Below are 61,077 nucleotides of genomic sequence, written 5' to 3' on the forward strand. Positions count from 1 at the left end.
ATCACATTTAAACCTGTCTCTCCCAACTCCACTGGCACCAATTGTCTCTACTACACTGGTTGCCTCACGATTGGGCCCTTGGCCTCTACTACCCCTACGGGTGTCTCGAAAAGAACTGGAATTGAGAGCTGACTTGTCATGAGATGATGCTGATGTGGAGTCCATAGTGACACGGCGAGTCTCCTCACTCTGTAGGTAACTACAGACCTCACTAAGAGATGGAAGAGGAGATCGGCCTAAGAGTTGGAGCCGGATGGGTTCATAGTCTGGGTTCAGACCACCAAGTAAAGTGAACACCCGCTCCCTTTCAAAGGTCTGATACACCTTCGCTTCATCCGCCGGGTTAGTCAAATGGAGGTCCCGGTAGTGGTCATATTCTTCCAAAAGACTAAGGAAGGCATTATAGTACTCAAAGATAGTTCTGTCCCCTTGCCTCATGGAATGAATCTTTTGGTGCAAATGATACACTTTGGCGAGTCACCCACTCTGTCATAGGCCTGAGAGACACTATCCCAGATGGCCTTGGCAGTCTCCTTTCTTATAAATCTTCTCCCAATCTCAGGCTTCATGGAGAAGATCAACCATGTCATGACTGTAGAGTTCTCAGTCTCCCATTTCTCATAAGTAGGTGCATTCGGCTCTGGAGGCTTGATAGCACCTGTGATGTACCCAAGCTTCCCCTTGCTCCTAAGGGAAAGCTTCACGGAATGTGACTAGTCCAAGTTATTTGTCTCATCAAGTTTCACAAAGGAAAGCTGAAACTGTGTGCTTTCATAGGCAAATTGAGGAGAAGGGACAGGCTGTGATTCAGCTATACCAGGTCCCGAAATCTCAGAATCAGCCATTGTTCAAGTGGGGAGTACACACTCTACCCAAATAATAAAAAAAACTTCCAAACAGGTCTGATAACACAGAACCAGCAAGTAAAGGCAGCCTGTAGAGGCTCAAGTAAAGGAAAAAACAGGAAAAAGGGGCTTCACCCTAGCATTCACCAAGAAATAACATATCTGAAACAATCTCAAGGCCCTCACACAGGCTGATGTTAAACATTTCTCAAGCAAAGGCAGCAATACATAGCAGTCCGGAAACAAGAGGAGCAGAGAAATTGCAGTCCCGATATTACCTGGCAAAAACAGAGATTCCACGAAAGAGAGTACTGCTCAGCGAAGAGTGGAAGATTGAAACCAAGGCCAGATGGGATGAAAAGAACACCCTTGGGCGATTCTATGGAGCCATTCCAAGGTGAAACCAAGGCCGAGAGAGAGAGAACCAGGGGCTCGAACTTGAAGTCTGGCGGTAATAGTTGCAGGTGATGGAATGGCTTCAAAACTTCATAATAGCTTCTACCAAGCTCAAAGAACACCTCCAAACAGCTGAGTAGGTTATTTCCAACCTATTTCATACTTCTATACCACAGATTTTTTACATTGGTAACTTCTCTTTGAAACCCTTTGAATCCTAGGATTCCAAAGAGAAGAAAAGAATAGAGAAGAGCAACCAAATACGACTCTCAAACCAACCTGCTCTGATACCAAGTTGAGTTTCAGATTAGGGAAACAATGGAGAAGGAAGGAAGATGTTAGAGAAGAAGGAGACAAGAGAGGGAAGAAGAGAGAGTTACGGTTGAAAGTTGTGTGTGTTAGAGAGACTTCTCCAACCCACCTATATTGCTCAAATAGAATTACTAAAAGTATTACAATCACCTCCCCAGAGAGGTTAAAGGTAAAAAGACATAAAAAGTTAAAAATACATAATAAGGGAACTAGTTAGAAGTCTAGTTCCTGAACTTCCCCTGATACATATTTACTATCAACTCTAACACCCATGTGCCTGGGCACAGCCTGCGCTGCGGCACAAAGAACAACGCCCCTTATTATTATTATTATTATTATTATTATTATTATTATTATTATTATCATTATCATTATTATTGTTGTTGTTATTGTTATAATTGTTATTGCCAACGTTATTGTCATTATTGTCATCATCATCATCACCACCACCACTCCCATATACTTGTTACTACTCAAAGTTTCATTTCTGATTTCTAGAAAAGCAAACTTTCACCACTCCATACTAATTCTAAATCCCTAAATACCCCTGTTCCACTCTCCTCTCCCACTGCCCCTCTGATTGGAATCCGGATCAGCTACCCACATGGGGATGGATGGGGACAGATCTGACCCCTCCATGGGGTGTGGGACCCACACCCTAGAGGTGGGTCCCACATCCCCATGAAGGTTCAGATCTGTCCCCACCCGTTCCCATGTGGGTAGCAGATCTGAACTCCTCTGATTGCACCCCACCCCTGCAGCCTCTCTCTGACATCTTCTCACGGCCTATCATTCCTGCCTTCCCTTCTATTGTGAGCCACCCACTCTGCAATCCCTGTCCGACCCCTTCTTCGCAACCTCCGGTGGACAATTTCTGCTGCCTCTCATCCTGCAAGCTTTCCTCTGAGGGATCGACCATATTCTGTATCAAGAGCGTGCTCACACTCCTGTGCAACCTCCTTATAACCCTTACTATCATTGGAAGCCTCGTAGAGCAGATTGGCTTAGAAGTGGACAAATTCAATGGAATTGGGAGAGAGTGAAATGGCATGGGGAGTGGACATTTCGTTCTTAAGGTATCCTTGATTGGCATTGGAGTCTGTTCATTTCATTTCCTCTCTATCAGCATTAATGGCGTGATCGGATCGAATGTCATGCGCTGATCCTCGATCTCCCTTTTGCCTTTTGGAAGCTCATTCCAAAGAGGGAGTGAAGAAGGAGAAGCAGAGCTTTGTGATGCTCATTGATCGGTCTCAGATTATAGATTTCAGTCATCCAGGTACTCTTCAGTGTTAGCAAATTTTCTGTATAGGTTTATTTCACTGTTTGAGATTCCAATATTTGTGAGAATCTGGTAATGGAATACTGTACCTATGATTCCATGTTTGTTGAAGATTACAATAAGGTTGTGTTCTCTTATCTCTGGGTGTCTTTGAGGTGATCTGAGATTTTACACTGTTCTGCCGATTCAGACTCTCTAGAAATCCATTATTACACCGACAGAGTGAAGTCTATGCTGTGAAGATTTAAGTTCAGGTGTCTCCCGGGTGACTTTTAGCTCATTTCAGTTGTTGAGACTTGGATTTTCTTCTCACTGTGTTTGCGACAGAGTAGGGGGAAGAACTATAAAATACGGTTAGCTGATTTCAGGCTTTATAAGTGGAGTTAGGTGGTCCATTTTGGTCCCATTGGAACTGTTTGAACTTTGAACAATTAGAAGTATAGCTTGGACTAAGAAATATCAAATTTCTCTGTTTTGGGTTCTTGGTCTTGTTTCTTGGTGTGCAGAAACCTGGGAATGCTAAGAAACTCTAAGGAGAAAGAAGTTAATCTAGCTTTCAAGTTCGGCTTTTTGGGGTTTTTTCTGAGTTGCATAAGCTTCAGAGATTCGATTCCACCAAAGATGAAGGCTATATATCTAATTGGAAATAGAAGAGGGATAAACTATAGAGGATTGTCTCCACCCTCCCAACTCTCCCTAAGGCCCAGGTGAGGTCACCACCGAAGCTGAATCCATAACTGCCGAGATCCATGCTTATATTGTCTCTACTGCAATTCACCGTCATGGGCATGAGACACCACTCCACCTTGTTGTCTGACTTTGATCCCATCTCTACTGAGATCCTAATGGCCACCGGTGTTGATTAAAGCCAACAAATTGAGCACGGATGGAATGCTCTTCAAGAAGCTGTTTGCACCCGTGAAGATTCCATTGCCATGATTATTTCCTGCACTACCAGCAACTTGCCTGGGCTAAATGGTGCCACCACCACCCCACACACTGTAAGTAGGTGAGAGAGCGAAAATTTTCTTTTGTATGGCCATATTTGGATGTCTAATCGCCATCTATTGGAGGTCACCCGTAGTCTCTTGTTTGGCATGCATATCCCCAAGACCTTCTGGTCTACGGCTCTTCTTTTGGCCTCCTTCCTCATCAATCGCATGCCTACTAAACTTCTTGACCACAAATCTCCCTTGGACATTCTATCTCCTACAGTCTCTGCTTTCTCTCTTCCTCCTAAAGTCTTTGGATGTATTTGTTATGTGCATGTTAATAAATTACATTGCACTAAACTTGCTCCCAAAGCTCTCAAGTGTCTCTTTCTTGGGTACTCCTCTACTACCAAAGGTTACAAGTGCTATCATCTCTCTTCTTGCAAGTGTTTCATCTCCAAAGATGTGACCTTCCTTGAGTCTATCCCTTTCTTTGCACCCTCTCAGCATCCTCTTCAGAGGGAGAATTGTGGTAGTGAACAGGCTGCTGATCTCCTTCATTCCTCCTTACCTATCTCTCCCTTTATACTTGACATTGGTAAGCACAGGGCTGTGGGTGTAGATGTGAATACAGATCCGGATGTTGACAATGATACTGGTAAGGATAAGGATTACCATATTACCTACAAGAGAGGTGAAGGCTTGCATAATGAAAGAAAGAAGACCTACCAAGAGTCCTCTTTGGATCCAGATCCACATCTTGAGCCTCCTCAATCAGGTGATATTCCTTCCCTTCCATCTGACTTAGACCTTCCCATTGCTATTAGAAAAGGGAAACGAGCCTGTACTAATCCTATAGCCCAATTTATTTCCTATGATGCTCTTTCTCCTAAAGGTCTTGCCTTTGTTACTGCTCTCTCTACTGCTTCTATTCCCAGGAATGTTGTTGATGCTATGTCTGACCCAAAGTGGAGAAAAACCATGTCCGAGGAGATGATGGCCCTTGAAAAGAATGGTACTTGGCAATTGGCGGACCTTCCAAGGGGACGTGTCCCAGTTGGATGCAGATGGGTCTACACAATTAAGTATAAGTCAGATGGGACAGTTGAGAGATACAAAGCAAGGTTAGTAGCCAAGGGGTACAGTCAAGTTTATGGGATTGACTATCAGGAGACATTTGCTCATGTAGCTAAGCACAAATCTATAAGAGTCCTATTATCCTTGGTTGCCAATAAAGATTGGCCACTATATCAGTTAGATGTGAAGAATGCCTTCCTTCATAGGGACTTGGAAGAGGAAGTGTACATGCAAACTCCACTAGGCTTCAAAATGCCTTCAGCTAAAGGGAAAGTGTGTCTCCTCAAAAAGGCCCTATATGGTCTCAAACAGTCACCAAAGGCATGGTTTGAGCGCTTCCGACAGGCTATTCTAAAGGATGGGTATTCCCAGAGTCAATCTGATCACACTCTCTTTACCAAGCGGGGAGATGGTACCATTACAGCCTTCATAGTATATGTTGATGATATTGTAGTCACTGGAGATGATCTGGCTAAGATTAAAAGACTAAAAATCTCCTTGGCTCAACAGTTTGAAATCAAAGATCTAGGTCCCTTGAAGTACTTCTTAGGCATTGAGGTATCAAGGACCGAGAGAGGAATCAACATATGTCAACGGAAATTTGTTCTTGATTTGTTGACAGAGACAGGGATGTTAGGATGCAAATCGGCAAATTCTCCTATTGAACAGAATCACAAACTAGGAGAAGATTTTGGTCCTTCTCTTGTTGATGCGGGAAAATACCAAAGGCTTGTGGGGAAACTTATCTATCTTTCTATGACACGCCCAGATATCTCTTACGCAGTGGGAGTTGTGAGCCAATTCATGTATGTCCCAAGAGTGGCCACTTGGATGCGGTGTATCGCATTCTCGGATATTTGAAGTCTTCTCAGGGAAAAGATGCTGTTGTATGCAAAACACGATCACTTAAGAATGGAAGGTTTTACGATGCCGATTGGGCTGGATCCATTACGACAGGAGATCTACCTCGGGTTATTGTACCTTTGTAGGAGGTAACTTAGTTACATGGAGAAGCAAAAGCAACATGTTGAGGCGGATCTAGTGCAGAGGCGAATTTAGAGCTATGGCTCATGGAGTGTGTGAGCTCATTTGGTTGAAGAGACTAGTTCAAGAATTGAGATTTGGCACTAAAGGGCCAATGAGGCTATACTGTGACAACAAGACTGCTATCAGTATTGCTCACAATCCTGTCCAACATGACCGAACTAAGCACATTGAGGTTGATAGACACTTCATCAAGGAGAAGATAGACTCTGGCTGTATTTGTACTCCTTTTGTGAAGACCGGTGATCAGGTTGCAGACATCTTCACCAAGGCTCTCACCTCTCCTCAGTTTAGTACTCTCCTAAGCAAGCTGGGAATGCATGATATATATTCTCCAGCTTGAGGGGGAGTGTTAGATGTGTACAGAGTTGTAATAAGGGTAGTTCTGGTACTAGTCTTATTACTAGTTACCTTATTAAGTAATTCTGTATTTTCTTCTTTTTTACCTTTTACCTCCCTAACATAGTTGTCACGGCGTCACGGTGATCCAAGTCGGTGGAGGGGTGTCACATCGATATATCGACATGTCGCCCGCCATGGCGTTGCCATGGCGAGCATGTCGACCATGTTTTATTTTTTATTTTCTCTATTTTTAATGTGTTAATAGATGTATACTCAAGCCATGTTTTATTTTCTCTATTGTTTCTCAAGTTTTAAGAAGAAAATTCAGAAATCGGAGAAGAAATCGAAGAGGGAAAGAAGACAGGAAGAAGAAATCGAAGAGGGAAAGAAGAAATCGAAAGAAATTGAAGAGGGAAACAAGAAATCGAAGAGGGAAGAAGAAATCGAAGACAGGAAGAAGAAATCGAAGAGGGAAAGAAGAAATCGAAAGAAATTGAAGAGGGAAACAAGAAATCGAAGAGGGAAGAAGAAATCGAAGACAGGAAGAAGAAATCGAAGAGGGAAAGAGAGACAGGAAGAAGAAATCAAAGAGGGATGCCATGGCGTAGGTCGCCATACAACCCTCTCCAGCGCCAGGACGCCATGGCGACACCATGACAACTATGCTCCCTAGGGAGTGAGTTGTAATACTTTCATTTATGGCTTTGAAGTAATATAGATGTGTGGAAATCTCTCTCACACATACAACCATTACAACCGAAATATTACTCTTCCAGTCTCTTGCTCTCTTCTTCTTCTCTTCCTCTCCACCATCTTCCTCCTCTTCTCTTACCTACATCCTTAAACTAAAATCCAACTAAATCTTGGTATACAGACACCTATCTATGCCAGGAACCAAGGCAGACAAGACAGACACTTATTTATGCCTAAAATCATTTTCATTTACTTAAAATATTATTCATAAATAAGCAAATACCCCCCTATTTGAATCCAATAAAAATAGTTAAAAAATAAAATTCCAAAAGGAAAAAAACTCGACCCCGGTTCGAGAACAAAAGCTGGATATTCGACGATGGGTGCGATTTTCAACTTTCTAATGTCTTGGGTTTTCTCAAATCTAAAAATTCCATAAATCTTATTATGGTAAAACATTGCTAAAAACCAAAAGTGCGGTAAAATATTCATTTGTTTTGATGTCAAAAACTATTTTCATTAAGCGATTTTGACAGTGTTCGCGCACACCGAATTAAGTTTGACCGGTACATAACTCCTTGATCTAAATAGTTTGACGGTAGATAACTCCTTAATCTATTTAGATTGAAGGAGTTGCTCGTCAAACTTAACGTGTCTTGTGAATTCACGTCAAAATCGCTCAATGAAAATAGTTTTTAGACATCAAAACAAATGAATATTTTACGCACTTTTGGTTTTAGCAATGTTTTACCATAATAAGATTTATAGAATTTTTAGATTTGAGAAAAACCCAAGCATTAGAAAGTTGAAAATTGCACCTACCGAATATCCAGCTTTTGTTCTTGAACTAAGTATTTTCCTTTTGAAATTTTATTTTTAACTATTTTTATTGGATTCAAATAGGGGGTATTTGCTTATTTATGAATAATATTACTTAAATGATATTAGGCATAAATAAGTCTGTTTGTCCTGGGTTTGTCCTGGTTTCTAGCATAAGTAAGTATCTGTTCTGCTTTCCCACTAACTGAAACTCCTATTTGGACTTTGTTGTTGCAAAATCTGATAGTGCCATTGTGTTTAAATGGCCTAAAATAGGCTGAATACCAACTTTCAGACCTAAAAGAGGTCTAAAACCCACCGAGATGGGCTTCCGAGTCAAAAAAAAAAAAAATTACAAAAACTCGCCGAGATCTCGGCGAGATTTTGACTCAACTCGGTTTTGGGCTGGGCCGAGATGGCTCCGAGACCCGATTTTTCGAACCTTGATTCGAGATAGATTCTTTTCTTGGGAAAAGCTTTCACAAAGATCATTCCAAACCGCCCCTTAGCAGTCGCATGAAACATAACATTTGAAGCAATAATGGGTTCAATGTTGTTCCATAACCATATCTTTAAGATTGAATCTTCATGCATCCACTCCTCATGTGTAGTTACAGACGCTGAGTCTTTCAGATCATAAGTAGGAGGATCATTGGTAAGATATTTCATCTTACCCTCAGCATGTATATAAACCTGAACAGCTTGAGCCTAGTGTTAGAAGTCATGTAATAGGGGTAGTTTAGGAACTAGTTCTATCACTAGTTGCCTTATTATGTAATTCTTCTTTATTTCTTTATTTCCCTTTTACCTCCCTAGGGAGGTGGATGTAATTCCATATTAGTTGTGATTAATGAATATATGGTGAATGGAGAAGTCTCTCCATTCACATTACAGCCCAAACACTCTCTTCTCTCTTCTCTCTTCTCTTGCTATCTTCTTCCTCCTCCAATCTCTTCCTTCTCCCTTCTTATTTCCTAAACCTAAAATCTAACTTGGTATCAGAGCTTTAGGTTTGAGAGTCCTATCATCTTCCTTTCCTAATTTTTTTCCCTCTCTTTGAGATCCTAGAACTCAAAGGATCTTAAGGAAGAGGTTCCTATGTAAACCTCTTGCTGAAGAGATATGAAATAGGTCTTCTACAATCCATTTAGGTGATTGAAGATGGTCTTCGAACCACTGTGAAGCTCCATTGAAGCTGTATTGAAGGTTTCCGCCAGCTGCTGCTTGTAGGCCATGTCCTTCTCTTTCTCAGCAGTTTTTTGGAGCTTGGAATAGACGAATAGTTCAATAGGATCGTACAAGGGTCCTTTCTATGCTGCATGTGTGCTTCCTTGATGGATGAAGGCATTGCTGAAGCATAACTCAGTTTGGTTGGACTGCTATTCTGCCCAGATTTCCGCCAGTTGCAGGTTTAAACCATGTTTCAGCTCCATTTCAGCATGGGTTTGGCTGTTGGAGCAGCCCACTAGGATCGTATAGGGGTCCTATTTCTGGCCTTTGTGTTTCCCATTGATGGATGAGACTTTCCTTTGAGCAGTTCTCAGTTTTGTGGTGATTTTTTGCTGCCCAAGTAAACCCGATATTGCTGTATTTCTCTTGTTCTTCCATTTAGGATATATTGGGCTTCTTGTTTGGTTGAGAGGTGATTATGACTATATCTTGGAGCTTGTGTAAGCTGTTTTTACTCTTTGAAGACTGTGAGGCCTGATGTTTTAATGCACTTGAAGTGTTTGATTTAAGTCCTCTTAGACATTTGCTGCTAGGACTGCTTCGGCAGTATGCTATCCTAGGCTGTTTGTAGGACTTCTTACTTGTTTGGGTTGAGTGTGTACTCCCCACTTGCCTTTGGTGGTATTGTTTATTGTTGGTATCCATCATGGCTGGTTCGGATACATCTGTGCTTGGTACTGCTGATTCTCAGCCTCCCACTGTTGTCCCTCAGTTGGCTTATGAGAGTACTCATCAACAAATTTCTTTTGTGAAGCTTGATGGTACTAATTACCTGGATTGGTCACACTCTGTGAGACTTTCTCTCAGGAGTAAGGGAAAGCTTGGATATATAACAAGTGCTATCAACGCTCCCACAGCTGGTTCACCGGCCTTTGATAAATGGGAGACCGAAAATTCTACTGTTATGACCTGGTTGATCTTCTCCATGAAGCCCGAGATTGGGAGAAGATTTATAAGGAAGGAAACCGCCAAAGCTATTTGGGACAGTGTCTCTGTGGCCTTTGACAGAGTGGGTGACACTGCCAAGGTCTATCAGCTCCATCAACGAATCGACTCATTGAAACAGGGTGACAGCACTATTTCTGAGTACTACAGTGCGTTCCTTAGTCTTGTGGAAGAGTATGATCATTACAGAGACCTTCATTTAACCAACCCAGAGGATGAAGCCAAGGTGTATCTGACTCTTGAAAAAGAGCGTGTCTTCTCTTTGCTTAGTGGTTTGAACTCTGACTATGAGCCAGTTAGACTCTAGTTGTTGGGCCGGTCTCCCCTTCCCTCTCTTAGTGAAGTCTGTAGTTACTTACAGAGTGAAGAGACCAGGCGACTTACTATGGCACCACCACCAGCACCATCTGACAGGTCAGCCCTCAATTCTAGTTCTGTTCGAGACACCCGTGGAGGTGGTAGAGGACCAGGGCCTAACCGTGAGAAAGCTAGTACTGTGGAGACAGTTGGTGCTAGTGGAGTTGGGCGAGACAGATTTAAATGTGATCATTGTGGTCGCACTGGACACACCAAGGATAGGTGTTGGTCTCTCCATGGTCGTCCACCTGGTATGCGTGGTCGTGGTGGCCGTGGAGGGGGAGCTCGAGCTCATTCCGCAGCGGCGACTGATGTTGATGCCCCACACGATGACTCCACCTTTATGGATGCAGTGGTTCGCAGGGTTGTATCAGAGTTGAGCACATCTTCTACATCTAGTATGGCTGGATCCTCATCATCCTCAGCTTTTACTGCCGCCCAGTCTTGGGTCATTGACTCGGGTGCCACGAACTACATGACTAGTACGTCTCATTATTATGATTCCTATACCATTTGTTCTGGTAAGGACAAGGTTAGGGTAGCTGATGGCTCCCTTTCCTCCATATCTGGTAAGGGTAATATCCCTATGACATCATCTATTTCACTTTCTTCTGTTCTTCATATCCCTAACCTTACTCTGAATCTTCTATCTGTGAGTCATCTGACTAAATCTCTTAACTGTTGTGTCACATTTTTTCCTTCTCACTGTCTTTTTCAGGATTTGGTGACAAAGAGGATTATTGGTAGTAGACATGAGGAGAAAGGCCTCTACTTTTTGATCCATTTTTGCCCACAGCTCATTCCTATGTGTGTCGCCGAAACGATAGTAGTTCTGTGGATTCTGTTATGTTATGGCATCGCCGTCTTGGCCATCCATCTTTTGTTGTAATGAGGAAACAATTGCCTCACTTATTTTTCATCTATTGCCTCTTCTCATGTTTTTCAATGTGAAACATGTATGTTTGCCAAACATTGTAGGTCTTCATATCCTTATCATGGTAATAGAACTGTTGCTCCTTTTCATATTGTGCATACTGATGTGTGGGGTCCTTCCCCTACTACTTCTTTATTTGGCCATCGTTACTTTATGTCATTTATTGATGATTTTTCCCGTGCCACATGGACTGTACTTTTGAAGCATAAGAGTGATGTTTGTGATGCCTTTCAGAATTTTTACCAAATGATTCTTACCCAATTTGAGACCCGCATCAAAATTGTGCGTTCTGATAAAGGGGGAGAGTACATGTTTGGTGGCCTTCAAGCCTTCTTTACTACTCATGGCATTATCCATCAGCTAGCGTGTGTTGACACGCCCCATTGCTGAGAGGAAAAATCGCCATCTCCTAGAGGTCACCCGTAGTCTCTTACTGGGCATGCATGTCCCCAAGACCTTCTGGTCTGCGGCCCTTCTAACCACCTCCTTTCTCATCAATCGTATGCCTACCAAGCTTCTTAACTACAAATCTCCCTTGGACATCTTATCTCCCAAGGCCTCTGTCTTTTCTCTTCCTCCTAGAGTCTTTGGTTGTGTTTGTTATGTGCATGTTAACAAATCTGCTCGCACTAAACTTAATTCCAAAGCTCTTAAGTGTCTCTTTCTTGGGTACTCTTCTACTACCAAGGGTACAGTGTTATCATCCTTCTTCCCCTGAATTTTCATTTCCAAGGATATTACCTACCTTGAATCGTCCCTTTCTTTGTTCCTTCTCGCATCCTCTTGGGGGAGAATTGTGGGAGTAAACAAGCTACGATGATTTCTTCCTTTCTCCTCTACCTACATCTCCTTTTCGCTTGACATTGGAAAAGACAGATGTAGATGTGGTTGAGATTAATGATCAACCAGGGGGAATCTGATTTGGTTGTTGAAAGTGGTTACGGTAAGGAGAAGGATTACCACATTACATACAAAAAGGTGAAAGCTTACATAATACAAGAAAGAAGACCTACCAAGAGTCCTCTTCAGATCCAGATCCACATCCTGAGATTCATCCTTCTCAATCAGGTGACATTTCTTCTCCTCCATCTGATTTGGACATTCCTATTGCTATTAGGAAAGGGAAAAGAACTTGTACTAATCCTATATCCCAGTTTGTTTTCTATGATGCAATTTCTCCTACAGGCCTTGCCTTTATTCTTGCTCTCTCTCTGCTTCCATTCCCAAGAATGTCATTGATGCTATGTCGACCCCAGTGGAGCCAAGCCATATGCGAGGAGATGATGGCACTTGAGAAGAATGGTACTTGGCAACTTGTGTGACCTTCCCAGGGGCGTGTCGATTGGATGCGAGATGGGTCTATACAATCAAGTATAAATCCGATGGCGTATTGAGAGATCAAAGCAAGGTTGGTGGCAAGGGTACAGCCAAGTCTATGGAATTGATTACCAGGAGACATTTGCCCCTGTGGCCAAGCATAACTCCATAAGAGTTCTTTTATCCTTAGTTGCCAACAAAGATTGGCCTTTATATCAGTTGGATGTGAAGAATGCCTTCCTTCATAGTAATTTGGAAGAGGAAGTGTACATGCAAACTCCACCAGGCTTCAAAATGCCCTCAGCTGAAGGGAAAGTGTGTCTCCTTAAGAAGGCTCTATATGGTCTCAAACAGTCACCAAGGCATGGTTTGAGCGCTTCCAACAGGCCATTCCGAAGAATAGATATTCCCAGAGCCAAGCTGATCATACTCTCTTTACCAAGCGGAGTAATGGTACTATCACAGCTCTCATTGTTTATGTTGATGATATCGTGGTCACCGGAGATGATCTGGTGAGATAGGTAAATTGAAGAGCTACTGGCACAAGCAATTTGAGATCAAGATCTAGGTCCCTTGAAGTACTTCTTAGGAATAGAAGTATCGAGGACCGAAAGGGATCAACATATGTCGGAGGAGGTTTATTCTTGACTGTTGGCGAGAGACAGGGGATGTTAGGCTGCAAACCAGCTAGCTCTCCTATTGAGCGAGAATCACAAACTAAGAGAGGATTGTGGTCCCTCTCTTGTTGATGCAGGGAAGTATCAAAGGCTAGTGGGGAAACTTATCTATCTCTCTATGACTCGGCCAGATATCTCTTATGCAGTGGGAGTTGTCAGTCAATTCATGCATGCTCCCAAGAGTGGCCATTTGGATGTTATGTATCGCATTCTAAGGTATTTGAAGTCCTCTCCAGGGAAAGGACTGTTGTATGCAAGGCACAACCACTTGAGAGTGGAAGGTTTCACAGATGCCGATTGGGCTGGTTCCATTAAAGACAAGGGGAGAATTGAGTCATTGAGAAATTGGGTTTCCCCTCTGTTGTGGCCAGATCAGTAATGAAGCTGTCCTTGACTGTGGCACATGGAATGCAGCTCCAGCCCTATTGTGGTGAAGCAATAGGTTGGGATTGGTGGTGAAGCCATTCCCACAAACCTTGGTGGTCATTCCAAGGTCATATCCCCCTATCCTTTCTTTCATCTTCCACTCTCTTCTTCTTTTCTTTTCCAAGGTCAGTTTCTGTTCGTTCATTCTATCTTACATCGATTGCCATTCTGTTTTGATTTTCAAAGTACATTTCTATCCTTTAATTCTGTTCTTATTTCTTCTCAAGTTTTAGGGCAGTTCTTACTGCTGATACAGAGTCCAGCGGCCCCAATTGACAATACAAATTGCTGGCAGTACACTGCCATCTTCTAGTGACCTGCGGCAGCATCATATGTTGCTGTGTTGGTATTGTTCTGCTTGTTTCTGATTCCCATCTTAGTTGTCATATTGTCCTCCTTACTGCTATTTTCCTGCCATGTTTCTATTTTCCATTCTACTTGCTATTCCTGTTCTAGTTAGTCACTAAAATCCTTTTTCTATTTCTTGTCACTAACCATTTTTTGGTTAGTTGCTAATTCTCTGCAGTTTCTAATTCCATATCACTTGTTATTTTGTTTCCTCTAGTTACTAAATTCCTTCCTCACTTCCTATTTTGACATTCACTTGCTCATATATGATATGGTTGTTGTTTCCTTACTGTTACCAAATTTGAATACTGTTTTTAGCAACTTCCTATTTCAATGAATGACTAATATCTCTTAATCTGGCCATTGGAATGATTTCCAATTTTGAGGAAACCTTCCTTATGTTCAATTAGCCTATCGATCGGAACAAGAACTAGATCAGAAAACTGGGTTTTGAGTTATTACTTAGTTTTGGCCTGACGCCTCTCGCTGTGGGTTTGACCTGTGGGTTTGGCTTTCTAAATATGATTGTCACGTTTTAGAAACGCATTATTTGGTATCAGAGCTATCGAGGGACCGTGGACCCACTAAGTTGACAGAACGATATTGAGGGTTGCTGAATTCTACTTCTGATTGAAAGATTGATTGTGTGGATTTGATTCAGCATAAATACAAAACCCGTGGGCAAGTTTTTTTTCAAAACGGGGAGAGTTAATGCGGTTCAAAAGAACAAGAAGGCCAGCAATAAACCGAGCCATCAAATTGGACCAAGAACGGACCAATATGTTTAAGGGGAACAATTCTCTGTGGGGGAACATGGCCCCTGCGTGCACGGAAGCATCAACAGGGTGGTCATTTCATCACCTTTGTCTGGGCGCAGGAGCCACACTCCCCCCATAAAAACCATTTCCCCTATGTTTACTATTGAATGTCCAATGGGTTATATGGGCCAATTCTACAAGCCCAAATTTTAGGGTTTTAAGTTCTATACGGGATTAAGTAGTTAGTTTCTATTTGTAATGTTCTAGAATAGCTTCTATTTTGAAGAGAGACTTAAGTTGTAAGGGATTCCTCCAATCATACATAGGGTTTCCTATTTTTGTGATTGTTGCGGAAGTCATAAATAAAAAAGTGGTGCCATATACATCCTCTACAAGTTTGGTTATCAAGACTAGACCATAATAGGTCTAATCCCAGGCAGGATCAAATAGAAAACCAAAAAAAAAAAAAAAAAAAAAAAAAAGACAACGAAAGAGAACAATGGGATCTCAAAAGAAATCTTAACTTCTCTCTGTAAAACCGAAGAAATCATATGAGGGAACCAAGAGAACAATGAGAACTCAAATGAGGGAACAATTTGCTTGGTTGAAGTAACAAATAAAAACCCACAAATTTGTAACCTGTTGAATCAGCAATAAACTTGATGTGGTAATCTTCAAGAAATCGATGAGACAATCAGTAGAAAGAAATCCCAAAAGCTTGTAGCACTCTTAAACTCGATTTGAACAAAATTAGGGTTTGGATTCAATAACCGATGGAAGGGGATGGGGGATGGGGGATGGGTATCTCAGCCTAGGCATCTCAACCATCCTATCTCAGGATTTTCAACATTGCATAAGCAACTTTTCTATTCATTCAAATCCGTGTACAATGCTGGCCTCCCTTACAAACTTATATAGAAGACTCAAAAGTAGACTTAGACCCTAAAAATTAAAGGCCTAACCCTATCATTAACTAATAAGGTAACCTAAATTGACTAAGAAAGTGAAATAATAAAGAAAACAGACTCAAAATAGGACTCTAACTTAACTAATGAAGTAAATCCCGTTTTCCTACTTTCTACCCATATTTTATCCTTTCCCATCTTCTTATTCTTCTCATCTTCCTTTTCTTCCTTATCTTCTTCTTCAACCTTTCAAGTTTTCAGATCAGAATACTCGTACTGACAGCCCACCATCTCTTTTGTTCCCTTCACTTCACCCTTGGTGGTAAATTTCTCCCACCAAGGGTCCATTCCCTGCTATGCCCTAAATCTCTCATCACCAATATTTGAAGATTTTGGCTATTTTCTACATGCGGTAGGATCTCTTCTTGTACCTATATTGGATCAGCAACAATGTCCGACATGTCAACCGCATCCACTGGACAAGGAGTCATTCAACGTGACTTTCCTTTGTTCCCTATTAGCTCCATCAAATTAGATGGGAGCAACTACCTGATGTAGTCTCGTTCGTGTTCTCTTGCTATTGGTTCCCGTGATCTTTCTGGCTACCTTTGAGGGGAATCTGACAAAGCCTACTGCTGCTGGTTCTTCTCAGACTAAATGGGATACTGAATACTGCCTTATAATGTCTTATCTCATCAACTCTATGGATCCTACCATTGCACAAGGATATCTTCTCCTTGATACAGCCACTAAAATCTGGAAAGCTGCTAAGGAAACTTACTCACAGGTTGGTAATGATGCACAATGCTATGAATTAAGGAAGAAGATTCATGAGACCAAACAAAAGGAGATGTCTTTGAACCAGTATTACTCTACCTTGCGAGGTATGTGGCAAGAGTAAGATTTCTATGGGAGCTTTTCTGCTACTTGTGATACAAATGTCATTGCATGCAGAAATGGGAAGATAAGCTTCGAGTCTATGATTTTCTTGCTGCCCTAAATATTGAGTTTGATCAAATTCGGCCTCATATCCTGAATCATGGCCATTTCCCATCTCTTGAGCAAGCTTATGCCATGGTACAGTCTGAAGAGGGTCGACGCACTGCTATGCTCCATCCTATAACATTGGAGCGATCAGCCCTTTACTCTGGTCTGGCTCAAGCACTCCATCTCGTGGGGGTCCTTCCCATGGGAATCTTCCTCGTGGTACCACATCCCTGCCAGTGCCTTTTGACTAATCTTCTGCTCCCTCAGGTATTTCTTTCGGTGGCCATTGTGCCTCGGTCGTATTCGTTCCTTAGATAATCGACACAAGTGCCATCGATCATTTGATTGGATCTTCTAATCAATTTTTTCAATATTACCCATTGTCAGGTAACAATAAAGTCCATGTTGCTGATGGTTCCCTCTCACTATCTTTTTCAGGACTTGGAAATGGGACGTACGATTGGCAGTGGTAAGATGGTTGGCGGTTTATAATTGATTGAGAGCTCTCCATCAGCTTTGACTACTGTAGCATCTCTCCATGGTTCGTCTACTTTTGCATAATGGAGATTACACAAATGGCATCGTCATTTGGGTTACCCGCCTCTAGGCACTTTATCTAAGCCTTTTCCAAATTTAGTTAAACAATGTAATCCAAACTGTTTCCTTTGTGATCCTTGCATTTTGCAAAGCAAACTAGATCTGTCTATCCTATTTCTGGTAATAGAAGTTTGATTCCTTTTGGCGTGATACATTCTGATGTGTGGGACCCTACCCAGTATATGTCCATTTCTGGTTACCGGTGGTTTGTTACCTTCATTGATTGTTTTAGTTGCACCACGCAGATTTATCTTTTACGACAGAAGAGCGATGTGTTCCCATGTTTTCAGTTATTCCAAAGATGGTTCAGACTCAATTTGACACCAAGATCAAGATTCTTCGCACTAATAATGGCAAAGAGTATATTGATGGTGCTTCCAAGTTATATTTGTCTGATCATGGGATTCTTCACCAGACTAGTTGTGTTGACACACCATTGTGCATAATGGTGTGGCTGAACGCAAGAATCGCCATCTATTGGAAGTGGCTCATTCACACATGTTCACCATGACCGTTCCTTTCCATTATTGGAGTGATGCAGCTCTCTTGGCAGCCTATCTTATCAACTGGATGCATAGTTGTCATGGCGGCGCTATGGCAACGCCATGGCGTCCTGGCAATGGGAAGAGGTACATATCGACCAACGATATGGTAGCGTAGGTCAGAAAGAGAGAATAAAAGAATGGAATGGCTTGTCGTATTGATAGAAAAGCCCCTCTATTTATAATAGAAGGGAAGTTACAAAGAGACTAAACTAGGCGATGTGGGACTAAAACCCGCATAGCCCATTTACACTTAATAACATAAGAAGAATAAAACTTACCCCAAAAAGACCAGAATACCCCTGCGGTATTCTGGATTACATATTCCAACACTCCCCCTCAAGCTGGATTATACAAATAAGTAAAGAAAGAAGATCCAACTTGAACTAAAGAAAAAAGAACTCCTAATAATGCTAACACTCCCCCTCAAGTTGGCGCATACAAGGTACTAATGCTCAACTTAAACAAAATGGGAAAAAACTAAGTTGCAACAGAATCCAGCTTGACATATGAATGCAGCTCTCAAATAAACCTTCAAGAACTTGAAAAAATAGATCTTCAAAACTTGGACAGACATGATCAGCAAACCGGGACTGGAATGTCTTTCAATAAGGCATCTTTCAACGATCTTCAATAGCTATCCAGTGATGAATCTCAGATTGTCATAGTGACATAGAATCTTGAAGTGAAATAGCTGGAGCAGCAAGCAGCGACAACAAACTGAATCAGGCAGCGGAAAAACAAAAACAAACTGTATCAACCCAACTGAAAGTCCTCAAATAGGCAATAGCCAAATATCTTCAATACTTCAATCTCCCCCTTACGGTAAACTCAACCCAATAACGAAGGATACCCAATAGCAATGGTGGAGAAAACTGATCTTCTATGTTTTGCACCAATGTTCCTGCAAGTTCTGCGTTTTGCAATGTCTGCAGGTGTACTGTACATAATCCCCCCCTCACGTGTAGTACACGTGGAAATAACAAAGATGATGTAAGAGATGGGGCAAAAACATAATATTCCAGATTTTTCCAAGAGGTGCTAAGGGTAATGGAAAAGGAAGAAATGGCAAATTAGAAAATACCATTAACTTCCAAAGGGGTTATGGGTATATGCCAAAGGTATGTTTTGGGATATGAAGGGAATTTGAATTATTGAAATGGTATGGAATTGGAAAATGGATGGCATGGCTCTAATTTGGTTGAAATCCATTTTTAAATGCAAACCAAGCCAAAGGGCAAACTGGTAATAAACCAGAATTTTCGAGGGTCAATTGGGTAGTCAAATAGGGGAATGTATTAAAAAGCAATGGGGCAGTTCCATAAATAACCAGAATTTTGAAAGGGGTTTTTCGTAAACAAAAAGCAATGGGATGCAATTGGTAAAATAATGGCTATGGAGAGTGGCAATTTGGTAAATAACCAGAATGTTCAAGGGGTTATTGGAAAATAATGAAGCAAGGGTACAGATTTGGAAAATAATTTAATTCCCTAGTAGAAAGGGTAAACTAGGAAAGGAATGTAAGAAATGGATTAAAGATAATAAGGAATAGAGAGAAGGGTATTATGGGAAATCCCAAAACAAGGTTTTAAGAAACCAACTTACGAAGGTTGTCTTCAACCTTACGACAGAGAACATCTCAAGCAACCACGTTTTCAAGCTCCGGACGAAACCAGCAAAGGCGGCAAAAAAAGGATCTGTTCGATTCGATGCAGCAGAGAAATCCTTCAGTCAGGCTCCCCATCAAATCAATAACTTCAAGACCCCCTCGTCTCCTTCACGAAACCAGGGGCAGTAGTCGTGGATGCAGCCGCAACCCAGCAAAATCTTGCAAGGGAAGAGAAGTAAATCACAACTGCTGCAAACACCATACAGCCAGAGCACCAAACACCACAACCAGCCCAGCAGCTGCACGACAGGAAACCAATATGTAAATCTGTAGGACCTTTTTCTTCTAGAGAGGGTTGCACCTTCAACGAACAGAGGTTCTTCAGATGTTGGTTAGATTCACACAATAGCAGTCATCTTCTCCAATAGAATCACTCCGCAATAACAAAAATAAAAGGGCAGTAATAGCAGCCCCATCCCCAAACAAATAACACAGAAAATTGCAGGTGGATGTCCTTCTTCTTCCACCTTCGAACCAGTCCTCAAAAAGGAACAGCGGCAAGCAACCGACGCATATTCATCGAAGAACCCAATCATAGCAGTAGAGCTCCTCCAACCATTAACGGTAGCAGGGGTATCGTAGTAGCGGCAACGTATCACATACCCAATAAGGAATAAACTCCTCGAATAAAAACAGCGGCAAACAAGAACCAGATCTGAAACTGGCCAGGAAAAAGATCTATTCCCAATAATAACCTTGATCAATCTCCAAGGAATCTTCAAACAGAACCGTAATCGATTCCAAAAAACACACTGTAGAAAATAAATCTCTAAAAAAGCAGATCAGAACCTGAGCAAATCAATGTTTACATAATCACAAGTCTGAAAAAAGAGGTAGGTTGGAGGGAGGGCAGCAACTAAATCATTGGTTTAGGTTTTCCTCATTAGTGCTGCCCTCTTACAAGAAAAAAGGAAAAAAACCAGAAGAAGGAGAAGTCGAGAGAGAGAGGGAGAGAAGAAGGAGAGGTCGATTGGAGAGATGGAGTAGGGTTTTTTCTCTTTTTCTAACCGAGATCAGACCAGCTTTGATACCATGTTGGAAGAACCGTAGGTCAGAAAGAGAGAATAAAAGAATGGAATGGCTTGTCGTATTGATAGAAAAGCCCCTCTATTTATAATAGAGGGGAAGTTACAAAGAGACTAAACTAGGCAATGTGGGACTAAAACCCACATAGCCCATTTACACTTAATAACATAAGAAGAATAAAACTTACCCCAAAAAGACCAGAATACCCCCACGGTATTCTGGATTACGTATTCCAACACTTCCCCTCAAACTGGATTATACAAATAAGTAAAGAAAGAAGATCCAGCTTGAACTAAAGAAAAAAGAACTCCTAATAATGCTAACAATGTACATATATCGACCGATATGGAGTCCATGGCGTCGCCATGGTGCCGCCATACCACGATATATGTCCATATCGCTCGATATTCCTGTTTCAGTGCATAAAACTTAAGTTTTTGAAATTTTTTTTTTTAAACCATGTAAAAGCTTAAATGTCTTTTCCTTAATGTGTATTGGAGGTATAACTTGAACAATATACATTAACATAAAAAATATAAAAAACAATGACTTTTGACTATTTGACTTACCCTAACTCCTACCTTGGGAAAAATAGAAATCGACAGAGGAGAGATCGAGAGAGTCATGAGATTTTTTCGAACCCCTCCAGCGACCAGCGACTCTAGGGCTCTCGGCCTCCTTCTAAGGCTCCGGCAACACACCCGGGCCTCCCTCTACGGCTCCGGCGACACTCCTAGTCCCAGCTCCGGCAGGCGGAAACTTCTTCAAGCAGGTTATAGCTTACAGGTAAGTATTTGTTTATTTATTTTTTATTTGGTTCATCATTTCATCTTCTTCTTCTCCTCCCAGTCCTCCGGCAACTCTCGCCTTCAGTTCTTCTTCTTCTTCTCACTCACTCACGCACACACACACACACAGTGAGCCAGTGACTCCAGCGAGAGAGACAGAGAAAAAAATTCAGTTCAGTTCTCACTTCTTTGTCTTCTTCACTTCCAGCAACTCCTCTTCTCCTTTTTTTTTTATACGTAACTTAGTGTAATATTCAGGTATTCACTTTTAATCTTGCAGTTTTTTTCTTTCTTTCTTCTTCCCTTGCACACAGCCACACACAGAGTCACACACAGAGACAGAGGGAGAGAGACGAGAGACAGAGAGGGGGGAGGGATTTATTACTTATTAGTTATTTAGTTATTACAGCCAGTGTCACAGAGTCACAGTTTTTTTTTTCTTTCTTTTTTGTTCTTCTTGCCTTGCAGGCTTGCAGCCTTGCACACAGTCACAGAGAAGGGGGTATTTTTTTCTTTCTTTCTTCTTCCCTTGCACATAGCCACACACACAGACTCACAGAGACAAAGGGAGAGAGTCGAGAGACAGAGATAGGGGAGGGATTTATTAAAGTCAGTGACTCAGTAGTTCAAGCCTCACGGTGTTCACCAGTCACCTCTCACACACACACACACACACAGTACCTGTTTTACTGTCTCTTCTTTCCCCTTCTAAGTTCTAATTTCTGAAATTAGTGAACTATTTACTTAGAAATACAATCTTTAGATGGGCTGTTTATTACTAGTATTCACTGATTTCACTCAATAAGTCGATATAAATTATGTTCTTTTAAATTGTTTTTTGTTTTCAACTTTATGATCAGCAAGACTATTGCTATTAATTATTTGATAGGCTAATCCATGGTTTCATAATTCATATACATTAATGGATATTACACTTTAATGAATTAAACCATAGTAGATTAGTAGTACACTTTCATGTTTGTTTTTTATGTTATAGGGTATATATTATAGCACACTAATTGACATTAAAAAAAGAGAAAATAAAAAATAAAACATGGTCGACATGATCGCCATGGCAGGCGACATGTTGATATATCGATTAGACACCCCTCCACCAACTTGGATCACCGTGACGATGTGACAACTATGACTGGATGTCATCCCATATGTTGGCATCCTGCTACCCTCTTGAGGTACACTTGGGCTCCTCCTTTGTTGTGCCACCTTGAGTGTTTGGTTGTGTGGTCTATGCTCGCAATCACCATGTGTGTGGCAAGTTTGATCCCAGGGGAATCCTATGTATTTTCCTCGACTATTCAGCCTCTCAAAAGGGATATAAGTGCTATCATCCCCCTTCTCGAATCACCATGGATGTACTTTTTCATGAATCTGCGCCATATAATCCATCTACAGCACCTTTTCAGGGGGGTCTTCTCCAAGGCAAGAGGTCCCCTTATTGCTCTTTTGGATATACCTACAGTGGAAGATACTTCAATTGAACTTGAAGAGGATATGACAAGGGATGGATAAGTACAGCCCACGATTCAGGGGGAGCAACTTGAAAAGGGTATGACAAGATAGGAACAGACACAGCCCATGGTCCAAGGGGAGGCATCCATTGTTTCTCCTCTGAAGGTTTTTGTCTGCAATCAAAGTAAGAAGCAAGATGACAAGACCACCACCATTACATCTAGCTAACCGGCCTTACCGGATTCAAGTCCTTCAAAAGATCCCACTCTATCTGGTGAGTCTTCTCCCCCTAGTGATCCTAGTCTTAACTTACCAATTGCCGTTCGTAAACCCCGTAGAACTTGCACTCAGTATCCCATTTAAAATGTGGTTTCGTATGATTCTCTTTCTCCCTCCTTTTATACATCTGTCTCTTCGTTGTTGTCTATTTCCGTTCCTAACACCTGGCAGGAAGCACTGGCTAATTCAAGGTGGAAAGAAACAATGAATGAAGAGATGAGGACTCTCTAACGCATATCCGGGTACTCTTGGGCTCCTCCTACTCGGATCGCTTAAGAGCCCACCCAATTAACATAAGTCCAAATAATAGATGGGCAATGCCAATTTCGTAATAACAAGAATTTTCCAAGGGTTGTTAGGTAAGTAAAGAAGAAGGGATGCAAAGGGGATTACTATTTACTAAGGACAAACTTGGAGGCAAATATAAGGTATAGGACATAGGGGAATAAAGGTAATGGAAAGGGTATATTTGCCAATAGAGCAATAAATACCAAGGAGAAGAAATCATGAGATAGGAAGATTGGTCTTCTTCCTTGCGTCAGTAACTCATGGCACCATATTTATTACTATATGAAAATCGGTAGTATGAGGAAAGTGAATATTATGACAGAAATAAACGGAACATAAAAGAGAATAATAATGAAGATGAGGAAGTAAAGAGGGAGATGAGAGATGATCAGAAAGAGAGAGAGAGAGAGAGAGAGAGAGAGAGAAGAAGAAGTAAAGAGAGAGGGAAGGGAGCACACACACCGGTTCTTGGTTACAACCAACAAACTCAATTTTCATTCAATATTCTCAATTTGAGTGTTACGTAGGTTACAACTTGTATTTAAAGATGAAATAAAGACTCCTTATAACAATTTAAAACTGAAATTATATCCTAAATAAACTCTATCATAATTAGCTATTAAAACATAAAAAAGGACTCTACTGCTAATAGGTAACCACTTCAAAGAAAAAGACTACAAGAGAAAATTCCAATAATAATTCTAAATTAACAAATAACTAAATATCCTATTCAACCTAAAAACCCATTTGGACCCGATTCGTTCTCATATGGATCCCCCAATGGGTTTAGCCCAGTCCAAGGAACTGCTCCTGCATCACTTTTGGAAAGAATAACACGTGGGACTTGGTACATCTTCCTCCAGGAAAGAAACCTATAGGTTGCAAGCATAGTACTAAATCTCGCGAAATCTCGAATATTTCGAGTATCTCAACCTGACCGAAACGAAACACAAGATCGAATAAAAAAAATGCAAAAACTCGATCGACCATCTCACGATATCTCGAGACAAAATCAAAATCTCACGAGATATCGAGGGTCCTTTTTCAAAAGTAGCTTTATAAATACCAAAACTTGTTAGTCTCGGTCGAAATTGACTTAACAAGCTCTGGTTTTTTTGGGTTTTTTCTTCCTCATTAGTCTCGGTCGTTTCTTCTCCCATACTATGACGTGGCATTCATTTGTCCTACAATCGGAGAACAATGCACGTCGGCTCCATCAGACTATGAGTGGGGTCGATCCTGGACGTCGGAGTAATTATTATTAGAATATTTGTAAACATTTGAGTCACTAGATGACTACTTGACTTGTATTGGACTATTGGGGATATTGTCATATTGATATCATCTTCTTGACTTGTTATTTACTTATTGTACTTAATACTATGACTTATGAGTCATTCACTTTATGTTTCCAACTTCCAAGTCAATTTACTTGTTTAAATTGCTTATTAATCATTAATTTATTATGTCCTCTAGTACTTAAAGTCTTAAACAATGTGTATGTGTAATTAACTAAATTATACATTAGGATTCGACCGTACATTGCCAATCAATGGTGCAAATCCAAAACACCACTTTGGGTGACTATTTTTGCAATTCGAACATTTAAATGTGTTTATATAGCCTAAAATAGGATTTCCATGAAGTTTCAAGCCTTAACTTGGCTTAAAACCCACCGAAATAACCTACCGAAACATAACAGAAAAATGCAAAATTTCAACCGAAATATCCGAAATTTTGGATATTTCGGATATTTCGGTCAGCCCGAAACGAAACGTGTTTTCGAACTATGGTTGCAAGTGGGTTTTTGTAATTAAGCAAAAAGCAGAGGGCACAGTAGACAGATATAAAGCAAGGTTGGTTGCTAGAGGATTTACTCGAACTTATGGGATCGACTACTAAACCTTTACACCTATAGCAAAAATGAATACTGTTCGAGTTATCCTCCCATGTTAATGCAGATCCAGGGTTTAGAAGACCCAAATTGGATCGCTTATGGGCCCACCCGGTTAATAGATAACTCAAATCTAAGATGTAGTGGCCCAATTGTAAATAACCAGAATTTTCTAAGGGTTAAATTGGTAGGTAAAGAAGATAGGACCTAATAGGAATTAGATTTATTATGTAAGGACACACTTGGAAGCAAATATAATAGGTGTACTAACTTTGAATTACAAGACAATACAAGGGTAATTTAAAGATAGAGAGAGATATGGTGACATTTAGGAAGTTGTCACCATCTCCTTCAACCTCACGATTCTAGAAGGAAATAAAGCCACTGGTAAACCCAGAAATAGAAGACTCACTCAGATTCTCTTTCTTTGAATCCAAATCCTGAGAAACACTAAGGGTATGATTGGCAATCTCCTACCCTCTTGAACCTAACTGGTGGTCACACAAAATATCAAGAGATGAAATAGCACTAAATGGATGAAACTGTTTCTGGCGGAAAACTTCAGGTCAGACCTGATATTCACAGTAAGACTCACAGCACACACAAGCTTACAGTTGCAGACTTGGCAGCTTGAATCGCCCCTAAGAGAGGAACTATGGAGTAAAATCCCAGGTAGAAAGAAGAATATATGAGGGAGAGCGATAGATCAGAAACCAAACCTGGCGGTGATTTAGCAGTCAGGTCAGGATATGGGTTGGGTTCCACAGTGGGAAGTTACCTAAAGGAGGTGAAAAGGTTCAGAACAGAAGAAGAGAGAAGAATAGTGAGGTGAGAGAGAATCCAGAAACAAGAGAGAGAGAGAGAGAGAGAAAGAGAGGGAGAAGGTCTCACAACCTGTAACTATCGTACCATTCTGGTAACAAATAGAAAACAAAATTTCATTAATTCCAATCTGAAAAATAAAAGACAGATTACAAGAGTATAGAAAGATAAAATAAAAGACTCCTAATAGTAATCAAAAACTGAAAATTAAATTCCTAAATCAACTCTACTATTAATTAGCCTATTAAAACTAAAGTATGAAAAGACTACCACTAAGTAGCCCATTTAAAATAAAAGATTACAAGAAAAAATCCCAACTAATAAAACCCTAATAAATAAATTAAATATCATATTGAACCTAAAAACCCAATTGGACCCGGTTCATCTTCACATGGATACCCAAATCGGTTTGGGTCGGACCAAGGCAGTGCACCTACATCACATGTGCACTTGTGCAGTCAACCTCATAGTTGTCACGGCGTCACGGCGATCCAAGTCGGTGGAGGGGTGTCCACGTCGACCGTGCCCGCCCCCATGGCGCTGCCATGGCGCATGTCGACCTGTTTTTTTTTTTTTTTCTATTTTTGTTAATAGATGTATACTCAAGCCATGTTTTATTTTTTCTCTATTGTTTCTCAAGTTTTAAGAAGAAAATTCAGAAATCGAAGAAGAAATCGAGAGGAAAGAAGAAAGAAAGAAATCGAAGAGGAAGAAACGAAGAAGAAATCAAGAGGAAGAAGAGGGAAGAAGAAATCAAGAAGAAATCAAAAGAAATTGAAGAGAAAGAAGAAGAAGAAGAAATGAAGAGAAGAAGAAATCGAAGAGGGAAAGAGAGTCGGGAAGAAGAAATCAAAGAGGGTCGCCATGGCGTAGGTCGCCATGCAGCCCTCTCCAGCGCCAGGACGCCATGACAACTATGGTCAACCAAGGATGGTATCTTCAGCAACTAGATGTCAAGAACGCATTTCTCCATGGTGAACTTGAAGAGGCGGTGTATATGGATATCCCTCCTGGATTTGCGTCCCAGGAAACTCATGGGAAAGTATGTAAGTTAAAAAGAGCCTTGTATGGTTTGAAGCAGTCTCCCAAGGCATGGTTTGGCCGCTTTCATAAAGTCATGGTGTCTAACTGTCTATTGGCTATAAACAGAGTAATGGAGATCATACCTTGTTTATTAAAAAGATAGGTGGCAACATTACAATCTTGATCGTCTATGTAGATGATATTGTAATTATTGGGAGCAATATAGATGAGATATCTCAATTGAAGATTTACCTAGGAACAAACTTAGGTAAGCTTGGATATTTCCTTTGCATAGAAGTTGCACATTTAGTTCAAGGCATAGTTCGAGAACTTGATCTCGCCGAGTTTCTCGGTTTTTCGAAATCCCGAGACGAGATGGGTGTCGAGTCACAAAAGTACAATATCTCGCCGAGATCTCGGAGATCTCGCCTCTCGGTCGAGATCTCGGTTTGACATAGGAAAATGCCCATCTAGGTCCTTTATATGAGTGCCAGATCTCGAGATCTTGCTGGAAAATCTTGGTATACAGACACCTATCTATGCCAGGAACCAAGACAGACAAGACAGACACTTATTTATGCCTAATATCATTTAAGTAAATGTTTTTGTATTTGTATTTCATTTACTTAAACATTGAAAGAGTTATGTACCGGTCAAACTTAATTGGGTGTACCGGTCAAACTCATTTCAAGACAGACACCTATCTATGCAATCTTGGACTTGTTGGAAAGCTTTGGAAAATCTGATTTATATTGAAAGACTTTTGTACCGGTCAAACTTAATTCGGTGTGCGCGAATGCTGTCAAAAACGCTCTGAATGAAAATAGTGTTTTGGACATCAAAACAAATGAATATTTTACCGCACTTTTGGTTTTTAGCAATGTTTTACCATAATAAGATTTATGGAATTTTTAGATTTGAGAAAAACCCCAACATTAGAAAGTTGAAAGTTGCACCTACCGCTGAAAATCCAGTTTTTGTTCTTGAACTGGGCGTTGACTTTTTTTCCTCTTGAAATTTGATTTTTTAACTATTTTTATTCGATTCAAATAGGGGGGGTATTTGCTTATTTATGAATAATATCTTAAATAAATGAAATACAAATACAAAAACATTTACTTTTTTTGCAAAATTTGATAGTGCCTTGTGTTTAAATGGCCTAAAATAGACTGAATACCAAGTTTCAGACCCAAACTAGGTCTAAAACCCACCGAGATGAGGCTTCGAGTCAAGAAAAAAAAAAGTGCATCAACTTGGCGAGATCTCGACTAGACTCGGTTTTTCAAGGGTCCGAGTTGGCACAGAGACCCGAGTTTTCGAACCTTGTTTCAAGGTATCTTTCTCTCAACAAAAGTATACTCTTGACCTCTTGTCAAATACAAGAATGTTGGGTTGTAAACCAGCAGATACACCTTTAGAACCTAATTCTCATCTCAAGGACAAGGATGGTGAACCAGTTAACAAAGGCAGCTATCAGAGGTTGGCTGGAAGACTAATACACTTATCCCACACTAGACCAGACATAGCTTTTGTTGTTAGTGTGGTGAGTCAATATATGCATGACCCTCACTCATCACACCTGGAGGCAGTATATAGAATTTTGAGATACTTGAAAACGGTCCTGGGAAAGTTGTTTTCTTTTCTTATCACAATCATTTGTGCATGAGGCTTTCAATGATGTAGATTGGGCCGGCTATCTAGATGACAGAAGATATACCTCAGGGTCCTGCAACTTTGTTGGTTGGCAGAACAAGAAACGAGTTGTAGACTGTAGTTGCTCAGTCCAGTGCAGAAGCTGAATTTCAAGCTATGGCTCATGGTATATGTGAGCTACTTTGGCTTCAAGGTGTACTTCAAGATCTCTATGTCCCAGTTGAGCTGCCTATACACCTATACTGTGATAGTAATTCAGCAATCAGCATTGCACATAAAATGCGCAGTCGACCTCGAACTAGGGAAACCAGCAGGAAATCGATTGCAACAGGATCGATACAATGAAAAGAACAAATTAAAAACTGCAACTCTTTTTTTTTATTTATACTTATCTGTTACATACGAAGAACATAAAAGGGATAATAATAAGAAAAAGAAGAGAAGAAAGGGGTACAGAGGATTCGGCTCTCACAACCAGGCTCCTATTAGCCCTAGGATTTTTGGCTCTCTCAACCAGGCCTCCCAGCCCTTCATGTCACAGCCATTGGACAAGAGAATCTTTTGCTTCAAAGCAATATTTTTTCATTCAACTATTTAAATCATCTCCTCTGGCTTCTAAAAGCCTTACATATAAATAGGCAGCAATAACTTGCTCCTCAAGTAACAAAAGAAATAGAAACTTCACATAATTAGAAACTAATATTTAGAAACTATTGGTGATTCCAATACTTGCTCCTCTGGCTTGAATGCATCAAATCAGTGCTTCAATCATCTTACATCTATTGGCGCGGCATCTTTGCCCTTCCCAAAGCCACCATCAAGGCTATGGAAGCCCTCTTCTGCGCTTTCCTCTGGAAAGGGAAAGAATCCCACAGATTCCTCCACCCTCTCAGCTGGAAATCCATATGTCTCCCTAAACCCGAAGGAGGTCTTGGCATCCGCCGAATCACTGATTCCAATACCGCGGGTATTTTAAAGCTTATTTGGAAAATCTCCTCTAAGCATGACTCCATTTGGGTACATTGGGTCTACTCTCACTTCCTCAAGAATGACTCCATTTGGACGGTATCCGTCCCTACAGATTCTTCTTGGATCTGGCGCAAGATCCTTCTTCTCCGCCCCTGGCCCTTAGAGCCATTTCCTCCTCCATCATGGATGGATCCTCCACCTCCCTCTTGGCTTGACCCCTGGCACCCCTTTGGTGTCCTCTACAACTACTTTGGAGCCAGAACAATTTATTCCTCTGGCATTCCAAAGTCTACTCCCCTCTCCTCCATCATCTTTCAGGGTTCCTGGTCCCCCCCCCTCCCTCCCCTACCCCCCTCCCCCTCTCCTTAATCTGGAATTCCCTCCCTACCCTTCCTCCCTCCCCCCATGCTCACGCGGACAAGGTTATTTGGCTTCCCTCCACTAATGGCCTTTTCAGCTTTAGATCGGCCTGGAACCTAGTCAGAACCCAAGCCCCTACTGTCCTATGGCATAAGTTAGTCTGGTTCAAAGGCCACATCCCTCGTCATAGCTTCCTTGCTTGGAGAACCCTGAATCTTTGCCTCCCTACCCAAGCCTTTCTCTCCCACCGCAGAATCCATGTCCCCCCTTCTTGCATCTTCTGTTGGAATGGTTCAGAAGACATTGACCACCTTTTTTTTGCTTGCCCCTTTACCTCTACCATTTGGAAAAAAGCCCTCTCGTTTATCTGGCCTCACAGTAGGAGACATCTCCCCTTCGCTCGAGAGTGGCTTTGGCTAGTCATGACTTACCCTAGATGCTCGATCTGTGACACTATTGGTAAGCTTGTGTTTTGCGCTTCTCTTTACCACATTTGGATGGAGAGGAAGCAGGAGATGGACCTCCAAATCTCGCTCTTTTGACTTGATTTGGAAAGCCATCTTCTGGGATGTCTCCACGAAGCTTACTTTTCTTCCTACCAAGGCTGTTTTGGACTCCCCTAGGAACAAGCATATTGTTGTGTCCTGGGGTCTAGATAGTGCTCTTTTGAAATCCCTCTCCCCCACTTAATTGGGCCTGGGATCTACTCTCCTCCCCCCCCCCCAGTGTTCCCCTCTTTGTACATTCCCCCCCCCCTTTCGGTTCTCTTCTCCTTTTCGCCCCCCTTGGGCTTTGGTTATATATTTTTTATTCACCAAAAAATATATATATTTAGAAATTAAATATTGCATGAGAATAGAATCTAAATTGGATCTTCTAAATAACAGCTAAGCCTACTTTCTAAATCTGAAATTAGAAACTATCTAAGACTCTATTGCAATGAAATATTCTTTCTAAATTTGAAAATAGAAACTAATCAAATTAGAAGAGTGAAAAGAATCTCAACAATCCTCCTCTAAGCCAACTGCCAAGGTGGACCCTCTGCACTATTCACGTGAACAGTACCACGTGAACAGTAACTCGTGGTACTGGTCATATGAACAGTAACTTCTCCTGAATTTTATTTTTGCTATTTTCTTCTTCGTGCTTCGATCTACATCAACATAATTCAGTCCCGCACGATCGAGCGAAGCATCTTGAGATTGATTGTCACTTTATCAAGGAGAAGCTGTAACAAGGAGTTATTTGTGTTCCATTTGTTCAGTCAAATGTCTTTACTAAGGGACTTAGTGTTAAGAGTTTTATTCTATTGTTAGAAAGTTGTGCATGCTTTATATCTATGCACCAACTTGACGGGGAGTAATGTATTTTGGGTAAAAAGGTATACTTGTGTATTAGGGTTTATTAGTGCTGCCCTAGGAGGCATTATTGTACTTGTACCTCATAACATTCAATTATAAATAAAGCTGGGCTGGTGTCTAATTGACACAAGCTCAATTCCCCAAAAACATCAGCATCGTAGATGCTATTACGTAGGGTACTGAATCTGACTTACTTTTTTTTTATGCCTGTTAATTTGAAATTTCAGTCAAGTTACTAATTCTGTATCTCTATATCGAGCCCAAGGTTTTGACCGTTATTTAACACTGATACAGCCCATTAGACTAAGCATTCGACCAGCAGATCTTGCATATCTGATCCTCCGAAGATATTTGGATTCCTAAAATTTAGAATCTTGGTCTCAATTTCCTGCTGTGAGTCACAGAACAGAATCCAGCCATTAGACTCCCTAGAAACTTAGAGATTTTCTTCTGTTGCTCGAGTACTGCGGAACTGCCTACGACCAAATATTCAGAGAAATCAGAGTCTTGGAACGAGCATTATTAGATTTACCCTGAATCTAGTTTCCTTGACTGTCCTGCAATTCCTAGCTGTCGTTTGCATCTGAACCTACTTTAGGTTAACCAGATTTCATTACTTAACTTTTGACCAAAATTTAAAATACTGAAACAGAAACTCACAATGAATTCTCCAGCTTCTCTGTCTTTCTGAAACTCTGATTTCTGGTTCATTATGTAAGATATGGATGAATCAATATCCATAAGCCTTAATGCCACAGCAGCAGTTGTTTCTGGTAACCATGGAAGTACCGCAACTGACCCATGAACTGGTAAGAAATCATCCATAGCACACTCTGCAGATGTGGACGAAGCTATTAATTCGTTGGTTGTCTCAAAATTTGATGAGAGGCAGTCCCGTTTAATGGCCCTCTCCAACAAAGTCAGTATCTAGAAAGAAAACACAAAAACAGACGTTACCTATTTTATTTTTCCCCAAGTGAAAAATAAGAATAACATAAAAAAAAAAGGGCAACAGAATTATGTCTAAGCAGAACAAACGCTTAGCATGCATTTTGACCCATGCAAAAGAATATCCTAAATATAAGTAACAACAACATGAGAGAAATAACTAAGATTCCTCATGTATAAAATGATGTGTTAAGTGGCAAAGCATAGTGCAAGAACTTCAGACCACAGACCACAGACCACAGACCATCATATTAAGTTCTACTGAAACGTTGAGAGAACCAGAGTGTAAAATTGTATACACATGTATTCTATGTATACATGATTTCAAGTTTCTATTAAGCTAGTCACGCTGATAAGGACTAACAAGATACGATATGAAATATTCTATAGCTAGTCTAAAAGCTCAAAATTGGCTGGCCTTGACACATTAATAAGGTACTATTCAATCTAAGCAATATACTCCAAATCTCTCTTTCGATCACATATTTGCAAGACGTGAAGACCTTTCCATTTCAACACAGAAAGGTAGTAAGGAATGCTGAAGGCAGTTAGCCAAAAAGTATCAAACAAGAGACCCAAACTAAGGAGAGGGGGGGTGAGAGGCGTGGTCCTTTGATGAGAAAGATACACTAAGCAACAATTTAACAAATAAGGTGGCCTTGTCAGAATATGAAATGTAGTTTCTGTTTCAGCAGTTAAAGACTGGTAGTTCATTTCCTCAATTGATTTAAGTGTACATGAAAAAAAAGAAACCTAAAAGGTTAAGATGAATTATTTGACCAAGTTACATGCCAAAAAAAAAACAAACGGTAGCATGTAAGAAAACGGAACCTGTAGAAGTTCCTCTGCTGATGATGAAGTCTGCAACTTCACACCCCAAGATTTTCGATATGTGTCAGTCCAGAAAGGTTGAAGAGCTTCAGATGGAATAGAAACCTACAAATCAAACGAAAAGCCGGTTATGTTAGATTAAACATTCAGCAACAGAAAGAAGCCATCAAAGCATTTTAGACCATATGATATACAAAAACAAGGACTGTTTAATAACTAAATCCAGAAAGAACTTCCACACCTCAATCACTACAAGCATTGCCTTGAGCAATCTGAATCTCAAGGGACGACAAGCATCAGAACCATGGAAAGTCCACTTACGGTCCACTTTCTGTTTCTCTTCACATTGAACCACATGTTCAGAAAAACTGTAGTCATCACGGGTTCTGAAAGTAGCATGACAACAAGAACAGTGGTTGTCTTCAGAAGAGTAAGTATCATGGCAGACATCACAAATGCCAAGCAGCTCTGAGCATCTTTTCTTCCCATATTTCATAGCACATAATACATAGGAATTAAAGCATTCCTTCCACGTCCACTTCTCGAAATCTAGATATCTCTTATAGGCATTAGCTTTCTCAGCTTCACTCCTCCCAAGCTCAATTTTAAAAGATGATGCCTGCTCCAATGTATCAGCAGTAGATCCGCACACCATACTGCTAGAGCTATCAGTCCCATCCGCTGTACAATCTTGACTGGAAGCCGTTTCATCAGATTCTGTTTTAAGAGTAATTCTCCTTGGGTTGCTGGTCCTACACAGGTTCTTTCTAACAGTTTCCCTAAAGGATGTCTCAATCTTTTGCAACATAGAATGCAGATGGGATTCCCTAAACCCACGTGTATCCAAAGATACCAAAAGAGCATCATATGCCTGCACATAGAATGAGCTGAATCAAGAACAAACAATGAATGATAAAGCAAAAAGAAACAAGACAATCAGAAAATGAATGCAAGTTCAACAGACATGCATGTTTACATATAGAATGATAAAGGACTTGACCAAAATAATTCAGAATTGTTCATTCAAGTATGCCTGCTCAGGAGAACTATGTTAAATGGATGTGATATGGAGGCTGAGTACAGGAATATGTCAAGAGGTTGGATCCACCAGATGCCTTACGATAAGGATACAGAGATTTCTCCAATACTGGCTGTATGGGAACAGGGAGTTAACAAAAATATAAGCCCCTAATGGCTTAAAAATGAAATATTACCCTTACTGTCTAGTAAGGACTTCAAGATAAATAGTTAGCTGCTAGGGGCCATGGAAGAAGAACTCGGTTTAAACCTGTTGACTTGGTTTCGCAGTCTACCGAGAAGAGATGTGGGTCGACTTTAAATTTGACCTGGTTTCACATGGTTTCGACCCTGAACACCTATATAAATTCACTTATCCCCATCGAAACTTGAGAAAACCTGGCTCGAAACCAAGACAAGCACTTATTTATGCCAAATATCATTTAAGTAAACGATTATTTGTTATTTCATTTACTTAAGAAATTATTCATAAATAACCAAATATCCCCTTTTTTAATCCAATAAAAATAGTTTTAAAAAATTAAAATTTTAAAAGGATAAAAAATCAACCCCTAGTTCAAGGACAAAACTGGATTTTGGGCGGTAGGTGCAATTTTCAACTTAATGTTGGGTTTTTCTCAAATCTAAAAATTCCATAAATCTTAATATGATAAAACATTGCTAAAAACCAAAAAAGCGGTAAAATATTCATTAATTTCGATGTCTACAAATTTATTTCCATTCAGAGCGATTTTAAGTAGCATCCGTGCATACAAAATTAAGTTTGACCGGAACGTAACTCCTTCAATATAAATCAGATTTATACTGAAGGAGTTATGTCCCGGTCAAACCTTATTCGATACCATGTACAAGAACAATATACACTATCAAACTTGGGTCAAAACAACAAGTATTATTTTGAATGTTCTCTAGGTGAAACTAATGCATGATTGGGTTCAAATGTCAAAAATAGGCAGCATAATAAGAATCAGGGCAAAAAATAAACAACTTCTGGACCACGAAACCAAGGTTTTGAGTTGGCTTGGAGAAAATACCAGGTTTTGACCGAGATATGGTCGAAACCTGAGAAATCTCGATTTCTGGCTGGTCGAAACCAGTGTCGGCACCGAGTTATTGATCCTTGCTAGGGACTCAACTATAAGTAATAAGCCCCTTACGGCTTCAGAGTAAAGTATAGAACTTCCCTTTCAGCTTTATCTAAGAGAATAAGCCCCATGATTTGGAGGCTCCCACTCGACAATAGACAACAGAGAGGCAATGTAACATAAAGAAGACACCGTACAAGCAATGCCTACCGCTTCTGAATCAATAAGCCTCCAGCAGCCATCATGTGATTCAAAGAATATCCTGCCAGAACCGGGATCATTTCTAGATGCAGATGTAACAAACAGCCAGTAACGGTTACGCCTGCGATCTTGACCAAGAGGCAAAGACCTGTATACATACATCTCCTCTGCTTTATGACCAATAGAGGCTTTTAACTGGGAGCGTGACTTTTCTGTGGCATAGCCATATTGTTGATGAGGGAGATTATCAGGGCCCACAGAGAACTCTTGCACTACCATGGTCCTTTCACTAGGAACATTGTTAAGATAGTTCTGACCATTTTGTAGATCAAGAAATGGTTCTGACTTGAGTGCAGGGTTCGGAGAAGCCTCACTATTCTTGTTCTCAACTCCAGGCAATGGGCTTTGGCTTCCCTCTGCAGCCGAACTAGTGGCATTTGGTTCAGCCTTGATCCCCGTATAAGACGAATTCTGTAATTTTGTCATGCATTCTTCTTTCATGCGCTTTTTATCAAGTTGTAGCTCTGCCCACATCTGCTTCTTAAGAGCATTTGCTGCTTCCAAGCGTTCCTGCAAAAAACTCCATCTCAGATTACAAAAAGAAAAAGCCAAAAGAAACATTTTCAAATTTATTCGAGTCACACAAAAAGGGTTACCTCAAGAACAACACGAATTGAATTTCCTTCAATAGCCAAACCAATTAGGGAAACAACTGCATTCAGGCGCTCATCAACTCTGAGATCAGAGTAATCCCCTTCCGTCAGTCCTCCAACCCATGATTCACCAGAATTGCTTTCATCAATCTCTGTCTCTTCTTGATTAAGATTAACTGCCTCATTACAGGTTCCAGTGACAATGATTGACTGATCAATGGCAGCACCTGAAAAATTCATTTCCTTGGATTTTTCTGGAAGAAATGAAGAGAAACCTTTCCCAGAATTCGTAAAGCCACTTTGTGGAGTTTCTCCAACCTCGTTGCCAAGAGTCTCTTTTTCATTTTCAGGGGAAGAAATTGCTTTAGTAGCTTTTGCATCATTTAAATGCAGACCTTTATTTAGACTTGATGAAATTCCTACATCATCCACTTCAGGATCCTCAGCAACATCACATTCGGAATCTTCATCTCTTTCAGCTTCATCAGCGTCCTCTCCATCCTTTTCAGCATCTTCAAAATCTGAATACCCACTTAAAAATATCTGTATTTTTTCGCGGGCAGCAGATAGTATAGCCACTGCATCAGCAGGGTCCTTCCTAAAAGGAGCCCGTACACAATAAGTAGAAGGAGCTGTTCTCTCAAAAAGATTTGTATCCCTCGATAACGCAGCAGCAATTGATGCCTCCGGTGTCTTGCTTGTTGTAAGGTCACGAAGTCCGGATTTCTTCCAACAAAGACAAATAAAATCAGGGAAAGGGATAACATAAAACAAATGCAATATAATGAACAGTTACCTGAATCTTATCTGCAACTTCTAATATTGTGAGGCCCCTGCTTCCCTCAAGAGAAAGAACATGAAATGCTGCAAACTTAACCGTTCCTGGTGTCAACCGATGCCTGGATCTACGTGGATGAGAGAAACCCTTTTCTTGCATTATAGCAGCTGCATTTTCAGCAGCCACACCATTACGTAAGTTAGAAACTATATCTTCACCATCATGACCCTGCACATTTGAAGGCACTCACCCTTTCAGCAAATTGAAAAAGATACTTGTTTTATCTGCCCGAAATAAGTATAAAAAAGACACAAGCATAGGGATATCATTTGAACACTAAAGTCTACAACTGAAACAATACAATAATTAAATGAAAATCTTCAACAGAAAAACTCTAAACTACAGAACTGGGTAGTTCAATAATTTAAGGACCATTATATCATTGCACAGAAGCATGCAGATCAAGAGCTGCCTGAACTAACTTAAAACTTCGAACCTGCCACAGACACATCTAATAATTGTGTATGGTAAAGAGTCCCTCATCCACAACATGTGACCTGCACTCTGCAAAAATGGAGGACCTCCTTTGCATCCCTTCAACACCATGTGTGAAACATGCTATCATATGAAACTATGATAAAAATTAGTTCCATTTGGCATGGGATCTCACTTTGATCAGACAAATAGAATTGAAGTCGGCCCAACACCCACCATCAGTAAAAGAATATAATACCCAAGGTTTGATGGTTCTGCGACTGTTACTGCCAACAGGATTCAACCAAGTGCATCTTACTTGTGGAACATATAATCACATCAGTGCAAAACTGAAAGCCATATAAGCACACAACATCAACTTACAGCACTGTTCCCACTTTCAAATCTCATGATAGCCTTGTTCCAAGCTCCTACAATCCTGCACAACTGCGAGCACTTTTAATTCCTTTCACAGTCAGTTTCCAATTCCTTTCCTGCTATTATTTGATTACCCCCACTCACATGACTCATCTTATCCCAGCAGTGATTTTGAGTTGGAAAAATCAAATCAGAACATCAACCTAATCCATTATAGAAAGGAAAAGTTATATGAGCAAATGCCCTTACCTTTGTTGGTGCACTATGAGCAATCACTTCTCAGTACTTTGTAGAAGGAACAGGTCAGAGGGTTTGCTTAAGAAATACTCTAAGGATACATAGAAATAATAATCCAGTTCCCACATTACTATAATAAGTTCCTTTTCTTACTTTCTTCATCATATGATTCTTGAAAGGAAGGTGGCAAATTGATGATCCTATTAACTTCGTTTTATGTACCCCATGAATTAAGCAACATGTCAAAATATTCATATATTTATTAATTTCCTGATTATATACAATATCAATCTTCATTCTGACACCCACCAAAATAGTTTAGGCAGTTCTAAAGAGAAAGGTCATTATGTTTAGGTAATTGTGTTTACTTGGGTTTTGATCAGAGCGGCTGTCAGTAAGGTTCAGACAAGCATGACTTTCTACATCAAAATAGAGAAAAAGAGAAAGTTAAACATGCAAGATTTAATGCAAATGAATCTACCTCATTGTCGTCTCGATATAATACCCTCCCTATACTTTTCTTCAGTTGCGGTCCGAATCCAGCAGACAATGCAAACTGACGGAGTATTTCAGGCCATGTCAATGGATTCAAGTGGCGCTGCCAGCTGCGTATATCAAAGCCCCATGCGTATGCCTGATTATAGAAACTGCACACTAAGCAAAACTCTCTGGGAAAAACAAATTACCAAACCAACACTAAGAGTTAAAAACACAGAAAGCACAGAAAGCAGCAAAAAAGGAGCTTACCCCTTCAACAACATGTGGATGCCCACCTCCAAGATTAGCACCACTATTTTGATTTGCTCCTAATCCAATAGAGGGCGTCCTAGCAACATCTTCAATATCTTTTATTATGCATCTTAGAAGAGCAACATGTATCTCCCCTAACAACCTTGGATCCTGAAGAGTTTGAAGGTACTAGATTCATGAGTACCAAGAAATGAGAGATGCATCAAAGTAAAGTGAGCATCCAACTAATCCAAGACCTCATATAGAACTTACGTAATCATGAAAAGCTTGAACAAACTCATCAAGAGTAAAAGGCCAAAGCTCTAGAACATCAGCAAAAGTGATTAAAAACTTCCAAACCTGAAAAACCAATTAGTCCTCAGAAACTGAAAGAATCAGAACTAATAGCATTTGTTCAATCATAATCAAATAAATGACACATGCACTATCAAATACACAACAGATCCACCTAAGATCCTTTCTAACCCAGCAGAATCAGATAGCTAAAGATCCCCACTATGTTCAGCTAAATATGGTATCTAATAACAAAATGATTCTTCAAATATGTGTGCAGAGAAGCTACTGTCCCCAGGAAGCGGAAAGGTCACATGCATTAACCGAGTTCAATGAGTATTTGAAGCAAACACAGGGTTATATATCATATCCAACTTGCCTTCCCCAATGGAGGCCACACAGCATATCAGAAGTACAAGAACCAAATGACAATCATTTAGGAATGACTTAAGCAAGGTTTAAAGTATCGGTATCAGGTATCGTATTGGAAAGGGTGATTTTAAGAGACGTAGTATCGCATCATATCAGAGAGATGCATGATATGCTAAAGATATGTATTTCAAATGCTTAGGATATATGCAAAATAAAATTCTGAAGCATAAAACACTCTAAATAAGTAATATGTAAAATATATCATGTATAAAAAGGAGAACGAAGGACGACAAGACAAGTGCATCCAATTGATTATATATAAAGGATGAGGTTTCTTACATGTACTAATACCAATTTCTTTTTAGGTATTGTATCGATACCGTAACATATCGGTTCCTTAAAGATATGATACATGTCGGTTAGTATCAGCAGATATGGTAGGACAGTTAAAACCTTGAACTTAGGAATATTAACTAAAATGGAATGGTAACTCATGCAGAAAGAAAAACAAGAAAATTACGCATAGAATTCAAATGTTAGATGCCTCATGATTATTCCTAGTGACCAAGTAATTCCTTAAAAATCCACGTGTGTGTGTGTGTGTGTGTGTGTGTGTGTGTGTGTGTGTGTGTGAGAGAGAGAGAGAGAGAGAGAGACGTACCATGAGAAGATTCCCTACGTTTTTGTCCGAATCAGTCCAAGGTTGGATGGCAAAAGGTCTTTTTAATGGCACAGACTTGGGAGGAAATGTACTCAACATATCTAAAGAACAGAACTCGTGTTAAAGCTTAAGATGTAATAATATAAGGGTAGGAGGAAGGAAGATAGACCCAAATACAGATAACACACAGGAAAAATTTAGTAAAAACATTAAACAAAAAATATAATAACAGGAATACAAAAATGCAACTGATAGTATCAATAAATATAAAAAAAAACAGTTGAAAGTGAATGGATCCATTGCCATAGATGAAGTTCCAACCAAATGGAAATCAAAACAATGCAGAAAACCATTCAACTTATCCTAGTAAGAAATTTATCAACAAAAAGAATTCCATGATCTTGGTGTATAACAAGAATGTAAAAAAAATTAATGCTTTTCTTATAAATGGTAAAGAAAGGAGGTACTTGCAATTGACCTGAGCAATGATTTAGAAGGGCTTGAAACTGAGGATAATAGAAAAGGTAGAAGACCCAATGAATTGCAGGGCGGGGATAAAGGTGTGTGACTACCATGACTAGCTCGATTCACTGACTTGATAAAAAAACAAAAGCCAGCAGAAGAAGGGGGTCAAATTTGAACATTGTATCTTCCATTCAGAATATTAGAGCACATTGTTATTAACTTCCGGGATATTAGATCCATTTGGGAGACCATTTAGAATTTCTTAGTGAGATTGCAAGTTCTACCTATGAATGAATCCAGGTTTTGTAATGTATCACTGTCAAGAGAAATGATTGAGGGCAACCCCTCGGTTGAAGCAGCTAGCTCCATAAGTTCCAAGCGTTCATCCTCAATAAGTTCCATGGATTCTTTAGCAATTCTGCGAGCAGTAGCTCGTTCATTAGCAGCTTTAAGTTTTGCAGCCTCCTTTTCTCTACGAAGTTCCTCTTTCTGCCTCATCTTCTCAACCTGATTTAAGAAGATAGACTTCAATAACAAGTCCCAAGATTTACACCAAACCCCCCCCCCTCTCCCGAAAAAGAAAATTTAACTAGTAATTTATAATAGCAAGTTGACAGCTTACTCTCAAAGTTTCTTTCTGCAAAAACTTCTCCCTTCGCTCATTTTCACGCCTTTGCTCCCGGAGGAATCTCTCCTCCTCTTTCTGCTTTTCACGCATTAGCCTCTCTTCTTCCTTCCGTCTTTCACGGTCATGCCTCTCCATTTCTTTCCTCATTTGTTCTTCCCTCTTAAGATAACAGGATCCAAAACATAAGTTCACAACTGATGAGCTATAAAGAACACAACTTTTAACAGTATTATGGGTAATACCTTCCGCCTCAACACATCTTGTTTCTCCAGTTCTTTCCGTATCCGTTTCTCATGGGCTTCAACTTCTCTAGCAATTCTTGCCTCTTCACTCTGCATGTGCAATAAATTTTTACAACACATGTATGAAAGAATAATCTTGGATCAAGATGACTTAAATTTGCTTCAGAATACCTTGCGTTTTCTTTCCATTCGAGAAACATCATCATCATGGGAAACACGCCTGTCAGATGATACAAATGAGTTTTCTAGTCCAACCATTGGGTGAGCACCAAACTGAGAATCCATCCCAATGCTAGCAAAGGAGTTTGTATGTGGAACACCATCATAATCTCCTGAAGTTGAAGGATACATGTGCCCCTGCCTTCCTTGTTGAGCTAAAAGGGTAACACCTGACACCTGACCTTCGAAACCGAAACCTGTTGAAACCTGTTCATTTCCATGTGAAAATGGCCCTGCAGCAGGAAATGATGAAGCCCTGGCACTAGGACCATCAGGTGAATCGTAAAAATGAGATGAAGTTACTCTATCATACGAATCAGATCTAACACTAGGCTGCTCAGGAAGGAATTGATATTCCTGGAGAGTCCTTGCAGCAGCCGCCTGAGGATGAACCACATGGACATGTCCAGCTGTCAGCTTCCTTTTCCCACTAGATGAACCAGGTACGAAACAATGTTCTATATTGGGAAGGAGTGATGATATCTGTGAAAGACATATAAGTTAGATGGTAATGCTTCTTGGTTCTTATAGAAATAAAACATAAAGTGTTAATAATTATAACTACAATATAATAGCATAGTACATGCTAATCTGGTTTACAGAGACAAGTAAGAATAAACAGATAAGAAATGGTGCAACAAATGCTTAAACGTTCATCTCGTCCACAGAGAAAGAAGCAAAATACCAAACTTGCTTGAGAGAAACCATCAATGGAAATAACACGCTTACAGATTAGTAGGATGGGTATAACCATTTCAAACACATATCCAATCCATTCAAATTTTGACCACTACCACAATACACAGTTTTGCATCAAACTTCACCCATGTGAAAGAGAGAGGGGGGGGAGGGGGAAGCCACGCATGTCAAACCACCATAACTCCTGGTCAATTACACAAATGCTATGCATGCAGGAGCTTTTCACATTTCAAATTGTACACACAAAACACGCATACTACAACCAATGTACTCGGAAGAAATGTAATTTATTTTTGGCCTTATGGCCTTACCACTCTGTGGATCACATCTCTATACTTGTTATCCCAGCAGGATAACAGATTATTACTTATGTGCTAGACCTCAAATGAAAGCACCCGTACTAGCAGATTGTGCCCATTAGACTGATGGGAAATGCATATATTTTGCATTTGTTACCATAACTAAACGCAATACACAATTCTAACTATTCTTTTTTTTCTTGGGGTACCATGGGCTCCTTCCCATGTTCACACACACTACACATGTAAACGATTTGGTTCATCCCCTTCCCTTGTACTTTACAATTTCATTCCTTTTCCCATTTAATAAATTTTTTAATTCAAATTTTGACTTCCAGCATAAACAATTCTACACATATATTAAGAAAGCAAAAGGACAAGAGAGAATAAGTTAGAGAACTAACTTTGATTGACTTAGCATCATGTCGTTCATATAATTTGCTATCATAAAGCCGTGCCGCTTGCTTCTGCTGACCAATCATCACTGATGCACATAAAATATATATAAAGTTAGAAGGGTCATCTACTTTGAACAGTTTTAGCAGAAACGATCATTCAATTTCAAAGTAACCAGAATAACTACTAATATTTCAATATTCCAAATTGCTTCTCGTTTACCTTTTACTTAAGGAGTGTGCTACATGGTAGTTATTAGTTAAGGCAAATAAAATAAAATAAAAAACCAACCAGAGCCATGAAAGTAGATGTGTAAATGAGCTTCTAAATCAAGTTGTAGTCAAAGAAAATTCAATACAACTGAATCAAGATATGAGAATGATATGATCAGAGATACCCTTCTTAAATAACTTCACATTTCTTAATTCAAGTAATTTTCAAATTTCATTTCTTTTCGAACTGCAGCTGCAAACTCTCTAAAAGTAATGTATATGCAACCACATTAAGTAAGATCCATCATCAAAAGATGACAGCACATGTAATACATTTAAGCAATATTTCTAAAAACGGTGTCATACTAGAAAATCCTCATCTCTAACATGTAGATGGAAACCTCCTATGCACCTAAGATAGCCTCTGACCGCAAATTCCATACTGTTTTCAGCATGAAAGGATCGATCCTATATAGCATATAGATTTAAAGACTTCCAATATTCCCCAAAAGGAAAATAATAATAATAATAGCAAAGACAACGATGACAATAATGGTAAGTACAATGTTTCCTTCCATAGTTGGACACGCGAAAATTGGTTAGTTTGACGATTGTTTCCGTTTATAGGTTTTTCCTTTGTCCTACTAGGGAGGTAACATATGCATATTTCAATGTAAAGGTAAAAACCGCAACCTACAGTATACAGAGGTTGATGAACCCTCAAGGAGAGGAGTATTCAGCCAAACTGCCCAATAGAAAAATCCTCCCAATTATCATAAATACCAAGACTATTGTATTCCGAAAGTAACATGACCCCCAATCACAAGAAAACAGTCCACAACCCTACATTTCGCTTTGTAAGCACCGTAGAATCCTTACAAATATTTAGCATTTATTTCCTTCCATATACTCCAAAATTAGCATTAAATCCGTGCAATGCATAGGATGCAGAGAGAGAGAGAGGAGGTCAGTAACTGGTAGGTTTCCTAACTATGGTGAAGACTTAGAGTTCCCAAGTAAAGATGGAAAGAGAATGAAATAAAACCAGTTTCTTAACTCCATATTTGTATAAGAAAAAGATTATATTTAAGGAAAAAAGATCCCCATGCAGGCGGTGTGGGGATGCTTTCTCAAGCCCTCTGACATGCTGAGTATGTGGGCCCTGCACTGACACACTGTCTTCTCTCTAACCATGTTGTTACAACAATGTATATTCCAATAGTTCAAGCGGTTCATTAAGGGCCACAACAATGTATCAACACACAACAAAACCCACCACATGTGCAAGCCCATACACACACATGGCTCTGCATGTGACACCATCACCTAACACCCAGGGTACAAGGCATAGGGGCACAATAACACAACACAAAGCCCTCGCACTTACCAGGTGATCGAACACCCGACCTCCTGGCTACGATAACAAGTTACAACTGTTTATCCCAAAAGCTCGAGCTATTAATGGCCAAAACAATTTATCTACACACAACAACATATGTGGGTCCCTATAGATGAAACATTCCCACACCGTGATTGGTGTGGCGCGGTAAACCCTTGCACTATATTTAATTCAACTCTAAAATTGTGGTTACTCAAAAGTGGAAGGAGAGAGAGAGGACCTACTATGTGAAACAACCTAAGGAAGAAAATAGGAAGAGAAATTTTAGAAGGCAGTTTACCAATAACTATAGGTTGTTGGATTGCTTACGAAATGTAAATTATTTTTATTTTGAAAAAAAAAAACCTAAAAATTGGAGCAAGCACGCAATAGATAGATATTTCACAAAAGTAACCTTTATGTTTCCCCTTTCCTCTGTTTTTTAATAGATAGTTTCCTTTTATAGTTCAACCACATGGAAATTGCAGAATATAAGTTTTTATTCTTTCACTAGAGTGAGAAACCAAACTTTCAAGAAATCGATATTAAATTAGCAGGAATAGTGGGTAATTGAATATTTGGAATCGAAAAATACAGGAAAGTAATATATCCTTCGTTTTTCAATGAAAGACATACCAACTCTTCATAAGATGAAGTTAGTTACCTTGCCATCCTGAAGAACAGTAGAAACTGCCAACTCAATCACTTCTACTAGTAAAGACTTCTCATATTCCGGAAATAGAGAAAAACATAAATAAAAAAATAAAAAAAAGAGCAGCCCTGCACGAGGCTCCCGCTAATGCAGGGTCTGGAAGGGGCAACTGGGCGCAGCCTTACCCACTGCCTGCTTCGCATGAAGAGTTTTGACATACCAACTCTTCATAAGATGAAGTTAGTTACCTTGCCATCCTGAAGAACAGTAGAAACTGCCAATTCAATCACTTCTACTAGTAAAGACTTCTCATATTCCGGAAATAGAGAAAAACATAAATAATAAAAAAAAAAAAGAGCAGCCCTGCACGAGGCTCCCGCTAATGCAAGGTCTGGGAGGGGTACCTGTGCGCAGCCTTACCCACTGCCTGCTTCGCACGAGAGGCTGTTTCCAAGTTTTGAACCCACAACCAACAGGTTGCAATAACGCTACTTAACCGTTGCGCCAAGGCTCACCCACTATAGAAAAGCATTAATAGTAATGATGACAAAAACAACAATTGTGATCATGACAATGATAGTAAATTGTTTCCTTTATAGCTTAACCACATGAAAAATGCATAGTGCAACATTGTTTCATTTTATAGCTGAAACAAAATTGCAGGATCGAAGTTTTGGCTTTCATTAGAATTAAAATTAAACACATTATGAAATCAACATGATAATAGCAGGAATATTGAAAAATTGAGAATGTGGAAATCAAACATGCAAGCAAGTAATATCCTTCATTTTGCCAATGAGAAATGTAAAAACCCCCAAGACGAAAATCATATTACCACCAATCCAGGAGAGAGTGACAGTAGAAACTGCCAACTCGACAACATAAAACCAAAGAATAAGTATTGACAATAGAAGTAATGTCTTGAATTCCACACACAGGAAAAACATAAACAATCACGACAACAAATAGCAACAGCAACAACAATGATTGTACACTACTTGACCCTATATAGCTTCATTTTTTTTCTCGAGCTACCTTCCCTTTTATTGTTCAACCACAAGAAAAGAGTAAAGTGTAACATTGATTCCTCTGATAGTGGAACCATATGAAATTTGTTTTAAAAGTTTCATCCCTCACTAGAGTGAGAAACCTAACATGCAGCATCGAGGAGACATAAGTAGGAACCATGAGAAATTGAGAATATCAAGTACTATCCATTATTTCTTATCAACGGAAAACATTGCTACTCATCATAAGATGACATTTGTATCATTGTCCCATACAAAAGAGAGAACAGTGGAAACTACGAAAACTACCAACTTGAGAACGTAAAACAGAAGAGAAAGAATTACCAAGAGGCGCACCAAATGCATCAGGTGGCAAGGGATCAAACTCCATTCCAAGAATTGGGCCATCTTCCCTCAACGGTTCTCCCAACTGTGCCTCCACACCAGCAATAGCTCTTAACTCCATTATCGACTGGGGATGCTCATAATACCTCTTCATCATTGGTATCTCAGCAGCAGTCACCTTGGGCTTGGGACGAGGAGGAGGAGAAGGTGGTGCTCGGGCAACAACAAACTTGCGAACCTCAGTCTGTCCAAACGGACTCGACCCAGACCCGGATCCAGACCCAGGCTCATTCCCCGGTTCAACAGTCATCATTTCGTCTCCCGCCACCACAGGACCATCCTTCCTTTGCCGCTTCGCCGGCGGAGGCTTCCTATCCTTCAACCTCCGGTGACAAAACCACATCTGCAATTGCCGATCCGTCAAGCCCAGCTTTACCGATAACTCAGCTCGCATAGCCTCCGACGGATACGTCTCCACTGTTTAACCAATTCAAATCAAACCCAAAAAAAACACCAATTCTCATTAACCTAAATCATGTAAACTCGAAGAAGAAAAACAAAAAACAAAGAAATTAATTTTTTTTACAAACCAGCGTAAGTCTTCTCTAGAAGCTCCAACTGGGATGCAGTCTTCATTTTGCGCTTCGACCTTGGCTCACCCCCTTCGGGGGGTTTCTTCTTGTCTCCTTCCGCCGAACCATCGTCCATTGTTACAAGCAGAAAAATCGATCAAACCCTAACAATCGAGACGAAGATACGAAAAACAGGAAACTAGGGTTTGGAGGAGAAAGAGGTAAAGAGAAATGTGAATTCGTCTGAGTCTTGATAGGGAAGAAATACACAAAAAGAAAAACAGATAAAGAGATTTTGAAGATGTGCGGTGAGATTTGAAGAACGAATAAGAACAATAAATAATAATAACCAAAAGATTTATAATAATTAGGGAAGAGCGCAAGTAATAGTAGTAGTAATAATAATAAGAAAAGAAGAAAACAAAAAAGGAGAGAGATTGATGAACGAATTAAAGAAGAGAAGGAGAAGAAGAAAGAGAAACAACGAAGAATTCCTCTCGTTTCCATCTTTCTTCCACAACGTTACGCGTTGTGAATAAGTGAGTGAGTGATGTTGTTTTGTAAAAGAAAAAAGGAATTTTTAGAAACCAAAGGACAAAAAAAAATCTATCAACTACGTTTTTATGTATTAAAAGGGTAAAGATGCTTTGAAACCGGAAGAGCAATTCACGAATCCAATTGTTTGTGACTTTTTCTTTAATCTTCCTTTTTTTTGTTCCCACGGTTATTTCCAATCACATAAAGATTCCATTCGAATGGATCAAACGTTGGTTCAGTGACGATCTTGCAACTGGAACTAATAAAAAAACAATCGTGGAAATGACCCTTTTCTTGGGCTTTCTTAAATTTTACAAAGTCGTTGGAGGAGGTTCTCTGTTCCTCTCTCTCTCTCTCTCTCTCTCTCTCAAAGTCATTCTAAATCCAAAAAGAAAAGATCCAAGTCATTCTAAATCCAAAAAGAAAAGATCCAAAGATCCAAAACTCGTCGTTGCGAGGTTTGAGTCTCTCAGTACGTACGGAGATTGGGGCTCTGGTGTGACGTTGTTGTTGCTTTCCTTACAGTGGACTAAAGTCTGTATCTCTGTGGGTCCTCTTTCACTTGCACGTCACATGTTTCTTCTTTTATTTCAATATCTTTGTTTTTTTTTGTTCTACGGTCTATAAATTTTGTTGTTGATGCCCTAACAAAGAAGACCCTGTTTATCATGTGAATTATAGATTGACCAACTTTTACTTCGTGGCTCGACAACCTTTGTTCGTCCGATGTCATTGGTTGTACACATATCTTCAATCAGTAAAGTTTTTCCTTATCAAAAAAAAAAAATGTCACATGTCGCGTGCTAGGATCCACTTGCTCTGATTTCGAATGCTAAATTCAGTGTGCTGACTCTCCTAATTGTTGAGTTCCTTTATTGGATAAAGAATGCTACTTGGGTTGCATGGTCCTGTGCTTAAACATAAGGGGTGTGAAATGACCATTCTACCCTAAGGAAAGGCAGAAATCCCATCCACTATGATGTTGGCATATATGCTCCCATTCGTCCCTGCTAACATGGTTCTCAGTATGGGCTATTTGTACCGGTTTTGCACCTTGTCAATCTCAATACTGTGTCAATATCGTATTAGTGACATGGTACAAACAAGGGGTAAATCGATCAAAAGATCTACTTTTAAAGGAGGATCAAGGACAAATTTGTCTGATACAACCAATCCTTGTCGATAGTGATCCAAAATCATATCAGTTTCCGAGTTGACCAATACCCATTCCGATATTGTGCACTATAACCATGGTGTTGATGCATGAACCAAGTAGTTTTCTCTTGCCCTTTTATATTATAAGGAAAAAAAATAACTTTGTTTGGGAGTGTGCCCTACCTAGCATTTCCATGAGTCTATCTCTCTCCTTCCATATGAAAAGACACTTCTACCCTCTTGTTTTGAGGAGGAGAGATATAGACACATGAGAGTACTGACGTAGGTCACACTTACGAACAGAAAATTGCTTCCCATATTACAAATTCCAAACTCAACTCTGTAAAACCCGAGAAACATGGCATTTGACTTGAAAGGAGAAATGTACCAAAAAGAGGGGGGGGGAAGACTTAGAAAGGAGAAAGAGAGGGTTGGGTCAAGTTGATTCGGCTAGGATTGTTGTGGTTCACCACTCATAGAACAGTAGAAAGCATCAAGAAGGAATCAACTGGTCAACAAACCGGATTGTATTATGGCCTAACTTTTATCAAACCTTAAAACCCATTTTAATGCTTTACCCACCAAACGATTGGGGGGTGTTGGGAAGTTCCATTTTTAACCAGCGAGACCATGGTTATTCTTTTTTGGGAAAATTTCACGGACACCCCCTAAAAGTATCCAATATAGCTGAAACTTACCATCTTTTGGCAAAAAGGCACAGACTACCCTTATTTTATGAAGATATATGAACTTAGTCCACTCCGTTAGGCTTTTGGGGTTAAGTTGCTGTTAGATTTATCATAATGGCCAAATTACCCTTAGAAGGGATAAATTACCATAATACCCCTTAAGGATAAAATCCTCTTTTACCCTAAAAAACAGTTCATCGTTTTACCAGCTAGGGCTGAAGGAAGAAGACGATGGAACTCATCTCCATAGCTGGGCTGTAGACGGTGACCTCCGCCATTGCTGAACCCATCTCCAAGCTTGGAAGGCAAAGAAGGAAAAAACCCCTCTCTGCTTGTCACATCTGACCTCTCTTCTCTCCCTTCTCCCGCTGCTGTGGGCGACACCAACGGTGACGACGAAGACCCTTTCAACTCTTCCGGGACTGTTTTTCTACTACTTGTTTGAGGAATCGCAGTGTGGAGTTTTGAGGTCGGTGGGTTTTGACAAATTTTCCCTATTTGTCCTCTTCATTTCACTAAACCTAAAGTAGAAACCCAACGTTTCCATTTCCGATCTCCATCTCCATCATCTAGCATAGGAAGTGGTTTTGCCCATCCGACAATGAAATTAGGTACCTTTTTCTCTGGAAAATCGAGGGTTTCAGAGAGTAGAATACCACCAGTTGATCTGGAACCGTATGTGATTATGTAAGGAGGGCAGATCTGTGAACAATTTCTCGAATTGGGTTCGCAACCACTGCATCTCGATTGAACGTCAGAGCTGTGAAGCCAACTGCATTTCAGATTTTCACAGCCTACAATCTTGACGGAAGAAGACAATTTGGGGATGAAAGTTGGGATACTTGAGGGGTTTTTGTTTACGAAAGAACAGTACATGCAGGTATAACGGTGGGTACAAGGGAATCAGACCAGATCACTACCTTTGTCCATTATAAAGGGGACGGTCTGAGGTGGAGTACCGAAGCTGAGGGAAATGGAGTATCCTCCATAGCTGTGAGGGAAAAGAGGGGTTTTAGAGAGAACAGAGATTTGAGGGTTCGTTAGGTGTTTGGCTTTGATTAAAGAGTCAGAAGCCAGGTGGGTGAGCTTTTGCCATGGATCTGTAGAGGGGTTCTTGTTGAATTGAGAAAGAGAGAGATATATCCAATTTTTTTGAACCTTCAATGTATAGATTAAACATCAGCTTAAATGAATTTCGATGGTTCCCCTTCTAAAAAAAAAAAAAACCTTCAAGAGGTTCGCCGAGAGCTGCTTCTCTGCTTTCTCTTCTCCAAAAACCCTTGCTAGGTTTTCTAAGTTTGAGAGGGATTGTGTGAGAATTACCATAGCAACAACGGGGGGAAAATTGCAGTGGCTAATTAGCCACGGCAGTGGGGTGGGGGTGGGGGAAAAAATTGCAGTGGCGTGGGTTACGGGAAAACAGAGGAGGTGGGTCCTGAGACTTCTGGCCGGAGAGAAGGGGAGTAAGAGAGAGAGAGAGTTGTAGATGCAATCCTCGACATTGTTGAGGTGCAGAACAATTTCAGTCGTCGCACGGAGACGGGGTTGCAGGGGAGCAAGAGAAGGAGGGCTGGAGGGGGTGGCGGTGGTGGTGGCGGCGGCGGCGGCGGAAGAAACAGTAGAAGGAGAAGAAGAAGGCGAGAAAAAAGGAATAAAAAAAAGTCATTAATTCATCATTAAGGGTATTTTAAACTTTGGATGATACTAGGAGGGTAAAATCGACATTTTATCTTGGGGGGTTCCTTTGCTTAACGTTAGGGGGAAGTTTGATATTTTGCCAAAATATGGTAAGTTTCAGCTATATTGGATACTTTTAGGGGGTGTCCGTGAAATTTTCCCTTCTTTTTTTGATAAAATACCATGGTTATTCTTGTCACCAAGAAAACTAGCGGCCAACCCCACATGGACTCCATGGACTACCGACTCTAGATGGGTGTCAAAATCAAATTGAAACCCAATTGAGCCGTTTACACGAAAATCATGAAATTGTTTAATAAATGGTTTGGTTTTAGTTTTAAATTTCATGAAATTGTTTAATAAATGGTTTGGTTTTAGTTTTAAAATCATGAAATTGTTTAATAAATGGTTTGGTTTTAGTTTTTAATAAATGGTAAGTTTCAGCTATATTGGATTCTTTTAGGGGGTGTACGTGAAATTTTCCCTTCTTTTTTTTATAAAAGACCATGGTTATTCTTGTCACCAAGAAAACTAGCGGCCAACCCCACATGGACTCCATAGACTACGGACTCTAGATGGGTGTCAAAATCAAATTGAAACCCAATTGAGCTGTTTACACGAAAATCATGAAATTGTTTAATAAATGGTTTGGTTTTAGTTTTAAATTAAGATCATTTATTTACACGATTTAAAATCGAACTAAATTGTTTAAATCGAAACAAATATTAGTAATATGTAATGGTAATAATTAACCATTAATGGTAACAATAAATAATTAAAAAATATGTAATAATACAAATAAACAATTATTTAAGGAAAATATATAAGAAGTTAATTCGTACATCAATCATTATCATTATCATTACTACTTTTAAAAGTCTAAATACAATTCTATTTTCGTATGCGTATACCTTTTATGATGACTAAAATACTCTCTTCAAATAGTCACGCAAGCGTCTCACTCCAACAACCAAGTCTCTATCTCCAATGAATAATTACCAACTAATCTCTTCCTAAAAAATACACGCCTCTTCTTCCTACATCCTCTCCTATTTTCTCTCAAGTCTCTCTCCCCAACAATCAAATCTCTTTCTTCTATTTTCTCTCAAGTCTCTCTCCAACTACCAATATTCTCTCTCTCCAACGATCAAATCTTTTTCTCCCAACTAATCTCTTCTTCAAAAAGACACGCCACTTTCTTCCTACATCCTCGCCTATTTTCTATTTTCTCTCAAGTCTCTTTCTCTCTCTCTCCAAAATAATCACCAATTAGTCTCTCTCCAACGATCAACTCTCTCTCTCCAACAAATAATTACCAACCAAAAAAAATCACGTCTCCTCTTGGAACAGTCACGTCTCTTCTTCTTATTTCCTCTCCTATTTCCTTTTAAGTCTCACCCTCTCTTCGACTCTTCCTCTAAAGTCTCTCTCTCACTCCAACAACAGCAAACTCCAATATTCTCACTCAAAGATGCAGTCCTCTCTCTCTCTCTCTATTTGCATTGTAATAAATTTTTATTATAATTATTTTTGTTGCTCATTTTTCTCCTATAGATATTTTAATAATAGAGCATAAATTCTTTTATTATACTTATTTTTGTTGCTCATTTTCCCCCTACAGATAGTTTGATAATAGGTCATAAATTAGCAGCATCAATTTGGATATTTTCTTCGGAGAAAGCTCTCATTTCGATTATAAAAAAAAGATTTGTGAGGTGCCTTCTGTCTCACTATCTCTCTATCCTTTTTCTTATTTATACCTTATTCGGAAAAAAATTATTGCGTTTTATTTTTCTTCAAACCGAGTGTTTGTTTACTATTTTCTCTATATGATGGATTAGAACAGAGAAATTCCCTTCCAACCACAACTAAGAGTTCATAAGCAGTAAAACTACTTAAGATAACTCAAATAAAGAATTAAAATATACATGTTAGAAATAGGATTCTAGGCAATCGGTATAAGACTTGACAAAATCTGTTAAACTCTTTAATATATATATATACAAAGCAAGACCAAATGAAATATCAAATAAACAAAAGAAACAACAAACTTACAGTATCACGATGATTGTCTTCTTGTTTCTTCTAAAGCAGCAAACAACAACACAAGTAGAGTCGTACAAAAATTACTTTCTTTAAGGTGTTGAACGTCCCTATATGTGCAGATCCGGGTTGACCTTAGTGTTCTACCTCCAAGATAAAACCACTTCAATCACTATTGACAGCACCTAAAAAGTGATTACGATACGTAGTATCCGAAGGTATTTACTCCGCAATCTAAAGGAAGAAGAAGGAAAAAACTAAAACATAATACTGTTTTAAAGAGCAGAGAGCAGAGACCTGAAACACTTGCACGGATTGTATGTTTGAAGCCCATTAGGCCTTCTGTATTTATAGACCCACAAGTGCCTGTACGTATGGGATATGTCTCTACAAAACTCTTCACGTACAGGCTGTATAATCCATATATATAGAATTCCTACGAATAAGTACATGTATATACCATGTCCCTACGTATGGGTACATGTAGATTTATGTGTCTATATGTACATACGGATAAGGGTGTGTATGCAAGAGAATGTATGTACAATGTACACATGGATAAGAATGCATGTATGTGGGTGCATGTATTTTACCAAAAAGAATACATCATATGTACCCACACCCACACCCACACCTATACCCGTACCCGGCCTTGGCCTGGCTCAGCTCGAGCGTGTGTGAAAAGCATCCCGTATCCCAACCTTACACATGGGACAAGGGAGACTTTCCTTGGAACCCTATCCCCCTTGTAAGCTATATGGGCTCATATTAGCTCACCATTCCACTTATCCCTAACCAATGTGGGACTAAACTTGAAGAGGTTCCTATGTCTTTCCAAGTTTCCTTATAAATTTACATAAGAGGTCCATGGTTCAAATCACCATACACACACAAGTGTTTCCAAACAAACAAAGTGGAGGGAAAGGGTTTTTCATATTTGAAACTTTAACAGTTCAAAAAGGACATTTCAAAAAAGAATCTTTTGAAAACACTAAATCCAACAATATAGAATCATTTACAACAGTAGCAATTCAAATAGATATTATATTTAATATTAACTCAACTATCTTATTTTTTGACTATGAAATAGTTGTGAAATTAAAAATATATATATAGTATTTTTTTTTTGTAGAAGCTATATAATATTTCAACTATCTTCTTTTTTGATACCCCTCTCTTTCCTTATCTGTCTCTGTAAATCTCTCTCTTTTGCGATATTCCTCTCTCCCTCTTTTTCTCTTGATGTATATGTCACCCTCTCTCTCTCTCGCTCCCTCTTTCACTCAATACTTCTTTCTCTCCATCTCTTTTGTGTCTCCTTATCTCTCTTGGTTTTTTTTTGTTTTTTTTAGAGTAAGTTATATTTGTTAGACATAACAAACTGAAAAAGATATTAAAAAGACTCTTACAGTAGAGGTATTACAGTAAAACAAAACTAATTTTGAAATGTTTATTTATTTATCTTTTATTTTAAAATAATTTTCTCTCCATCAACCATCGACCCGTGCCTTAAAAAAGAGAGATAGTGATCTCAACAAAAAACAAAAGTTGCTTCTTTGATTCCCTGTTTTGTAATTGCATTCCTTTTATAATCTCTCACGTCCCCTTCTCTCTCTCTCTCTCCAATCTTTCTGAATTCTCTTCCCTCACAACTGCTCATCTTTTGATAAGCTCGCACTCACGGATGGTTACTTTTCTTTAGTTACCCTAAGGCTAATTCCTCATTCTTGAGTATATACTAAAATGCAGGTAACTGAATTCTTCAAATTGACATCATTGAAATTTCTTTGGCTAATCTGATTGTAAGTTTTAGTGTTAGAATGTGGAGAAAGGTTTCCTCCGCTACAATATGGAGCAAAAAGTCCTTCATTAGAACTTATTTTTATCATAGGAGGACAATTTCATAATTCCTTGTTGGATGGATAGGATATCATCCTCTAAATTGGTCACATAACAAATCAAATGTAGTAGCCAGCCCATCTGAATTAGATGGATCAGCATGAACTCATTGGATTCTTCGCCTTGTAATTTCAGTGGGCTAGATTTTCTAAAAGGAGATCGATGTGCTCTTTACACCCATTTTTCTTATCTTCTTGCAATGAATGGAGAGTGATGTGGGACGTACATCAAGAAAGAGATAGACTTTAAGAAGTGGGAGATTCCAAGAGCATTCCCAATACTCAGATGGCAGGTTACTACAGTCCAAGAGGAGGTAGACCATAATATTTGTTTTCTGTATCTAGTACGGTCTCTAGGAGTATCCTCCTCTCTACATTTGGCATTAGAGTAAGTTTTTCCTACCTCTGGATTTGGTTTTTGGTTGGAATAGATAATTGATGGAATTGAGTAATTTCAAGGTCCATTGAAGGTTTAATTTATTTAAAAAAAAAAATAAAAAATCTTGACTTAGTAATTTTTGGGTTTGGCCGGAATCGACATCGGTTTGCGATCGACAGCGACATTAGGTCTTTGTTGGGTCAATCATGGAAGGAAGAAGAAAGAGGAATCTTTCACCTTCATTCTCTCCATAAAGTATAACCTTCATAAAGCATATTTAAAAAAAAAACAAAAAAAAGGTGATAAGAGACAACAATTACATATATAACTGTGTTACTCATATTTTGTATGGTTATAATGAGTTTAAATGAAAATGGTTATATAATGAAACTCTTAAAGGAACATACTTATAATAGAACTCTTAAAGGAGCATGCAACTAATTTTTAAGTTGTTTTAATTACTTGTTCCAATTTAGACCATGTTTAATTATAAGAGTCATCAGTAGATCAAAACATTATTAGTTATGTGGTTATTGAAAGAAGTAAAAGTCCGGGTTAATATTGATTGACCCATATTTAGGAAACAAACCCACTCAAGTAACCATCCCAACCCAGGAAATTGGATTGACTCAGGCCCTACTCATTTTGGTTGGAATGATTGATACAATTCAGATCATCACCTTGAACTGGATCGAACTAGTGACTCAACCCAAATCCAGACCATTTATATTCTAAATATATTTTGAAAATTTCTTTCATGGCCTGATTTTCAGTGAACCGTATGGTTTTGAGCCTCTTTTATTGGAACATGTATTACGCACCTGACAACACTGTTTTTCTGTACTATTAAGGCTATGTGACATGTTTCTTTAAGTTTTCAGAATCAATCCCTTTTGGGTTTACACAATTTGGATTTTTTGAATCCAAATATGTTGGTTTCAATATCTAATTCTGCACCATTTAGGTAAACGACCTATTTCTTTAGTACTACATAATTATGGAATTATATTTTAGACCTCTTTTGTATTATCTACATATTCTAGTGAATGTGTATACATGGTTTCATATGTTGATATTTATTATTGCTTTTTTTTTACATTATGATTATGTATTAACATTAATTACATTGCAAATGCATTAAAATTAGTGGCATTTGAATTAGTGTTTAATGAATTTTGATTGAGAACATAATTAGAATTAAAGAAAATTACGTTTATCACCCCTGTAGTTTGAATCTATTATGTCTATCACCCTTATAAATTAATTTATTATGTTCATACCCCTGAGTGCTAACTCTCTGTTAGTTTTGGGAAGGAAATAACAATTTTACCCTTTCTTAATACTTAAAGAAAAAACTTTTTTTTTTTTAATTAAAAGAACCAAGAATCAGAGAGGGAATATTCCCACCCCTTCTTCCCCAAATCGTGAAACAGAATAGGAAAACCCTATTTAGGGTTTGAAAACATGATCGTCGCCTCTGATGGCAGCCATAACAGGGGCCGACGGCCAAGGATGATACCGACGAATGTCCCCCGTCCTCCGGCGAAATTATTGTTGAGCTTCGAAAAGCTTTGGAGAAAGGGAAATCTAATGGCAGGAAATTTAGGTTGGTTCCCTTCGAATTATGTTCAGTTGGCACAGAAGAAAAAGTGGAGAAAACAAGAAAGAAAATAGGTTGCGGATTGGTGTAAATGAGAGAAATAGGAATGAAAAGGAAGAAAAAAGTGGATATATCGTATGTGAAATAAAATAGGATCAGATCTGTACTTTTTTTTGTATTTTGTTTCATGGTCTGTAATTAAACCCCCTATCCCCTGATTTTGATTTGTTATTGCACCGTTCTGCCCGCGACTGATCGTTGCTGATCTATTGCTGCTCAGAGCACCTTCTCAGCTAACCCCTGACTATGGCTCTTTTCTTTTTCTGTTTGTAATTCTCTCTACTCTGTTCTCGGTAGCGGAAACCAAGCCAGGCGATGGAACAGAGATCAGATTTGTTCTTAGTTTGATATTCCACCACAGGGACAGATTTCAGATATGAGATTCAGAGGATAAGGTTGCCTATGGATAGACAATCCACGCCTAACATATGAGGAAGAAATAGGAGGATATGAGAGACAACAACCTACAAATGTGAGGGCTGCTTGTGAGCCAGAACAGGAGATTGGGGAAAATAAAACCAGAGATGAAAGGAGGAGAAGAAGAACGAAGACAGAGAAGGGATGGAAGGGTCTCGCGAGGCGCGAAAAAGGATGTGGCACGACTGGGCAGTATTGGTAGTGGTGGCGATGGTGGAGTGGCAATGGCAGTGGCAGTGGTGGGTGGCGGCGGTGGTGGTGGTGTAGAAGAAGAGAAAGAAGAAGAGGGTATTAGTGTCATTTTATCCTTTCAAGGGTATTATAGGCATTTAAATTAAAATTGGGCAATGATATCATCACTTAACTGTTCTAACCTAACGGTAAGGGTACGGCTGCAAGATTTTTTCAATATACAGGAAAGGTTTTTGAAATAGATGATTTTTAGGGGTGGTAGAGGTAGACGTAATAGATTCAAACTACAGGGATGGAAAATGTAATTTTCCCTTAAAATTATAATAGTTTTAATAATTCATTGATATTATTATTTTATTTATGAAAATGTAGAATCAAGTTTATGAAAACATATACGGGGTCTAGATGCAAGTATTGTAAGAAATGCTATTAAGGGATTGCTATTTATGTTGCATCTCATAAAGTAATATGGTTCCTTTAATACATGAATTATATCATTATATTGCAACCGATGTATGTAGATAGTTTTCCATCCCCAATGAGAGGAGACTGTTTTACATACGTGTAGGTTGGAGTAAGATAGTTGTGATAAGCACTAGACATTACACCCACCGGTGTGGTTTGAATTGGTGTGATGCACACTAGTTTTACCACATAAGAATCGAACCTTATTGTTACAAGCTGCAGCTCAACGACGAGTTGTATAGAAACTCGATTTGACATTGTAGCTATTTTAAATAACTGCTTCAATATAAAAACTTGACAGACTATTGCAAGTTGCAACTGCAGTCCAACAACGGGTTGTAATGAACTTTAGTATGTTGCTGATTATGGCATTGGCTGATGTCAGCATAAGGTAGCTAAAATTAACATGAGTTAACTTTTAGTATAATATTAGTATGCTTTACTTATTCAATTAATTAATTACTTCTCTTAAATTAATTACAGCAAACTTAGATAATGTTTACAGAATCCCTTTGTTGACTGGGGACAATTACCAGGATTGGAGGGAGAAAGTCGAAACGACCTTGATAGTTATGGACAATGATCTTGCAATTTCTAAAGTGAAACTTTCTCCTCTGACGGAATCAAGTATACAAAATGAAAAGGATCACTTTAAAGAGTGAGAGTGATCCAACAAGGTCTGTCTTGCCATTATAAAAGGCAATATAAGCCAGGCCATCAAGGGATCAATTCCAGACTGTGATAAAGTGATTGATTATCTTAAGGCTGTGGATGAACAATTTGTCAAGTCAGATAGGTCCATAACTATGACCCTCATTAAAAAATTTTAACTCCATAAGGTATGACAAAACTAAAGGAATGAGGGATTATATTGGGGAAATAAGAGACATAGTAACACAATTAAATGGTACTTAACGTGGTTTTGCCAGATAACTATCTGGTATACCACATTTTGAATTCTCTTCCTAAGGATTTTACTGGTATAAAGACCTCCTATAACACACAGAAAGGTGAGTGGTAACTTAATGACTTATCTCATATTTGTGTGGACGAAGAAGACAGGTTGAAGAGAGACTCAAAGATAAAAAGTGCAAATCTCACAACCACTAAGTATAAAGGTCAGTCCAGCAAGACTAAAATGAAGAAAGACAAACAGAAGATGCCTATAAAGACTAAAGGTATGAAGGCTTCTCAAAAGTGTTTCTTTTGTAAGAAACCAGGACATCAAAAGAAGGACTATTTTAAATACAAATAGTGGTTAGAGAAGAAAGATATGTTTGAAACCTTTGTATGCTATGAGTCATTTCTGGTTGATTCTCATAACAATAACTGGTGGGTTGATTCGGGTTATACAACTCACATTACCACTACAATGCAGGGCTTTCTGGATACAAGGCTATCGATGAAAAATGAAAGATGCATTTATTCAGGCAAAGGAATGCAATCTGAAGTCATAGCCATAGGAACTTTCAAATTAGTTTTGCATTCAGGATTTGTAATTGTAGACACTGAATTTTGTCACCCCCCGGCGATGATGACAACATGACACGGACAGACATCAGTATCTCTCTCAAGAAGGACTCTTGTCCCTACATCTGAACCAAATCACCCTAACATCCCTAAAATGACTTATCAGACCCTTTTACTAAAGGTTAAAGGAGGTACTGCTCACCCTCTCCCACCACGGCGATCCCGCTAGCCGGTTAGCGGGCCGTGGGGGTCTAGGGGGCAGGCAGCCCCCCTGTGGGGGGTATAGGGGGGCGGAGCCCTCCGGCAGAAAATTTTCTGAAGAGTCAGAAGGGAGCCAAAAACCCAAAAAATAAGGAAAAGTGGTACTGCGCCCCCACGGCTCCTTGGGCTCCTTCCCACGGTGCCGTGCGCTCCTTCCCACAGGACTGTGGGGACGTGTACTCGATTTCTACGGCGCCATGAAGGGGTGTGACATTAGCTTGCTAAAGTCACCCACGGCGCTGTGGAAAAGTCCCCCACGGCCCCATGGACATCTCCACGGCGCCGTGGAGGGCTTATCCGGCCAAGGGTGAGGGTCCCCCCTCCCTCATTTCTAAAACTTTTCTTGGGTAGGAAGACCCTCCAGGGCTTGTTTTGCCCTCTTTTCACCCTCTTTTCCTCCGTCTTTCCCTCATGAGTATGTGAGTGAGTGGAGTTCTTCGACGTGGGTAGATCCTTCGGTTACCCATCCAAGCATAGAGCAATTCTATTCTTGGGTATTGTTATCCCGTCAGTGTACGAATAATGAAAAACCTCCTTCACAGCCGTTATTCTGTCTGTATACAGATAACAAGAATCCCTTATATAGCCGTTACTCTACCCGAAGTTTGAGTAGCGAAATCCATCTCATATAGTCCTTACTCTGTCCGACAAGAGAGAGATAAGCTGATCGTCGATCTCCACCTGAGCTGTGGGACATCACATATTTCGCCCTCGGTGTGCTTTCATTTATTTCTTGCATTTCTAGACAGGTATCTGTCTCTTTCTCTCTCATTATTTTTGGCATAATGTAGACAATTAAAGTAACTCGTTTTAGTGTACATAGTAAATGATTTTTCTTTCTTTGTCATGATTAGTGCATCATAACTTAGCCTTACATGTTAGTATAAGATATATTATTAAGGGAGAATATTTGAAAACCAGCATCTAGTAGAAAGACCGATTTATCCGGGCGAGGTGGGTGCCTAACACCTTCCCACCCTCGTAACCTGACTACTTACCCTGAATCTCTGACCAGACCATATGGAATCACGTAGCCCTTTCCGCTAACCCCGGATGGGGCTACACCCATTGAGT

At 39.6% G+C, this 61,077-nt stretch overlaps 1 protein-coding gene and 1 long non-coding RNA gene across 2 annotated transcripts in view; one reads left to right on the forward strand and one right to left on the reverse strand.

Annotated features, from left to right (window-relative positions):
• Positions 1 to 9,290, forward strand: part of LOC122640551 — a 13,793-nt gene extending 4,503 nt beyond the window's left edge. The window contains exons 2-3 of the long non-coding RNA XR_006329690.1: positions 8,279 to 8,294; positions 9,280 to 9,290. This is a non-coding gene — a long non-coding RNA (uncharacterized LOC122640551). The remainder of the gene's footprint in view (positions 1 to 8,278; positions 8,295 to 9,279) is intronic.
• A 17,906-nt stretch (positions 9,291 to 27,196) lies between these two features.
• Positions 27,197 to 47,397, reverse strand: LOC122638685 (homeobox-DDT domain protein RLT2-like). Its single transcript, XM_043831538.1, has 19 exons — positions 47,179 to 47,397; positions 46,589 to 47,065; positions 43,003 to 43,082; positions 41,553 to 42,083; positions 41,382 to 41,471; positions 41,134 to 41,298; positions 40,796 to 41,018; positions 40,047 to 40,147; positions 38,993 to 39,079; positions 38,738 to 38,890; positions 38,472 to 38,624; positions 36,920 to 37,129; positions 36,127 to 36,849; positions 35,480 to 36,040; positions 33,388 to 34,017; positions 33,147 to 33,251; positions 32,028 to 32,294; positions 29,757 to 29,761; positions 27,197 to 27,212 (listed from the first exon to the last, which is right to left on the reverse strand). The coding sequence occupies exons 1-19, from the start codon at positions 47,294 to 47,296 to the stop codon at positions 27,197 to 27,199; spliced, it is 4,695 nt and encodes a 1,564-aa protein (XP_043687473.1). The 5' UTR covers positions 47,297 to 47,397.
• Between the last annotated feature and the right edge of the window lie 13,680 nt (positions 47,398 to 61,077).

The sequence above is a fragment of the Telopea speciosissima genome, chromosome 9 (genome assembly GCF_018873765.1).
Source record: "Telopea speciosissima isolate NSW1024214 ecotype Mountain lineage chromosome 9, Tspe_v1, whole genome shotgun sequence".
Classification (NCBI taxonomy): Eukaryota; Viridiplantae; Streptophyta; class Magnoliopsida; order Proteales; family Proteaceae; genus Telopea; species Telopea speciosissima.

Bases quoted from the DNA above. Each gene is read 5' to 3' on its own strand.
- LOC122638685 (XM_043831538.1), bottom strand. From the start codon at position 47,296: ATGGACGATGGTTCGGCGGAAGGAGACAAGAAGAAACCCCCCGAAGGG. The intron at 39,080-40,046 runs GTACGTCTCTCT...TTGGTTTTTCAG, and splicing joins ACGTAGGGAATCTTCTCATG to GTTTGGAAGTTTTTAATCAC. The intron at 34,018-35,479 runs GTAGGCATTGCT...TTCTATGTGCAG, and splicing joins GGCTTATTGATTCAGAAGCG to GCATATGATGCTCTTTTGGT.